The following is a 72,089-nucleotide window of genomic DNA, read 5'->3' on the forward strand; positions in this document are numbered from 1 at the left end:
GTCCTTTCTTTGCTTCTGGCACATTGCTGGATATATAAATGTCCTGTTCTAATATATATTGACAGGCTTTTGTACAAGGGTTCTTCTCTGGAGCCACCATTGGAACATAGAGTTTGCTTTCTTGTCTTGATACTACCCAAATGACTTGCTTATGCAGAAGCTTCTTGCCTCTTTCCCTCCTGAACTTCCTGCCTGCAATCTTTTCAAATCAGTGGGTTGCCTTTCTTATTAGCACTGTGAGAAACTGAGAGGTGAGTACAGTAATAATCTTCTACCCTTCTCATTCATGAGCATTTCTCTTTCTTTTCTGTGCATTTTAATTCCTTTAGTAACCTAGCTGTAAGCATAGCTAGTACTCTTTCCTAGGTGTCTGTGTTTATTCTTTCATCTTTTCCTTGGATGATAACTGCTTATCAAACTCTTCCTGGATTTTCTCTTAAGCTCTCAATACTAAATCTGGCTCTATAATAAATCTGAGTTGATATCTTCTTAATGAAATTTCATCATAAGTGATAAGTCCATTCAATTCAACACTCCCTTAAGATTCTTCAGGGGTCTTAAGAAGAGGTTTCCCCTATATGGTAGCTGTAGCAGATTCTTTTTGTTCCAAATGGGGCTCTCCAGTTCTAAGCTCATTAAAGATAGATGTTGGGATGCATTTCCTTAGATATGAAGCCCAAATCATCCCTGAAAGACTCATGGCAAAATAGGCTGCTGCTGGCTTACTCACCCCTCAAGAATTCTTCCCTAGACAACCATTTGCAAAATCTCTGAGAAATTGATTATAGGAGAGTTCCAACTTTGGAAAGACCCTTGATCTCCATTTCTCTGTGTCACAGAGACAAATACAAAGGGACATACAGGAATTGGCAGAAAAGGGGAAAAGGGTATTCGGACAACCAATTTTGTTGTCCTCAGCAACCAATTAAATGACTTCTGAAAACTATTTAGAGATCATGCTGGGTAATGATACTAGAATTCTTCTTCCTCAGGTATAGTCTAGTAGTGAGTTGGTTTTGCTGAAGTTTATGCTGAACTTCACCCTTTATTGCCTTCTTTTCTTATATTTAAGATATAATAAAAATGTGTGTTGTCTCTACCCTCATTGTTTCTAAACCAACATGAAAAGAGGGGCCTCTTGATGACTTGATACAGAGGGGCCTCTTGATGACTATGAATATATATTTGTATGGACAGGGTGTAGGTATAGTTGATGGTGCAAAGAGGGGTGCTCATGTTTTTAAGATGTACCTGAGGTTTATTGTAATTGGGTGTAGTAAGACACATAGATGCGCAAATGGCTTTCATGACAGGGAAGTTTCTTTACTCACCATTTCTCGAAACATGAAGCATGGCGTTCCATGCTGGGCCACATGGGGAAACAGCAGGACTGGGCACAGGCAGAGGGAGCAGAAGGCAATGTGGGCAAGAACCATTCCTCCAAAAGTCTGGTTCCTTTTATTGAAGGAAGGTATTTAGAAACTAAAATCTGAGAGCTAGATATTCTTTTTCTTTCTTGAATTGTCTTGCATCAACTTACATGTCTTAGATTTCTAGAAGACTGATAGGGAATAATTGAGGTAGGGTAAGCAGGTTTAAGATTGCCTAGTTTGAATAATTTTGGTGGACACTGGGAAATAGGGGCTGTCTCTAGTTGTCTGGTTCCTGGCCCCAGGGTAGAATGATAATTGCCCTGAATATAAGAGCTAGCTAGATAAAGAAGGTAGTTGTGGGGGCGCCTGGGTGGCTCAGCAGGTTAAAGCCTCTTCCTTCGGCTCAGGTTGTGGTATCAGGTCTTGGTATCAGGTCTTGGGATCAAGCCCCATGTCTGGCTCTCTGCTCAGCGGGAAGCCTGCTTCCTCCTCTCTCTCTGCTTGCGATGTGGACCAATTATAGAAGCATAATGTTGATAAAAAGAAGTCAGTCATAAAATAATACGTACATTGTGATCAAAACAGAAAAAGTCGAGTATACTTTTAGAGATAAATATATTGGTGGTAATGGTATAAAGAAAATGAAGAGATATTACAGTAAAAGCCATGATAGTTATCCCAAATGGGGAGGGAAGGATACTAAAGAAGAAACTCATGGGGGATATCTATAGGGTTGTGAGAACTTACTCTGTGTTTGACCCAAGTAGTAGATACACAGGTGTTTGCTTTTTATTTATTGTACTGCATATTTGTGATTAATGTACTTCTTATTTGTGTGGTATTTCACAGCCAGTGTGGTTAGAATCACTTTAGAAATAATTCCTTCATCTGTTATTCTTTGGATGATATAACCCAGTGTATCCATTCACTGTAAAGAATGTAAACAGAGAAAAAAAGTGAACTTTATATTAAAGATTAATTAAGCCTTTATAGTCAATAACCAAGTTTTTACTGCTTTGTTGAATAAGGTTCCTTGAAAAAGTTACTTTTATAAATCTGCCAGACTATTAAAATAGGAATCAGAGTTTGTTTTGAGATTGATTCTTATGTGGTTCGCTTTTGAGAATCAGAACTATGAACACATACATAAGGAATACATTTCTTTGAAGTCCTATATGGAAGGTGATAGGGTGGTATTACTATTTTCAAGAATATACCATTAACAAAATAGGTACTTAGAATTATTGATGCTATATCTATGTGTTATGCTTTGAAAGAACCTAAAGTTTATGGTCATTTGATAAAATATATGTAGTGACTAAGAAAAATTTGGGTTTTTTATTCCTTTATGTTCATTTCTATGTATGAAATATTAATCTTTCTTTGATCTGCCAATGTATGCATGTCTAAGGCATGCTCTTTGCTGATCAAAGTATTCCTATTTATTAAAAGAAAATACAGAAAATGTGCTGTTCCCAATCTTAGATATTTTTAAGGATTTTATTTATATATTTATTATACATAGACCCCTCCCAGAGGAGGGTCAGAAAGAATCTTAAGCAGATTCTCTGCTGAGCAGGGAGCCTGACACAGAGCCTGATCCCAGGACACTGATATCATGATTTGAACCAAAATCAAGAGTCAGACACTCAAACAACTGAGCCATGCAGGCACCCCTTAGATATTTTTAAAGGAAAAAAACCCCCAAAACTTTTAAGGCTTTCCTGATGTGTCAATAAGGTTTAAAAAAGAATAATAGAAGTAATAATTATGAGACTGATTAGCTGTATAGTATATTGAGCAGCTGAAACATTAGAACTTTCTTCATATTTTAAACAGTTTGAAATTCTTTCATATTACGGCTGTCGGCAATTATACCACAGTTTCAGAAGTTAGTTGTAAATGATGCTCTAGGGGTGAGGAAATGAATGCAAGCAAAAGAAGGGACTAAGATGAGGCCAAGGAATTAACAGTAAGATTCAACACCAAGAAGTCAAGATTCAAACCCAAGTTTGGAACTCTTTTTTCAACTGAATCACAAGCCCCCAGCCCCAAATCAAGGCCATCAATACTTGAGGAAATTCTTCTACAACCCCTGTTCCCTTCTTCCTCAAGCCCCGTTTTGTCTCCTTACGCTTTTCCACTCAAGTTGAATTCACAACTCTCTAATTTTAGGCTCAATCCCTTTTCCTAGATAGGATGCATAGGAAGAAGAAGAAAGAATGAAAGATTTCTGCAGCCCCGTGGGTTGATTTTTCATTAGCATAAATATAAGCAACCGGGACAACAGAGGACTCAGCAGCAGATGGCTGATAAGATCCCCTCTTGTTCAGTATATTCAGAAATGGAATTAATTTTTAATACCACATATTAGCAATCTTCTAATACATAGGTAATCTCCTTGCAGTCTCCTCCAGTAAGCACAGATGCTGCTGATGGAATAAATGGAAGTCAGCCTCATCTAATAGAAAGTGTTTTTCCACTTTTCCCTGGGATAGCCATTTTAGTCTGAATTTTACTGGCAATATACTTAGGAGAAACTCAATAACTATTAGCTCTATTAGGGTATGACTGAGTGAACGGATCATGGCATAGTAGGGAAAGCACTGGACTGGAAGTCAGAGAAATTGAAATCAGGTTTTTTACTTTTTTGGGAATAAGTGGTGGAGTAAAAATAAATAATTGGTTGTTTTGGTTTCAGTTTATTCATTTGTGTAAACAAGCAAATAAATGAATCTGATGATTTCTAAAATACTATTAGCTAGCTCTGTGTTTCTCAGTTACTTGGATGGTAAATATCACTCATTATCTTCAACTACTTAAGTAAAAAGGGAGTAACTATGTTTTTAATTTAATGACTTAGAGTATATTCTTCAATCTGCAAAGGCCAGTAACCTGACATTTTTACTCCACAGAATAAAATAGGTACAATTTAGAGAACCCTTAGAATGTTTCAGGTACTGTATTAATTACTTTACAAATGCTATCTCACTTAACCCTTTATGAATTTGTTATTATTATCATAATTTTTTAGATGATGGAACTTAGACTTTGGGAATTTGAGTAACTTGACCAAGGCCCAGAAGCTGCTGCTGATTGGTAAGACATGACATCAACTCATTTCTGTATTATTTCAGAGTCTGTGCTCATAGTCACTGTACCTGAATGGAACATGATAATACAGGATCATCAAGGGGAATCACTGGGTTAAGATAGGAGGGTGTAAATTCAAATGTAATATGTAGTTATATTCTTGATATACAAAATTAAAACAGCTTATAGCAAATGTGAAATCTCCTCCTTACCTAACCTTTTATTCCCACTCTCCTCCCCAACAGCATAATTGCTCTCTGTAGTGTAGTGTAGAGAGATGCTATTTTAGTGACCAAAAGGATACACCTAAAGTGGGGATGGGCTCTGAGGTAATGTAATGTTCAGGTTCTTGATCTGGGTATCTAGTTACCAGGTATGTTCATTTTGTGAAAATATATCAGGCCTTTATGACTTGTATACTTTTCTGTATGCATGTAATATTTCAGTTAAAAGCATGTCTGAGCTTCTTTCTCAGTGAGCAAGGGACGGGGGTGGCACCCCCCTCGTTGGCCAGGTCCTCTTCAGGGACCCAGAGGTGATCCTTCTGGAGAATTCCTCCATGCCTTCATCCGTGTGGGCACTGAGCCCATTCTGATGCATGTAATATTTCAGTTAAAGCATGTCAAGGAAAATACCATGCTACTGAACTACTAGTTGTCCCAGAGCCTCCCTTTTGGGAAATTATGGAAAAACAAACAAACAAAAAAACCTTGTAAAAACTGAGTGGCAAAAAACAACTTTCTCTGTTACTTAAGGATTAATGATGCTACATTGTAATTTCTGGAATCCGCTTTGGTTATACCATTTGCTGGGAGCCTCCTATGTAATTGGCTTGCTCTACTTGATGTATTGGTCCATGTGAAGCTGCCCACATTCTTAGAAGAATGCCTAACTCAGATTGCGCTTAATTTTTACTCCCAGTTGAGCTCAAACCTCGAATTTTCACAGTTGGTTTTCTAAGGGGGAATAGCTCTTCCCTATTCATCTGGTTTCCATGAGAAAGAAGTCTTAACCATCTCCATGAAATTCCAGTTAGTCACTTTTGGAATGTGGAGCCTAGCATCTTCCACTTCTGTGTCTCTTCGGAGGCTGACATTCCTATGGAGAGCACCTGTTCAGAGTTGCTCTTGGACATGGAAATACTTAAAGTTTTTGCTCACCAACATCCATTCTTCTTCTCTGGGCTACATTTCCTGGTGGGACCATTTTATTAGTTCTGACCGCTGAGTTGAGATCGAGAGTGGTAGGATTCACTTTGGGAGCAGATTATGTGACTGCCCAAAAGAGAAACTTTCAGAGTCCCAACTCATCTTTCTGCAGTGGCAACCAGCAGAGTTTGAGATGGTGGTTGCTCCGTCAGTCTGGGTCCCAGAGACAGAATGGAATAGAGAGCAGAGTCTCAGCTGCCCTACAACCGACAGGGTAAATGATGAGCAAGAAATATGCTTTTGCAGCTTTAAGCCATTGGGAATCGTTTGATACTGCAGCATAACCCAGGCCCTTCTAAACTATAGCCAGGACTTAAACTTGATAACTGAGGTTCTTCCCGCAGGCCTGAGGAAAGTCATTCAGTACTAGTAGCCTGAATCTGGGTGGGTAAACCTAAGTCTCAGATTTAGCCTTTAGAAATTCCCTTTACTTAAAGGATATATTCTTCAATACCAATGTAATATGTGATAAAGATTTTTAAGTCTCATTTATCTTGTTCTTTTGCATAAGCAGTTGGTTTAAAACTTCTATAGGGAAGAGGAACATTATTTGCAGGACCTCCTTCTTTATAATTCCATCAGGTTAGGGAAGGGGGCCAAGTGTCCTAGAAAGAAACTGAAGAGGGAAGTAAGGGTGAGATCATGCGTAGTACAATGGGTAATGTTTTTTTCTTTAATGTGAAGTCCAATAGGAAGTCACAGAAGGTTTTAAGCAGAAATGTGACAAGATAGGATTTGCAATTTTCAAGGGAACAGCCTGATTGGCATGTAGAGAATGCATTAGAAGGGTTTAGAGACACGTATAGGAAGACCAGGTAAGAGGACATTGCAGAAACTCCTAACTAAAAATTATGGTGCTCGGGACCCCTGGGTGTCTCAGTTGGTTGGACTACTGCCTTCGGCTCAGGTCATGATCCCGGAGTCCCGGGATCGAGTCCCGCATCGGGCTCCCAGCTCCACCGGGAGTCTGCTTCTCTCTCTGACTTTCTCCTTGCTCATTCTCTCTCTCGTCTCTCTCTCAAATAAATAAATAAAATCTTAAAAAAAAAATAATGGTGCTCAAATGAAAGAAATTATGTGATGGTTAAAATAACGAAACACACATTTCCTTTCCTCTTGTGGTCTGGCTGACCTGGGAATACATTTTAGAATATTTAGAGGAATGGAAATATGGCATAGCCTTCAGGCAAATCTCCATGAAGAGTTTAGTAGTAGTATTCTTTCTGTCTTGCTATCTTTCTGTCTCTCTGTATCTTCTGTCTCTCTCCCTCCCCCCTCTCTCTCAGTTCCCCTTATATACATAAACACACACTTACACACTTTTGCATAAGAAATAAGAGAGGTTTGGATTATATTTCCTGGCAATAATTTTCAGTGCACAAATTCTGTATCTACTTCAAAGTTAACTGTTATCTCCTCTGACATTTATGCATTAATGAGGACCACATTACCTCTATTCTTCTGAGTGTCTGGGCTCACCCTATGCCATTTCGGCCCAAATCCCTTTTGGTAACAAGTTATGTCTGTACAGAATCCTGCTGCATTGCAAGATACCCTAACCTTCCCTATATACAAGAAACTCCTATACCATAAGGATTCCCCATCACAAGAAGCCTGTTACTACAGAAAAAGAAAAACAAATAAACAAACAAACAAGCACAGTTTTAAGAAAAGGAGACCCCTAACCATGGAGGAAGCCAGCTTTCATAAAGGGATCACTGACTGCTTATTCAAGCTGGGCATTAGGTCTATAAAATGCCAACTAAAAGGGAACAAAAGGCTTGTGGAGGTGAGGTACTGCTGGGTGCCCCTCCCATTTCTACTCCCTGCATAAAGATTAGCAGGAAAGGGAGAATCTTTCCTTCCAACAGCACATATATCTGATTCAAAGGCCACATGATCTTCGAAGGATATGTGCCTGATGAGATTTTGTGCAAAAGGCCAAGATTTCCCTAGCAAGGCAATTTGAGTTTACTCCAGCACTCAGATGGGCAATTGATGCCCTGAAGTTCTACATCATAGAGCATAGGCACAGTGATTTTCAACTGGAAAGATTTCAAAGGGTAGTTAACAGATCTTCCATTGGGGTAATTAATTCTCAATAAGATATTCCTAAAACATTTACTTTGAGCCATGTAAATTCCTGGGGATTTCTAGTATTAACTCAATATAAAGTTAGGAAAAGTTCAAATAACCTCACCTGATACTACAGTCTGAGTTCATAAAGGGTGAATTTGGTTTGGGGATAGCTTTTTAAATAATAATAAAATAGGGGTGATGGGGTGGCTTAGTGGGTTAAGCCTCTGCCCTCAGCTCAGGTCATAATCTCAGGGTCCTGGGATCGAGCCCCACATAAGGCTCTCTGCTCAGCAGGGAGCCTGCTTCACCCTCTCTCTCTGCCTGTCTTTCTGCCCACTTGTGATCTCTGTCTTCAAATAAATAAATACAATCTTAAAAAAATAATAATAATAGAATAGTGGAAACCATTGTATGTTGAAGCTGCTCCTACTAGAAAAGAGAGAAGGTCGGGGGCGGGGAATACCCAGTGCATCTATATAATGATTTTCTTCTCTAAAACAAGGATATGGTTCACTCAGAAGCGTTACTAAATTATTAAATTTCACATTAAAATGAAGGGAGTGTAAACTCATCCCTGCTTTGCCTCTTCACAATTATCTGTTGACCAATAGATGGTGCTCTGATCTAGATTCTGGTGGAGATTTAATGATGAGCAGATTACAAACTGTCGATCTTTATTGAATTAAAGGGAGTTTGCCAAACTCATTCATTCATTCATTTTACCAGTAATTATTAAGCACCCACCATGTGCTAGGACTGTATTTGGGTTCTTTGAACAGGGTAAAGATAGCTATAAAGGAAATAAAAGCTTCACCGTATTTCTTCTCAAGGTGATAATATTTCAGTTTATATTGCTGTGTAACAAATTCCTCCAAAGCTTAATGGCTTACAACACAACAGTTTATTACGTCTCACCAATTGTTCTGTTGGCTGCTGATTTCTTCAGGGCTCGCTCTCTCAGAGTTGCATTCAGCCTACGCTAGAAGGTCTGAGACAGTGTAATTCACATGTCAGGCAGTTGGTACTGGCTGTCCTCCGGGGCACCTATGTTTGCCTCCCCATAGACCAGACCAGCTTTCTTATTGCATGGCAGCCTCAGAGCAGGGCTCCAAGTGGTGAAACCGGAGCCATAAAGCCTATTAAGACTACATAGTCTTGTATGTTGCATCATGTCACCTTTGCAACCTTCTATTGGTCAAAGTGAGTCCAAGACCAGCCTAGATTCAAGAGGTAGAGGAATGGACTCTAACTCTTGATAGAAGAATGACAAATGACCCTGCAAAGGGACATGCTTCCTTGGATGGGAGGACTTTGTGGTCATATTTTTTTGATCTACCAAAAAACCCAACTAGATAAATAAATAATAGTAGAACAGAAATGCTTAGATCCCATAGTCTCCTTGTAGAAACATGGCTGGAGAAGCCTGGGGACTTGCAGTTTTTAAAAAGGAAAGTGGTATGTCTTGAAGACAAACTGTTTCGGGCTAATGAGGCCATTGCTTCTGTGGAGAATAAAGGGTTATATGGATGTGGATTGTATATGGCACACACTGTGAGGATTTCTTTATTATTCTTTTTTTCCATTATTCCTAGATACTTAGTTTTCTTCAGCAGCTGGCTAACCTTAAGAGAGTGTGTTAACACCTAATTGGTACTTCTCCAGCAGGTAGGACAGAGATAATGAAACGAGATAGAACAGTGGAGTGGAGATACGCTGGTGAGGCAATGTGATGTAGTTTGGTATTTGATGACATTGTATGTGATCAGATAATTAACCTTTCAACAACAATGTTCAATAAGCACACAAATATATTTAAGAAGTTGGAGCTTTTGGGGGGTCAGTAATCATTTCATTTATTAAATCTCTACCGCGTGTCAAGATTTTGGGACGCCTGGGCAGCTCAATTGGTTAAACCAGTGCCTTCTGCTCAAGTCATGATCCTAGGGTCCTGGCATCGAGTCCCACACGGGGCTCCTTGCTCAGCGGGGAGCCTGCTTCTCTCTCTGCCTCTGCCTGCCTCTCTGCCTGCTTGTGTTCTCTCTCTCTCTGACAAATAAATAAATAAAATCTTTAAAAAAAAAGATTTTTATATATGTTATCTTTACATGTTTTAACAATCATGAAAAGTGTCAGTTTCTTTATTACACATGAGAAAACTGAGGCCTAGGGAAGACAGGTGCATTTCTCGTAGCCAAATACTAAGCACAGAACAGACTTCAGGCTTTCAGGTACCTACTCATTATGCATCCTCCCGCTATCTTTGTGCAATGGAACCTCAGTTTTGCTGGAGGTTGCAATGTGCCCAGCCCAAACTACATTTCACAAGCTTCTTTGCATAGCGGATGGAAACTGGCTGATGAAGGGTAGCTGGAAGTTGTTTTGTAGGGCTTTTGAGAAAGAGCCTTAAAAAGGAGGCTGATTTGGTTGATATGCATATTTCTGCCATTATTCCTTCCTGCTGCTTAGAACAGGACATAACGCCTAGAGGCCCGGCATCCATAATACAAACATAAACACAAGCACCTCACCAGACTACGAGGATGGTAGAGCAGAGACCTGGAAGAAGCCTGGGCCCCTGAAGAAATTACAGATCTGCTTTATCAGCTCTTACATGAGATGAAAATAAAACTCCCATCTTGCTTAAGCCAGGGTTATTTCCTACACAGGCAGCTATACTCAATCCTAACAGTTAAAGATCGCAAAACACACAGCCCCCGTTGCTTTATCTCAATTCTTTATTTAAAAATAAAATTTAGAAAATCAGTGTCATGAAAGTAATAAAATAATAATGCAGATGCAAGAATCTCCACAATCACAAACCTCTACTTCTGCAGAAGATCAGGAAGTACCTTATTTATGTTGAGCTCAGCCCTTGCAAACTGTATTTTCAAGGCTTGCTTCCTTGTTCTCCAATTTTAGTGACTCTGGCTTCTGAAGGAACCTGATCCTGCCTCTGTGTCTGAGAGTGAGAGTCCCTTGCCTTTGTTTGGAGTCTGTGGCGCTATGACTTCTGTAGTGATCTGACCTTTGTATCCCACATCCCGAAGCAGGCATCTTCAAATTTCAGCTGCATGAGAATAACAGGACATATTGGTAAAAAAAAAAAAAAAAAAAAAAAAAAAAAAATCAGATTATATTTTCAGATCTACCATAGAGGATTTTGAATCAGTTGTTCTGTGGCAGGGCCCAGGAATTTGTAGTTTTAGCCAATACTCCCCAAAGTTCTTAGGTATGTGATTCACAATTTCCCTTTGGAGAAACCCGGCTGAACCTTCATCCTAACCAGTGCCTCACACTGTTATCGGATCCAGACTTGCAATTTTTGGTGTGGAGGTGGATGGGAGTGTACTTTTTGGTGTCTTTAATAGAGATGGACTGAAGATACATATATAGGAAAACAAAAAACAAAAAACAAAACCTGGGTTAAACAAGATAGGGTTTGTATTTTCCACTCACATAAGTCCTGCTATGGTATAAATATCAAAGGTGATTCTTAAAATTTAGTAAGCCAGGTCAGGGTAATATGGCTTTTTTTTTTTTTTTTTTTTTTTTTTTACTTATAGGAATTTTCTCGTATGTTTTAAATCTGTACTAATTGCCATGGCTGGCACAAATTGTACCAGATGGATAGGTAAGTCTCCTACTTTTGCAGAGTTCCAAGTTGCCTTTCCTATTCTTAATTATCAAAGATTAATTTTATTTTGCAGAACATTCACAGAGAATTACCAATACCTTTCCTCAAAGGACGTACTTCAAACTTTAAAAGATCAAAATTTTAATAAAAGTTTGAAATTATTGCCAATGTTTTTACAGAAGCAACCAAATGATTTCAACTAATGGGGCATATGAAAGGCAACCGTTGTAAAAAGGTAAAACCTAGGCCACCCCTGGAAAGAAAATACATTTCTCTCTCCATAGTGGACACATAGGCCCTCTTCTGCTTTCAGGGATGGTTTCCTGAAAAGTTCAATGGCATAGAATGTGAAAAATGAAAGCAATCAACCTCTATGTTTTAAGGAAGAGCTAGACACTTTACAAAACCCGCAATTTTACCTGACTACTTAATCATATATAACTGGTATCTCATCCATGCCCTTATGCTCTTTAATTTACTCTTTTTTTTCATCCAGGCTTAAATTAAATTAGTTTCTATTGGAGCACCTGGGTGGCTCAGTCAGTTAAGTATCTGCCTTTGGCTCAGGTCATGATCTTGGAGTCCTGGGATGGAATCCCACGTGGGGCTTCTTGCTCAGTGGGGAGTCTGCTTCTCCCTCTGCCCCACCCCCTTGCTTGCACAAGCTCTCTTTGTCTCTGTCTCTGTCTCTCTCTCAAATATATAAATAAATAAAATCTTTAAAAAAAATTGTTTCTTTTGTAATCCTACCACTGCTACTGCTGCTGTTACTACTTCTACGACATCTCCCAACTTTTCCTGCCATTCCTGAAATATGCCTGCGCGGTCAGGTCAGTACCGTAGGTATGCTGTGAGTGTCATCTGTTTAATAGCACATCTCTCTGCTCCCATGGAGACTGACTGAAATCTAGGCCTGATGCGGGAACTGTCTTGAAATTTCTGTTGTCTGTCATTCTGTGGATTTCCTTTATTTTTCTCTCAGGTTGGGTCCTATCTCCTTAGCTCTCCATTGATTTCTTTTCTCATTTCATTCCTTGTTTTGGTGGAACACGATTTCCCACAGCGTCCTGAAAGAAGTTTTCATGACAGGTAAGCTTTTTGAGGCCTTGCCTGTGTGTCACTGTCTTTATCGTGCCATCGCTCTCAGTTGCTGGACTGACTGGGTGTAGAATTCGAAACTGAGTGTTTCTTTGTAACTCATGGCTCCCCTTTCTTCCAGTTTCCATTGTAGTATTGAGAAGTCCCATGCCACTCTAATTTTTGATCATTGTGTGAACTATGCCTTTTTTTGCTCTTTAAACTTTTCAGATCTTTTCATTGTCCTCGGTGATCTGAAACGTCTTGGCATGAGTCTATTTTATCTCTTATGTCAGTCCTTTGATGACATTTTTCCATCTGTTGATTCATTTTTTTTTGACAGTTCTGTGAATTTGTCCTGAATTATTTATTTGATTATTATACCCCCGCCCCGCTGACCTTTCCCCTGTCTTTTCCTTTCTGGAATACCTTTTGTGACTTATTCTCCTTCTCCTTCTTCTTCTTCTTCTTCTTGTTTCTGTCCTATTTTCTGTCCCTATCCCCTTTTGCTCTACTTTTTTCCAGGTTTTCTCAAAATTTTTTTCCATGTTTTCTCAATTGTATCTTTCAACTCTTACATCCTATATGTGATAACTACTGTTACACTTTTACTTTCCAAGAGCTACTTTTGTTGTTGTTTTCTGAATGGTTTCTTTTCTCTCCCTGCCCCCAGTAGTGTGGCACAGGCAGTCAGCTACCAAATATAGATTTGTATTTGTTCCCTAAAATAAAGTTGCTGATGGAAAGTGACTGCTCAGTCAAGGACTGCATTTCTGATTTCCGTTGCATCATGCTATTGGAAAGTGAACAAGAAATAGCATATATTCTTCTAAGACAAAGAATTAGAAACTAAGTATCTTTCCTTCACCATTTCTTTCATCATTTATCATATGAATAAATAGAACTCTAAGGACAAAAGGGATAGAAAAGTCATAGGTGGGGAGGGAGCCAGGAACCTGGAGTAATTATGTGGAACAGAGCCCCCCACACTATCCCATTACTAACTGGACTTTATATAGGTCAGAAATAAATATCTATGATGTTAAGCTACTGAGATATCAATGTGTTGTCTCTATTATAGCAGTTAGTATTACCTTAATTAAGATATCATTCTTTTGTTGACTGGTTGATGTAATAATTTTTTTTCCCTCTGAGAAAATTAATACTATTTTAAATTTCATTATTCTTTCTCCAGTATAGTCTTGTTTTTCCTCAGGTTGCTTTTATGGGTGTTTGGTTTGACCACTTTCTGTCATTTTGATCCTTGCCTCAAATATCTTTATTGGCCATTCATATTTAATAAGAGGGCAACAAAAAAATCCTCTTTGAAAACTGTATGCCTGTGTGGGATTACATGGACTGTAGGCTTCAGAGTAAAGTAATTTGACTAGAATGTTTCTTTGGGAAATCCTTCAGAAGAGCTTTTTCAAGGCTTTCTCTTGGACTTGCATGATTTCCCAGAAGAGGTGCTTTTGACCTCCTGCCTGGATGTATACAGTCTTCACACCTGGCATTCTGAAAGCTAGGTTTAGGGGGTGATTGTGGGACAGGGGAATGCTGTCTGGGAGCTTGCATTTAACTCCCCATTTTTTATTATGGCCCCTTTTCCTTCAACTCTGCCTGGTAGCCCTTTAGTAGAGACAACCTCAGTTTCACGCTCTGCAGAGTAACTTTGAGTTGCCAGAGAGACTGAGGAATGGCTGTCTAGCTTCACAAGTTTGGTGAGGGTCCAAGAGGTCTATATGTTTCCCAGAAATGACTTGCAGAACCAAACGATTCTGCAGTTTTTATCATCACTTTTACCCCTGGGTCTTCCAGAGGTACTTGGGTCTTTGGGGGATTCTGTCTCATATATTGGGTTGTTTTTCAGCTTTTCCTACCGCTGGCTTAGAATTCAACTCTCTCAGATTTGCCAAGTAATTTACCACTCATCCAGTTGCTCTCTAGCTTCCAAAACTGTGTGGTCTTTGTCTCCTTTCCAAAACTCTTTGCCCATGCATCTTTAGGCCTTTATTTAAAAAAAAAAAAAAAAAATACAGCTCATTGGGCTTTTAGAAGACAGCAGGGCTCTGTAAATGCATCAGTTCACCATGTTTATCTGAAAACTTAAAAACAATTTAAATTAAAACCAACTCAATTTTATAATTTCCAAAATAGCAGGACGTCTAGAACCTTTCTTTCCCTCTCTTCTGAATTGCCCCATGACTCCAGAAGGTTACTTAAAGGGGAAGATCTTGCTTATAAATGCTTCACCAAGAGGAAACTAGAAAATTAGCTGGATTCACTAGTGGGACTCATTTGTCTGCTACCATTTGTTCTGTAGCCAGTGGACACCATTGCTCTCGTCACTTTGTTTGGCAGAGCTCACTGCTGAGCTTTTGCTTTGCTGGTCCAGTTCCTTGCATGGGTTCTGTAATAGAGCTTAACCTCACTCTTTCAACCAAGGTGCTCTGTATTGTCTCTTACAGTTGCATCTTTTTGGTTCATTGTCACGTGTTCAGCTATTGTTTCCAGAGTGTGGCCTGAATTGGCTAAAATGAACAGCCAACCTCAACTACACATTGTGCCAGAACCAAGCCTCCCTGAATAAGCCTGGGTCACCAATTCAAATTCCTTTTCCCTAACCATAAGTGTTCCTAAGAGGACCCTAGAGCCTTTTTCTGCAAAAGCCCTTCTAGTGACTGCAAGTCCGGTCACTGTCTGAGAACTTCCAGCACCTAACAGGGGAAGCACAGGTTTTTCTGATCAGTGCATTTGTATGAGATTTGGAAGATGAGAGAGAGCCAGAAATCCACTATGACTCTTCTTGGCAGTCATGGTCAGATATGTGGGCTTCAGCTGATATAAGATCAGGGGCTCTAATATTATCCTGTGACTGATTCACTTCAGTGCTAGAAGCAGCTTTGATCACTAGCAGCATTTTCGAGTGGGTGCTAAACACTTCCAAGTCTCTGGGAGGTAATGGTAAACCCTGAATGCTAGTGGCAGAATTTCCTGACCTCTCCATTCCTCTGGCATGTCTGACAGTTTGGAAAGCACCTAACCCCTGTATTAATTCTCTTTCTGCTTGAAATACTAGAATGACAAGGCCATGACTGCCCTTGGGTACCCATCGTCTCCTTTTTGTCAGGGTTTTGAGTGCCTCTTGTCTACACTGAGAGGAACATGGTGGCTATCAGATGGAAGCTTCTATGTGGGGTGTGGTTTTTGGGCTGGAAGTCAAGTTCCACTGACCCAGGCACGTTCCCTCACACAGACTTTGAGGGAAATTCAGGAGTCAAATGTAAATTATTTGAGGATTGCCTTTATTTTCCAAAGGGGAATGTTTAGAGAAAAAAAATTAACCTCTTTGATAAATAATAAGACAAAAACTTCAAAAACTTTTCTATTTTATCCAGAAATCAAACTCACACTGGTAGGCAATGTATAAATAGTATAGCATCCAGAGCTTTAATTCAGTGGATCCCAGCCTATCTAATTTAAATCTTTTATTGTCCATGCTGTCATTCTACAGAAAAGCTAGACATTTGTTGGCCTCTTTTCCTCTAAAGATCCTTAATTACTGGACTTCGTTATATTATGGAAAAATTCTTTTCTACATTAAATATACTAATAATTATCTTGGTGACTGAAACATTATTTTCAATTCTGCTTATTTCTGTCTCACTGGAAGTTTAGACCAAAAATCTCGGAATGAAGGTAATATATAATTCTAGGAGCATAACCTTGTCACATCAGATTTCTTTAAAACGTATATAAATTTTTAAATTCACAATGTATTAGAAGATATCCATCAAGGTCAGATCATAGAACTTTTTGGAATAGTCTTTTTAAAGTAGTTTGATATATATGGAGTATTACTTATTTATAATTATTTTAATGGGACCTGTTGGTAGATTGCAAAAGAATCCTTTGATTGGCCACAATATCTTCTGATCTCAGATTATGGAAAAGTTGTAATCTCTAGGCCAGTTGTTGGTTCAGTACTTGAGGCATATTTTCCCATAGACATATCATTTATTTCATTTATGTAATATTTATACCCTGCCTACTCCAGAAAACAATTGGGAAGAAATGTATGTAACTAAGTGCAATGTAAAAAAAGAAAAGTTTAAAATTGAAAGGGGCAGAGAAATACACATCTCTTGGTGCCTAAGGTATTTTTAAAAGGAGGCAGGTAGAAGATAGATAGATAAAGATGATATCATAAAGATCCATGTCCTCATCTTTGTGCTTTGGTGAATTTGATCAAGCTTCTGAATCTCAGTATCCACATCTATTAAATGGATTTAAATTGTAACCTGGCCAGTGACTATGTTCCATGACAAAGCCTTAACGAAAGACTCCTCCTTTAGATCTCCTCAGCATTTCCTCTAGGATCCCTGGCTCAGGATGAACAAGGACAACTCTGAAAAGTTCTGCCTCCAGAGCAACTATCCCTCTACTCCTATTTTTGCTGGACCAGCTGCACCAGCTTTAACCTCTGCCTGTGCTTGTGTTGAGATCCTCTGATATGCAGACCTCACAGATGTGAGACTCACAGAATCTGTTTGTGCTGCTGTCCATCTCCACTGTCTTACTAATCTTCTTTTCCACTAGCCAGGAAATCACCTTATCTTGCTATTTTCAACTCTAAAGCTGTTACATCCCAGGTGATGCTGACTTCCTCTATTATCGCACCTTTCTATTTCCCAGAGGACCGAACTTTCGGCAGGCCAGGTCAAGGGATGATGAAGCCTGGTCAGACCTTCCCCTGGAACTACTAGTTCTTCTAAAAATCTACCTGCTGTGCCATCTGGACCATTCTTAACTCGGTGCACTTTTCCCTGGTTTAAAGAGTTTTCTTCAGTCTAATACAATTTTACGGAAGCTTCCAGGCTTTCATACAAGATCTCATTCCAATTGGAATATAAATATACCTTATTTCCCAAGGATCACTAGACCTCAACCAAGCACGGGAATGTCTCCTTACATGCATTTCAGTGTCTGCTAAGGAGGTTCAGCGTTCTGGAGGACAAAATAAGCCACAAGGGGGCAGTGTTGCCTAATCTTGCATTCCAGCCTAATACTTTTGGGGAAATGCCGCCCCAAATCTTTGTTGAACTCAAGTTTAGATAAATTGTGAAGCCTAAGTAAGATAATATAATAGTTGCGACTACTGGTCTTAAATGCCTCTAAGTGCCAAGTATTTTATATATTATTTCATTTAATTCTCACGTAGGCCAGATAACATGTGGGTTTCTCTGCCCAGTGAGATTTAGATGGCATTATTTCAAACATTAGTAATTCCATGACTCCAACCCACAAATTCTGTTAATCTTTCTGTGTTAAATGCCCATGGTTTCCTTTGTCTATGGCTGCTGAAATTGTCCATTCTGTCTATATTTGCACAAATCGGTATAGCTTTTCTATAGTTTCTATAGGATATCCATTCTGTTCACAATGAGTCTTTAAGGGTCTACAGGAAGGGGTCAGTTTATTGTCTTTTCTTTTCCCCCCTCAGACTTTATCCCTTCCCCCAAATCTCCAAATGACTAATCAAATCCCTCCTTTCTTCTTATAATAACTGAATGTATTCATTGCTTGAGGTTTTCTCTCATCCTAGTTACTTATTCTCAGACAATGGGAAAGGGAAATCTGAAAGTGAAATCTTGGTGACATAGTTTGTCTGTGTGAACTCTTTGTCAATGGAATGTTTATAATTTAGGAATTTCAAGCATATGCAAAAAGGCTCTTCTACTAATCAGAATTTCATAGGGTTGTTCTTCAGCAGTTACATGTCGAGTGAGTTAATTATGAACCAGTGCCAAAAAAAAAGTTTAGCACACTGAGAAGATATCAGAAATATCTCAAATGAATATTAATGTTTTGAAATGTCCATGTAATTGAAATCAATTTAAATGTAAAAATAATTTGAAGAATGCTAATGCAGTGGCAGAGTCTCCCACAGATAAATATGTCAAAACACATTAGAATTTCTCTGAGGCTGTGGCAGAAACCTGTATTGTGAGTAGGCTGCAGGATAGGCAGATCTGATTTCATTTTTGCTCTGTTAAGCCTATTTCTTTCTGGTTTTTGTATTTGCATCTTTAGTCAGAGGATTTTTGCTTTGGCCATGTGGATTTTTCTTGGAAATGACACCTCTGCTTTAATTTTAATTTTGTTTAAAGTGGACTGACTTACCTAAATGTCCAGGTTTGGGTCTCATAAACTTCAATTTTAAAGTGATTTATAATAAAAACACATGTTGTTGGGAAAAATATCGCATGAGTCCACTTAAATGTAGTATCTAAAATAATCAGACTTCCAAAAGGGGAGAGTATAATGTGGGACGCCTGGGATAGAGGGGCAGGGGGAAATGAGAAGTTTGATGTATGTAAAGTTTTGGTTTTGTGAAATGACTAAGTTCTAGAAATCTGCTATCCACCATTGTGGCTATAGTTAACAATACTGTTCTGCACACTTTAAAAAGTTGTTAAAAGGGTAGATTTCATATTAAGTGTTCTTACCACAAAACAAAATAATACACCCAGAAAACAGCAACAAAAAGGAGCATGAGAAAACTTTTGGAGTTGATATGTTTATTATCTTGACTGCAATGATGATTTGTGGGTGAGTATGTCCAAAGTCACCAAATTGTTTTTTACATTAATTGCATCTGGTCTTTTTTACATACTCGTTATATCTCAGTAAAGCTGCTTAAAAAAGAAATATGTATGATAAGGAAAGTAGGTTGTCACCCTTTTTAAGTTGAGCTATGGTTGATCTATACCAATATATGAGTTTCAGATGTGTCCATTGCCAAATGGTCACTACAATGAATTTAACTAACATTCATTACCACATAGTTACATTTTTTTCTTGTGATGAGAACGTTTTAAAAATTTATTGAGGTATAATTGACATACAATGCTGTATTAGTTTCAGGTGTATGACATAGTGGTTTGACATTTGTAATGTTTGTATACATTGTGAAATTGTCACCACAATAAGTCTAGTTACCATCTGCTATTCCGCAAAGTTAATGCAGTGTTATTGCCTATACTCCTCATGCTGTACATTACATCCTCATGACTTATTTTATACCTAGAAGTTAGTATTTAATTGCCTTCACCCATTTTGCTGCCCCCTCTCCTGTGGCAACTACCAATCTGTTCTCTTTATCTGTGTGTCTGGGTTTTATTTTGTTTTGTTTGTTTTGTTTTTCAGATTCTACATATAAGTGAAATCATGCAGGATTTGTCTTTCTTTTTGACATATTTCACTTAAACGCAGTATCCTTGAGGTACATGCATGTTGTAAATGGTAAGATTTCATTCTTTTTTAGGCTGAGTGGCATTCCATTCTGTATATACATGTGTATATACATATATCCCATCTTCTGTCCATTCATCTGTCAGTAGACGCTTAGATTTCCATATCTTGGCTATTGTAAATAACACTGCAGTGAACATAGGGGTGCATATATCTTCTTGAATTAGTGTCTTCGTTTCTTCAGCCAGATACCCAGAAGTGGAATTGCTAGATTTTATGGTACCTCTATTTTAATTTTTTGAGGAACTTCTACACTGTCATCACAACAAGTGGACTCCGTAATCCCCATCACCTATTTTACCCATCCCCTACCCACTTCCCCTCTGGTAACCATCAGTTTGTTCTCTACAGGTCTGTTTCTTGGTTTGCTCCCTCTCTGTCCTCCTCGCCTGCATTGCTTATTTGTTTTGTTTCTTAAATTGCACAAATGAGTGAAATCATATGGTATTGTCTTTCTCTGATTAACTTAGTTTGCTTAACATAATACCCTCTAGTTCCATCCATGTCATTGCAAATGGCAGGATTTCATTTTTTTTTATGACTGAGTGATATTGCATTGAAAAAAAATATATATATATATATACCACATCCTCTTTATCCATTCGTCAGCGGAGGGGAATTGGTCTATCTCCATGATTTGGCTATTGTAGATAATGCTGCTATAGACATCAGGGTGCCAATTAAGCCAACCATTAAAAAGATGTGCAAAAAATGTAAAAACAATAACAATGAAACATCGGGGTGCATGTATCCCTTTGAATTAGTATTTCTTTATTCTTTGGGTAAATAACTAGTGGTACAATTGCTGGATTATAGCTTAGTTCTATTTTTAACTTTTTGAGGACCAGTTTGCATTTCCACCAACAGCACGAGACAGTTCCCCTTTCTCTACATCCTTGCCAGCACCTCTTTTTTTCTTGTGTTACTGATTTTAACCATTCTGACAGATGTGAGATGGTATCTTATTATAGTTCTGATTTGTATTTCCATGATGATCAGTAATGTTGAACATCTTTTCATTTGTCTACGGGCCATCTGTATGTCTTCTTTGGAAAAATGTCTATTCACTTCTTCTCCCCACCTTTAAATGGATTATTCAGTTTTAGGGTGTTGAGTTGTGTAAGTTCTTTGTATATTTTAGATATAACCCTTTATCAAGTATGTCATTTGTAAATGTCTTCTCCCATTCTGCAGGTTGCTTTCCAGTTTTGTTGAATGTTTCCTTTGCTGTGCAGAAGCTTTCCAATAGTTTATTTTTGGTTTTGTTTCTCTTGCCTCAGGGAGAGGTATCTAGAGAGAAATGGGTATGGCTGATGACAAAGAAATTATCGTGTATATTCTTTTCTAGGATTTTCATGGTTTCCTGTCTCATATTTAGATCATTCATCCATTTTTAATTTATTTTTGTGTATTGTTTAAGAAAGTGGGCCAGTTTCATTCTTTATTTATTTTTTTAAAAAATTAAAAAAAAATTTTAATAAACATATAATGTATTTTTATCCCCAGGGGTACAGGTCTGTGAATCGCCAGGTTTACACACTTCACAGCTCTCACCATAGCACATACCCTCCCCAATGTCCATAACCCCACTCCTCTCTCCCAGCCCCCCTCTCCCCAACAACCCTTAGTTTGTTTTGTGAGATTAAGAGTCACTTATGGTTTGTCTCCCTCCCAATCCCATCTTGTTTCATTGATTCTTCTCCTACCCACTTAACCCCCCATGTTGCATCACCACTTCCTCATATCAGGGAGCTCATATGATAGTTGTCTTTCTCCGCTTGACTTATTTCGCTAAGCATGATACGCTCTAGTTCTATCCATGTTGTCGCAAATGGCAAGATTTCATTTCTTTTGATGGCTGCATGGTATTCCATTGTGTATATATACCACTTCTTCTTTATCCATTCATCTGTTGATGGACATCTAGGTTCTTTCCATAGTTTGGCTATTGTAGACATAGCTGCTATAAACATTTAGGTGCAGTTTCATTCTTTTGCATGTGGCCATCAAGTTTTCCCAACATCATTTGTTGAAGAGATTGTCTTTCTCATTTCTATATTCTTTCCTACTTCATTACAGATTAATTGGCCATACAGTTGTAAGTTTACTTCTGGGTTTTCTGTTCTGTTCTATATTGATCTATGTGTTTATCTTTGTGCCAGTACCATGCTCTTTTGCTTACCACAGTTTTGTAATCTAACTTGAAGTCTGGAATTGTGATGCCTCCAGATTTGCTTTTCTTTTTTCCTTTGAGGTTGCTTTGGCTATTCGCAGTCTTTTGTGGTTCCATACAAACTTTAGGATTGCTTGTTCGAGTTCTGTGATAAATGCTATTGGCATTTTGATAGGGATTGCATTGAATGTGTAGATTGCTTTAGGTATTGTGGATATTTTAACAATAGTTGTTCTTCCCATCATTGAGCGTGGATTGTCTTTCCATTTCTTTGTGTCATCTTCAATTTCTTTGATCAGTGTTTTATAGATATCAGAGTATAGGTCTTTTACCTCTTCAGTTAGGTTTATTCCTTGGTATGTGATTGTTTTTGGTGCAATTGTAAATGGGATTAATTCCTTAATTTTTCTTTCTGCTGCTTCATTTTTGGTGTGTAGAAATGGAACAGATTTCTGTACATTGATTTTGTATCCTGTGACTTCTGAATTCATTTATCAATTCTGACGTTTTTTTGGTGGAGACTTTTGGGTTTTCTATATAGAGTATCACATTATCTGAAAATAGTGAAAGTTTGACTTCCTCCTTACCAATTTGAATGTCTTTTATTTCTTTTTGTTGTCTGATTGCTGTGACTAGGATTTCCAGTACTAAGTTAAATAACAGTGGTGAGAGTAGATATACCTGTCTTTTATCCTGACTGTAGAGCAAAAGCTCTTAGTTTCTTCCCCTTTGAGGATGATATTAATGGTGGGTTTCTCATGTATGGCCTTTATTATGTTACCTTATGTTCCCTCTAAACCTACTTTGTTGAGGATTTTTATCATGAATAGATGTTGTACTTTGTCAAATGTTTTTGTTGCATCTATTGAAATGATCATACAGTTCTTTTCCTTTCTTTTATTAATATGACATATCATGTTGATTGATTTTTGAATATTGAAACATACTTGCATCCTGGACTAAATTCCACTTGATCCTGGTGAATGATTTTTAAATGTATTGTTGAATTCAGTTTTATTGAGAAATTTTGGATCTTTGTTCATCAGGGATATTGGGCTATGATTCTTTTTTAGTGGAGACTTTGACTGGTTTTGATAATTCTGGCCTCATAGAATGAATTTGGAAGTTTTTCTTCCTTTTCCATTTTTTTGGAATAGTTTGCGAAGAATAAATAGTAACTACAGGTAGAATTTGTTACTTCTACCCTGTGAAGACAACCAGTCCCTGGACTTTTGTTTATTGGGAGTTTTTTATTACTGATTCAATTTCTTCGCATGTTATAAGTGTGTTCAAATTTTCTATTTCTTCCTTTTTCAGTTGATATGTTTGTTAGTTTGTATGTTTGTCGGAATTTATCCATTTCTTCCTAGTTGTCTGATTTGTTGCCATTTGGTTTTTCATAATTGTTCTCATAATTGTTCATAATTCTGTAGTATTTCTGCTCTCTCATTTGTGATTTTATTTGGGTCCTTTCTCTTTTCTTTTTGTTAAGTCTGGCTAGAGGTTTATCAATTTTATTAATTTTTTCAAAGAATCAGCTCCTAGATTCATTGATCTGTTCTATTGATTTTTCAGTTTGTATATCATTTATTTTTGCTCTAATTTATTATTACCTTCCTTCTACTGGCTATAGACTTCCTGTATTTTTTTTTTCTTGCTTCTTTAGGTATAAGGTTAGGTTGTATATTTGAGATTTTTCTTGCTTTTTAAGGTAGGCCTGTATTATTATATATTTCCCTCTCAGGGCCACTTTTTCTGAATCCCAAAGATTTTGGGCTTTTGTGTTTTCATTTTTAATTGTTTCTATGTATTTTTTAAAATTTCTTCTTTGATTTACTAGTTGACCATTGGGAAGTAACATATTGTTTAACTTCATGTATTTGTGGTCTTTACAAATTTTTCTGGTGGTTGACTTCTAGATTCATTGCATTGTGGTCAGAAAAGGTCCATGGTATGATTTCAACCTTTTTGTATTTTTTAAGACCTGATTTTGTGACCCAGTATGTGATCTTTTATGAAGAATGTTCTATGTACATTTGAGAGGAATGTGCATTCTGCTGTTTTAGGATGGAATGTTTTGAATATATCCGTTAAGTCCATCTGGTACAGTGTATCACTTAAAGCCTTTGTTTTCTTGTTTATTAATGGTTTGGATGATCTGTCCATTGATATAAGTGGATTGTTAAAGTCTCCTACTATTATTTTGTGTTATTACCAATTAGTTCCTCTGTATTTGTTAATAATTGTTTTATATATTTGGATGCTACTATGTTGGATACATAAATATTTATAATTGTTATATTTTCTTGTTGGTTTGTCCCCTTTTTGATTACATAATGTCCTTCTTTGTTTCTTTTTACAGTCTGTTTTAAAGTCTCATTTGTCCATTGTAAATATTGCTACTCTGGCTTTCTTTTGACATCCATTTGCATGATAAATGTTTCTTCATCCCCTCACTTTCAATCTGAAGGTGGCTTTAGGTCTAAAAATGAGTCTTTTGTAGACAGCATATAGATTTTTTTTAATCCATTCTGATACCCTGTGTCTTTTGATTGGAACATTTCATCTATTTTCGTCTATTTATGTTCAAAGTAACTATTTATTCATATGTATTTTTTGCCATTTTATTACTTGTTTTGGCATTGTTTCTAGAGATTTTCTCTGATCCTTTCTTGTCTTTGTCGTGTTTGGTCTCTCCTTTGCACTCAAAGAGTCCCCTTTAATATTTCTTGCAGGGCTGGTTTCATGGTCATGAACTCCTTTAGTTTTTATCTGGGAATCTCTTTATCTCTCCTCTATTGTGAATGATAACCTTTGCTTGAGAATATTCTTGGCTGCAGATTTTTCCCATTCAGTACTTTGAATATATCATGCCATGCCCTATTTCTTTCTTATCTTTTACTCTTCCCTTGTGGTTTGATGGCTTTCTTTAGTGTTATGGTTATATTCCTTTATATTTTTCTTTCGTGTATCTATTTGTATGTAAACTTTTGCTTTGTGGTTATCATGAGATTTACATGTATTGTGTGTGTGTGTGTGTGTGTGTTTGTTTTAAGTTGTAATAACTTAAATTTGAACACATTCAAAACTACATTTTATAGCACCCATGATTCATGTTTTTGATATTTCTTTTTACATCTCTTTATTTTATGTATTTCTTCACTAATTATTATAGTCCTAGTTAATTTTCCTACTTTTGTCTTCTTAACCTTCTTAGTTGCTTTTTTAAAAGGATTTATTTATTTATTTGAGAGAGAGAGAAAGAGCAGAGATGGGGGCAGAGAGAGAGGGAGAAGGAGAGAATCTCAGGAAGACTCCCCACTGAGTGTGGAGCCCAATGTAGGGCCATCAATGTAGGGCTATTCTATCTCAAAACCCTGAGATCATGATCTGACCTGAAATCACAAGTTGGACACTTAACCAACTAAGCCACCCAGGTATCCCTTGCTTAGTTACTTTGTAAGGGATTAATCCACTGCCTTTGCTATATATTTACCTTTTTGGTAAGATTTTTACTTTCATTTGTTTTTTTGTTATTAATTAATGTCTTTTATTTGAATTTTAAATAAATCTTTAATATTTCTTGTAAGACTGGTTTAGTACTATTCAACTCCTTTGGCTTTTGCTCGTCTGGTAAATTCTATCTCCATCAAATCTGGATGATAATTTTGCTGAGTAGAGTATTCTTGGTTAGAAGGGGTTTTTAATTTTTTTTTTTTTTTCCCTTTCAGTATTTGACTATGTCATACTAGTTACTTCTGGCTTGCAAAGTTTCTGTTGAGAAATCTGCTGATAGCCTTATGGAGTTTCCCTTGTACATAACAATTTGTTTTTCTCTTGTTGCTTTTAAGATTCACTCTTTACTTTCACCTTTTGGTATTTTAATTATATTGTCTCTTTGTGTGTTTCATTTCTTTGGATTCATTTTATTTAGAACTCTATGGGCTTCTTGAACCTCGATGTCTGTTTCCTTCCCTAGGTTAGGGAAGCTTTAAGCATTTATTTCTTCAAAAATGTTTTCTGTCCCTTTCTTCTTCTTCTTTTTTTTTTTTTTTTCCCTTCTGGGACTCCATAATGTGAATATTATTTCAGTTGACATTGATGTAGAGGTCTTCTAAATTATTTTTTAAAAAAATTATCTTCATTTTTAAAAATACTTTTTTTCTCTTTTTGCTGCTTTGAATGAATTCCATTGCTTTTTTCCCCAGCTTGCTGATTCATACTTCTACTTTATCCAGTGTGCTGTGAAACCTCTCTAATATATTTTCCAGTTCAGTTATTATGTTCTTCAGCTCTGTGGCTTCTGTTTGGCACCTTTTTAAATGTTTTCTGTCTTTTTATTGAAGTTTTCACTGTTCCTGAGTTTGATGAGCATCTTTATGACTCTTTGAATTCCTTATCAGGTAGATTACTTATCTCTGTATAATGATGGCCTTTTTCTGAGATTTTGTCTTATACTTTTACTTGGCATGTATTTCTCTTTCTCCTCGTTTGGCTTGGTTCTCTGTGTATATTTCTATGTATTAGGCAAAACAGCTACCTCTCTTAGTCTTGAATAAATGGCCTCGTGTAAGTGATGATCCTTCTCATTCAACCTTGCTTCTCGGTTGCTTCTGAAACCTTTGTGATTGTCCAAGCTGCCTAATGTATTCTTGATATGCCCTCATTGTTAAGTGTATCCCAAGAATTGTCAGTGATCCTAGGGGAGGAATCTCATATAACACCTAGTTTCAAGTTTCAAGCTGATTGGAAGCCAGACCCTAAGGCAGTGTCTTTTAAAGTGTGCAAATATATGTATTCCTGTGGGGTTGCAGGTATAATTCCTGTTGGTCTCCATACCAGAAGATCTGGAGATGACAATTTCAAAACTGGGGGCTCCAGATTGAGTGTATAAGCTCCTTTCTGAGAAGTCCTGGTGAGCTGTAGTGAGGTCAGAGTAGTGGACAAGAATAATGTCTCCCTGCTTGTTTTCTGGGTTTGTCTCTTTAGCATCTGGATGTGTGGGAAACTGGAAGCCTGTCCTTTAGCTGAAGCTCCAGGCCAAGTAAATAAACTTTTTCACAGGAAGACTGTAGCTGTGTTTCAGATTACCATCCATATAGTGCCCTAGGGGTGATAGCCTGCTAAGAGTTGTCTTTCTAATTTTTATAGTCCCATGGAGCACTGGAATACCTGTCCCCTTGGCTATCCAGGCAGGGCAATCAAGGGGTATCACCTGTGTGGATGGCATGTGTCCTCTGGCTTTAGCAAGGAACTGGGAAATGTAATGGGTAAAACATTCTTGCTGGTTTCTGAAAAATAGCTGGAAAATATCGAGTGTATGTGAATGCTCAGGCTTCGCCAATGCAGCAGCAAAGAGCTTTATCTGTGCACTAGTGCCATCTTTAAGCTTGGAGTAAGAAAATGCTATGACCACTTGTGCTCACCAGACCCAGTCAGGGGACAAGGGAGTGTTTCAACAACCTGCACTATCTGGTCTCAGCAAATGCTATGACCATTCTTCCCCATTGCTGGTCCCATCAAGGTAGCAGTAACCAAGTTCATCTCTCTGTGATAGGAGGCTAAGTGGAGAGAGCAACAATGGTGTCTGCCAGCACCTCCATTTTGGGGACAATTTCAACTGTTCCCCATGCCTTCAGCCAATGCCCCAAATTAGCAAATAAATATCCCTCACATATAACCTAGATACATTTTTTTTTTTTTTTACACTTGGTCTTTGGGCAAGTGAGACCTCATGGGAACCCTCCAGGAGGGGCATTTCAGTTTCCTATAGCACTTTGGGACCCTTGGACATCAGCCCCATTGTTTTTCCAAGATAGATATAATGATGGCTCACTTTCCAGTGAAAATCTTAGGGTTCAGGGTGCTCAGTATGAGTTACCAACTCCTCACTACTCCAGAAGTGTCTGTATGCTGAGATCCCTTTTTATTGTGTGTCATTGCATCACATATTTTTTTTTTAACAAGATCATGTCTCTGCCTCTTCAACCTGTCTCAATGAGGTCCTTCTATTCTTTGTTGTGAAAAGCAATTCATCTAGTTTTCATATATTTTTCAGAGGGAAATGGTGATCCATGTGCAGTTGTAGATTTGATGTATCTGTGGGAGGAAGTTAAATTCATGATCTTCCTATGCCACCACCTTGGACACCCCCAGCCCCATGAAGAGAACTTTTAAGACCTACTCTCTTAGCAACTTTTCTGTATATAGTACAGTATTTTTTTTTAAGATTTTATTTATTTATTTGATAGATAGAGATCACAAGTGGGCAGAGAGGTAGGCAGAGAGAGAGGAAGGAAAGCAGGCTCCCTACTGAGCAGAGAGACTGATGTGGGCCTCGATCCCAGGGCTCTGGGATCATGACCTGAGCTGAAGGCAGAAGTTTTTAACCCACTGAGCCATCCAGGTGCCCAGTACAGTATTATTTTTTTTTTTAAAGATTTTATTTATTTATTTGACAGAGAGAGAGACCACAAGTAGGCAGAGCAGCAGGCAGAGAAAGAGGGGGAAGCAGTCCTCTGCTAAGCAGAGAGCCTGATGAGGGGTTTGATCCCAAGACCCTGAGATCATGACCTGAGCTGAAGTCAGAGGCTTAACCCACTGAGCCAACCAGGCCACCCCTACAATACAGTATTATTAACCATAGTCACAATGCTGTACATTATACTCTAAGGAATAATTTTATAACTGAAAGTTTGCGCCTTTTGACCACCTTCACTCATTTTAACCCCTCCTACCACCTACTTCTGGTTACCAATGATCTGTTCTCTGTATCTGTGCATTTAGTTTGTTTACTTGTTTTTTTTAGATTCTACATATAAGTGAGATCATATGGTATTTTTGTCTTTCTTTGGCTTATTTCACTTAGCATAATGTCCTCAAGGTCCATGTTGTGACAAAGGGAAAGATTTCCTGGTACATTTTCTTATTAAGCCTCTAAAAAATGTCATTTGAAAAAAGCAGAGGACTCATGACTATTCCCATTTTGCATTTGGAGAACCAAGGCTCAGCCACATTAACTGAATTGACCGAGGCCACTGTGTAATTCTTTACAAATTATGTTGTGCTTGACTAATTCAAAATGATTTCAGAAACATTATGTCTTTGAGATAGACTTCTATGTTCCCTCTATGCAATGGATTATCTAGTTCCAACTATCCTTCCTCATGTGCTTTTCCACCTGTCAAACTCTTTTATTTCTTAAGACTCAAAGTATGTAGTTTTTTCCTACCTTTCAACCAGAAGGAATCTACCCCATTTTGAACCTGTAATAGCATGTAATTATTTCAGTTGTATAACCTTTGCTGCATGCTTCCTTCAGTGTGCTTTCTTCTGTATATGATTTATTGATACTTCTTGGTGACAAATTGGGAAATTATTAATCTTTATGTATTTTCAAAGGCTTACCACAATGTTTTTCCCCATGATAGTTACTTAAGAAATATTTGTTGAAATAAATGCACAAGATATTTCTCTTTTCTTTTTATTATCTGTCATTGATCCCATACTTTGTATTCAAACTTAATTTTAGCTACTTGTAAATGCTTTCCCTCTGCCCCATTCAAAGCAACACTATGCACACTTTGTCACTTAAAAACAGACAAACTAAAACCAACAGCAAATCAAAATAAAACTCCTCATGGTTCTGCTTATATTAATTTCTTCTCTTGAGATTCTCTCTGTAGTTTTCTGACCTCATTAATTTCTTCCTTCCTCAACCTCTTGTACTTAGAGCTTGTAATTGTATAGATGTATTTCTGTTCTCTGATTTTCTGTGGGCACTTAGAGGGCAAGTAAAAAGAATAATATCTGCCTTTTAAATTGATTACTCAAACTAAATAAGATAGCTGCAGAATGCTGTATGTGTGTGTGTGTTTTAAAATATCCCCCAGGACCTGGGTGGCTTAGTCAGTTGAGTGTCTGACTCTTGGTCAGTATCCTGGGGTTGTTGGATAGAGCCCCACATGGAGGACCATGCTCAGTGGTGAGTCTGCTTGAGAGTCTCTCTCCCTCTGCTCCTTCTCACATGTGCTCTCTCTCTAAAATAAGTAAATAAATCTTTAAAAACAGAAAAGAAAAAAAAAAAACTATCCCCCAAGTGCCTACCATAAGACCAGACAAATGGTAGCCCCCCCCCAAAAGTGTTGAATCTAATTGACTCACATAATTCATTTCCTGGTAAGTCTAGTTTCAAGATTACATTGTGCTATATAAATATTTTCCTTTATTTGTTTTTTCTATCTTATAACATTGCAAAGCAGTTTCCATTCATTTTTAAAAATATTTAACACGTCAGTTTATTGACTTTTGTTTCATTTCCTGACCAGACAGGAACCATTTGGACTATAAATTGTGTTGTAAATCTGTTGTTATTAGTTTTCCTATTATAAAATTACATTATCCTTACGTTCTAAATAGGTTAGATATTTCAACCATTTCTAGTTGTCTTCTGAGAGATCATGACCATATATATATGCTGATAAATTTGTTTTATAATTCCTAACAAAAATCAAGAAAATAGATTGACTTTTCAATGTTTTAATATGGCCTTCATATGATAAATCTTGATATCAAATTTCCTTACTGAAATGAAACATACCAATATTTTTAGACACTTAAGATGTTCAATGGGAAGGCATTGACTTTTGTGTAATACTCTCCTCTAATTTCCCTTCTGAGTTAATGTTTTTAATGTCTTCCACACTGTCTGACACATAGTGGGTTTTCATTAAATGCTACTAGAATAAGTACAAGATTATATAGATGAGAGCTTTAATATTTGCACAGATTTTCTGTTTATTTTGTTTGATTTACTGATTTATGAGTTTATAATGCATTTGGAAGGAAAAATATTCTAGTATTCTCCAAGTAAGATTCATAGAACATTGGTTTTAAAATAAACTGATAGATGTCACTAAAAAAAAAAAAAAGAAAGAAAGAAAGAAAAGTGGGAGAAAGTCTATGGAAAATAGTATGAGACATCCCAAGTTAAAATTAAACATTTTCTTTTATTATAGCAGGACTTCTCATGCTTTAATATGCTAATGTGCATTAGAAATCCCCAATGTAATATACAATATTACCCAAATTTGCTTAATTCCAATATTATCAGGGCTCTTGATTTTAAGTTGCAGAAACACAACTGAGAATGCCTTGACTTAAAAATGGAATTGATCTGCTCGTGTGACTAAAATATCCAGGGGTAGATTGGCCTCAGATATAGCTACATAGAGTATTTCCATAAATCATGAGAAATAGGTCTCCTCATCTGCTCTCCTCTGGGGTAAGTTTATTATCAAATAGGATCTCCTAGTGAGGAGAAAAGGATGGCTACTGCAACTTTATTTATTTTTTTTAATGTAGTTTTTAAAAGATATTTATTTATTTATTTATTTATTTATTTGAGAGAGAGCAGAGTGCATGAGAGAGAGAACATGAGTGTGCGGGGGAAGGGCAGAGGACGAGGAAGAAGCAGGCTCCCCACTGAGCAGGGAACCCCAATGCGGGACTCCATCCCAGGGCCCTGAGATCATGACTTGAGCGGAAGGCAGCAGCTTAACCAACTGAGCCACCCAAGTGCCCCAGCCACTACAACTTTCATCTTATGTTCTACCATTTTAGCAATCATAGCTCAAAGACTTCTTTCCCAATAATTATAGGAAAATTCCACTTGTGTAAAAACTCTTTCAAAGAAATAGTTTTTCTGTTTGCTTCCAAATATATTTGCAGCTGCCAGAATAGTTCCCATTTTATAATTGGTGCTCAATAAATTGAGTCTCATTTAATTGGCCTGCACCCCCTTCCTGAACCAACTGTGTAAACAGGAGCATGGAATCCTCCAAACACTCAGACAAGCGACTATGTGTCCCGTTCTGGAGCGGAGAAGAAAAAGGGTCGGATCCACTTAAACTGCATGACCTGAAAGTAGAGGAGAAAAAAGAAAGGAAGGGAGGAAGGAAAAGGAGGAAGGAAGGGAGGAGGAAATGAAGGAAAAAAGGAAGGAAGGGAGGAATCCAATAAAGAAGTATGTGCTAATATGCTAATGGATAGATTCTTCCTCCCTTATTTTACCAGCAATCTGTATCATATGCAGATAATACACCTTCGTTCCAGCCTTGAAGTTGGATTTTATCCTACTTCTGAGCTAATGTGTCACCATGTTACTGTTTGATGCATGCTGGCAGAAGACATGAGGGTCCTTTATCAGAGACAAGGGTTTTATTCCTTTGGTGCTGCAGGCAGCATGAGCATCATATGTCTACATCAATTTCCCTTGCCCCAAGTCTCATGCAGTATGGGGCAGATAGGTGCCTCACATATGGTGGGTGTGCATCACACCTGGGAAATAGTAACTTGGGAGAATTCACTACTTTTATAGTAAGCAGTAAGCAAGTGTGTCTTTTGTCTGGGACAAATGTTACTTCATCCCCTAAGTTTGTTCATTGCAAACATTACCCTGATAAAGGGCACTGTGTAAAGACCAGTCATGGCCTTTTATTCCTGGCACACTGAGCAAGATGTATAGAAGCATGAGAAATACATGAAGGACTATCTCCCAATACTTACGTTGAAAATATTACTTTAATCCCATTTCAGCCAGGTGAAAAGGGGAACAGAATGTTTTGGAGTTGGCAGGGCTTTGTATGATTTCTGAAGTCATGTCACATAGGCAATTGCCTCCCCTGTGGAACTAGACTCATACCAGAAGCATAATTTCTAATGCAGGGAAAGTGTGTATATGCGTTGGAGACACTGGGTTTTATGGCAAAAAGGAGACAATATCTTTACCTTTTATGACTGTAGAATATGATTTCTTTGCTATGAAAAAGAAGATAAGTGAGATTATTTGGGTTTTCAGGGAGAGCACTTAGCTATGCTTTCTTTTAATACATTTGATTTCTAATTATTAAGGAATAACTCAGCATGCTCTGAGAAGAGGCTTCATGAAAATGAAGAGGCCAAAAGGTCTTTAGTGGGGCTTGTTCTAAATCTGGCCTCTGTGGTTGTTTGGCAGTTTATCAAAAGCCACATTAATCCTTATAAATAGTGCTTGATTGTCAAAAGACAGCCCCCTTGTTCCAGCCTTGCAGATTGAGCCACGCTTATTATTTTTCTTGACTTTTTGTACACAGGCTGCATGATTACCAAGTGATCATGTGTAAACAAGAGGCTGTTTTGTACCGATAAATGGATTCCCACTGTTGCACAAGCCCCTAGGAGTCTGCATTAAAAACAGGTTGAGATGCAGAACGGAACACAGCATTTATTTTAACAGCAGGCACTTATCATTGGTGACATTACCTGATATGGCTGATAATCTAAAACATTATGACTTTGGAGCAAAATTTGGTTCATAAAGACATACAAGGAGATAAACCATGGCTACTAATAGAAATTGCAAGCAATGCTTTGAATAGAATAATCTTATCTACATTCATCATCCGGCTAGGTCTCTCCTCCCACTGAAATGAGACAAGGTAAATTCACAACCCCATTAATGCTAATAGCAGCTTCAGAAGCAAATCCCTTGTTCCTCCATAGGAGAGGATGGCTGCCCTCTTGTTTCAATATGCTATAAACCTGTGTCAGTCTAAGCTAATTGGTGGAAATCTGGAACACAAGCAGTTTGCAATTAATCTTTTGAAATGGTGGCCAATACAGTTGTTGATGATAGCAGCTACTGGCTAGAAAGCAATGACATTCCTCCTTGCAATACTGATTTTGGTAGGTTGGTACTAAGCCATCAGTGTTCCTGGACCAGCTTACCTGCTTGCACCCGTTTCTACTTCTGGCACCAGCCTGTCAAGATACACTTGAGAAAACTAGGGAGGAAGGCTAAGGATAAGGCACGCTGGCTTGGGATTCACTGTTTTATGATAGAATACCCCTCTAAGACACATAAATTTAACCATTTTTCTACTTTGTGAAGTTGGGGAAGCAGCTTACGATCTCTGCATCCCAATTTCAACATCTGTAAGATGAACTCTTCTAGTATTTTACTCACAGTACTTTTCCTGAAGGGGAAACATGATAACATAGTTACTTACAGTAATAAAGAGTAAAAATAATGTACCTAGAGAGGCTCCTACTTGATTTTATTGAGAGATGATTGCCAGGAAGGAGCTGATGCCTACTAGATCCAGCTTGCCTGAGGAGGAAGAAGAAAATGACTCTGTGTAATTAAGGAAAGAGGGTTTTGATGTTCTTGTGGAGGGATCAGAATGGTTGAAGGAGGAGAAAGTGAAGCTGAAACCAGGGTGGTGAAGAAATAATAAGAGAGGAGGCCGTCCAGACACACAATGGTGTAGCCCATATCTAGCCCTTCTCTGTCTCTGTAACATATTTAATAAAATCTATACTCCTCACCAAGGCATTTGCATCAGTGAATTATCTGGAACACACAAAGTCTTGGCGCTGAGTATTGTAACCAGGTTAGCTCAAGAGAGTACAAGATTCTCATTGTTCACAGGATGTTAAAGTAGAAAGTTTGAGCTGAGGCACGACATAGCCAAGAGCTGGGAAATTCCTGGTAAAATGCCCAGCCAAAATGCAGATTTTTCAGAGAAAATAATGCAGGTAGGAAGGCTCTAAACTTGTAAGAAGGGAGTGAAAGGGAGAAGTGGAGCAAAGAAAGAGGACAAGGATGTTATAGTAATTACTTCCGTGGAGAGGACCTTGCAGGAAAAAGTTGCACTTTGAGCCCTGCCCTATCCCATGACTCCTAAATGGGCAAGGGAATGGTAGTGATCACTTCACTTCAAGGCTTGATGAGAAAGCAGCTCAATAGGACCAAATCAAAGAGTCAGGTCTGTGTTCCTAATATATAGGAAAAGGTGGAGAAAAGCAATCTACACTTCATTAAACCATTTTGAGGTTATATAAGGAAATGGGGCCATAATGTTTTATGATAAATTTTATCTATCAAACCTTTCATCATCATCACGTGAAAAGGGATGTACCTTCCACGGGTGCCTGGGAAAGCCAGTATGGCAGGCAGCAGGGTAGAGAGAGAGTAGGTGCTCATGAAAAGCTGTATTCGAGAAGTTCTAACATCCTCATTGGCACTGGGGAAAGGTATGTGTGACTATTTTCCATGGCTCTTGTCTGGAGAGAGAGAGTTGGCCCAGGGAACCTTCAGGGAGAGTGAGCAGTTCCTATATGAGAATGAGTTGAAAGGACCCAGCTTTCAAAGATTCAGGGCTTCAGGTAACAGCTCTTAGTCAAAGAAGTGGCATCACCCTGGTCAATGGGACTTTAGTCAGATAGGTTCATGATGAGGTGCTCCAAAGTATCCCCAGAAGTGCTCAGGAAACAGTCAATGTTCCACATCTGCCAGGCCTAGGGTGCATGAAACCGGCTTTGGACAGCAATGGATAGCACCAATTAAAACTTTTCTAATCTTATTTCCTTTTATTTTTTCACTTATGACTTTCCCTCAACTAGTAGGATGTGTGCCTATGATTTGCAAGTGGGGAGGGGGTGAGTGGAGAAAGAGAGAGAGAGCAGAGGCTGGCCGTACCACCTTTCCAGAAGGCAGACAGCCCACAGGTGCTCCAGGTTTTAATGACGGAAGAGAGCTTTTATCTTGAGCTGGGATTTTATCTTGGCTTGGATACTTTCAGTATCTGTACTGAACTGTTGTTTTGTGATTTAAATGGACTGAAGAATTGTGTATGATCTCAGAATAAGCAGAAAAAGCTTGGAGCCAGCAGTGGTTCTGAAAGCCTAATTCCTGGACCATCATCATCATGTGAAAACACATTGGAAATGCAAATCTCAGGCTCCACCCCAGACTCCCAGGACTGGCCTAGCCGGTCCTCCAGGGGAGTCTGATGTGCACTAAAGTTTGAGAAGCACCGAGCTAGAGGAGGGAGGCAGCTCTGGCTTTACAGGTACTTCTATCCGCTAATAATATCTAGGAAAAGGTGGAGAAAAGCAATCTACACTTCAGTGTAACCATTTTGAGGTTATATAAGGAAATGGGGCCATAATGTTTTATGATAAATTTTATCTATCAAACCTGTTCTTCTGCTAGGACCTTTGCTGGAACTTCCTGGGCAACAAGCATGCAGGTTGGGGTGGTCTGATCAGCAGCTGTGCTGAAAACTGGAGTCACAAAATCCAGGGGACACTGCTACATACTTGTTACACCCCTTACATGATGTGTGACATGTAGGCATCAACCGGATAACTGCAAACAACATCCTAGTTTGGTAAAGATGTTTTGCTATCTTATTATCTCCATATTGTACATGGAGTAAAAGTTAAGTAAAAAATTTTAAGAATAGACTGTAAATACTTTTCTGAATTAAGAAAAAAATGTGAGGACTAGCTGTTAGTAAGTATGTCAAAAAATACAAATAAGCAATGAACAGATTTTCAAGCCTGAGCATTGTGCCAAGTCTATGTCATTTGTTAAAAATAAAAATGCATGGTGCCTTACAAAGATATTACCAGGTGATATGAAGTATAATGGTTTTAGAGATGTGAAAAGCAAAATCTAATCCCGAACCCTTAAAAAATGAGGTCTAGTATAATATTAAAAGAATTTAGAATTATATGTAAATTAATAATTAAAGTCACTCAGGACAATGAAAAGTTTATTTAAAAGCACTATTACTTTTGAGACTAAGTAACCATGAGGTTGTATTAATAGCTCCATGCTTATGTTAATAACCTCTTCGTTATTAATATATTTCAATTTCTTTAAAAACCTGAGTTTCGGGGTGCCTGAGTGGATCAATGGGTTAAAACCTCTGCCTTCGGCTCAGGTCATGATCTCAGAGTCCTGGGATCAAACCCTGCATCGGGCTCTCTGCTCATCAGGGAGCCTGCTTCCCTCTCTCTCTCTCTCTGCCTGCCTCTCTGCCCCTTGTGATCTCTGTCTGTCAAACGAATAAATAGAATCTTTAAAAAAACAAAACCAAAATAAAAAAAAACCCTGAGTTTCAAGAGGTTTATTTTATTACTGAAATGGATTCCCCCCCGCCAGAGGAACAGTGTCCTCCCTTCCCCATTGGGTCCATCTATGATTTGCATGTGTATGTGTGTGCATGCACGGGGGTAGCTGAGGTACGAATATCACTAATTAAAATTCACTTGTACAAAACTTCTCTACGAAGTATGAGTGTTCAGAAATCATTCTGTTATTTCTATTTATTGTTCTTTCTTTCAAGCTGGGTTGTAAGCTCCATTTTTAATTCTCATGTTATTTTGTACAGTGCAATAAATAGAGTCAAGGCTCATTAAATGCTTATGCAATCACGGAAAAGCTAGGAAAAACTACCCCCCCCCTTTTTTTTTTTACTAATACCATCATCTGTCTATTGAAGTCTTTCTTATCAGCCTCTCAGCTGACAGATGATTGAGTTAATTTGGAGTTAGGATAGAAACAACCTAATATCTGAAACAGTTTTACTAGGAATAGTCAGTGTAAAGGTCACTGGGAAGCACCCAGTTGTTAGTACTGCCCCATTTTTATTTATTTTTTCTGGTACAGCAAATCCTTTTTCTTTCAGACAAGTGATTTTTTTTTTTTAAGATTTTATTTATTTGACAGAGATCACAAGTAGGCAGAGAAACAGGCAGAGAGAGAGGGGGAAGCAAGCTCCCTGCCGAGCAGAGAGCCCAATGTGGGGCTCGATCCCAGGACCCTGAGATCATGACCTGAGCAAAGGCAGAGACTTTAACCCACTGGGCCACCCAGGAGCCCCCAGAGAAGTGATTTTTGAAAATTACTAAAATTCTCACATTAAAATTTTCTAAAATAAAACAAACTTCCCAGAAGAATAGTATTGAAACATTACTCTTTGAGCTGTGTAACATTCCATCATGAAATTTGTATCCAGTCATATGTATTGGATTTGAATTTATTCCATTAGATGTTAGGCTTATTGACAGCACAAACTTGCAGATCTAGTTAACTTCTTAAACTTAGTTGGCTTACCAGTTTGTTAGTTCCTCAATCAGGAGAGAGGGATAATAATATACAATGGGAATGCAGAGGAAATAGAATTTTGTTGAGCATTGTGGTGAAGCTCTTCAGCGCTTCCTCAGAGGAAAGACCCTATAATTGTGTCATGGCCGCTTCTCTGTAAGCTTAGGAATTGAGAGGTTGACCTGGCAACAATCTGAATAGCAAAGCAGGTTTTTTCTTAGTGCCCATTTTCCTGCAAAAGCATATTTTTGATTGGACTGCAGTCAAAAGCATAATTAAATGTTACAGAGACTCTCGGAACTTTCAGCCATTCTCTTTTCCCTTTTTAATTTGACAACACAAACAAGTCTAATGTTCCCTTTTGCTGGCTCCAGATGTCCATTGTGAATGTAAATGATGAGCCAGTAGAGTGGATGCTTCCACAGAACCAACACGCGGAGTAAAAATGAATCGTTGCACATCCTGCAGGTGCCTCTGCTGAGGGAATCTTTTCACTCCGAGGACATTTAACAGATAGAATATACAGCTGGTCAAAGAAAGCCTTAGGCTATTTCAAAGTTTCTATACAAAATAAAATGCTTCATAAAGTTTGCTTGAAAGTGGAATTTTGGAAAATATGGTTATCTCCACTCTTTCATTTTTATTCCAATAATTCCAGGCTCTCTTCAAGCTGAAAATATTATTTTAAAGAATCTGATAAACTCTAATATTTGGAATTCTCATAGAATAACTTTCCATTTGGCATGTAATTTGGAGGTTGTGTTCAAGTTAACAACAACAAAAATGCAGTGATTTTTGTATGTTGTCAATAATTGCTACTTACAGCTTGATTATTTTGAAATTTTCAAGATCTCTTACAGCCATACATTTGTGCCAAAGCCTTTCAAATGTCACCTAATGAGAGCCGTTTATGTAGATGGAATTGATATCTGACTGGGGAGAGAGCTGTTCACATACTTAGCATTGGAATCAGAATTCACTATCTGATTTTCTCAATCAAGGTCTGAGATTTGGGAAGACTCTGTTGCTGAGTCTAAATTGTCTACTGAAGTACTTATGACTGCAGAATTTGGAATAGGAAGAAGTATCTTGATAGTTTTGTCCCTCCTCCCTTCCCTCAGAAGCCCTGAGTGATTATACTGCCTATGTCTGTGGGCTCCCCCTGTGATGACTCAACTGGATTCCTCTTCCCTTAAAGATCCAATACTCTAAAATAGTTTTCTTCCTTTCTAATACTGGCTAAAACACCAATTCTTTCAGCACAGCTGACCACAGCAAGAGGAAAGCAAACAGATGGAGTTAATTCACGTTAAGAGGAGAAAGTCTGCTAGCCTCCATGGGGGTGTTTGCTTTGTAGAAGAGGTTGCTCGAGAAGCTAAATTGATCCCTAATTTGCAGAACCTAGGAAATGAAGTAAATAATTTCGATGGTGGGAAAGAGACTTGGATGTTTCCAATTTTTTTTTTCAGTATTTGGTTCATAATCAGAAAAGAGCTGACCAGAAAAAAAAAAAAAAAGGAACTACATGGAATGATTAACACATTTAAGGGAAAAGTTCGCAATTAGAAATCGGTCACTCTTGAAAGTATTGAAAGGAACAGTCACAGAAGCTTATTTCAGCCAAGAGTTCAGGAAAAAGATGTTCTACAAAAGCTGTCCTACATAACAGAATTTTTAGGAATCTCTTTAGACTGGCAGGAAGATCCTACATTAAAACAGATCAAACATTGAATATTTGATCATCTAACTCTGTTCTGTTTCCAAGGTTTCTAAGAGAACTTCTGGTTACTATTTCATTCCTGGGTAGTTCTGCCTAGAGAGAAGGAGTGTGCTGGTCACATAGGCTTCAAGAACTCAAGACTGACTATAGTTATTTTATTTTTTTAAAAGATATATTTATTTGACAGGCAGAGATTACAAGTAGGCAGAGAGGCAGTGGAGGGCGGGGAAACAGGCTCCCCACTAAGCAGAGAGCCGGATGTGGGGCTCCATCCCAGGACTCTGGGATCACGATCTGAGCCAAAGGCAGAGGCTTTAACCCACTGAGCCACCCAGGTGCCCCTATAGTTATTTTTTTATGTAACTCAGGGTAGGATCAGAGAGACGGGACCACCATGATGTTCTTAGATTCTATCTTATGCAATTGTGGTAGATGGTTAAAGATGTTGTCTTTGCATCTTTTCTGGAGCTTAAAGTCTGCAGAACATGGAATCAAAAGATGTGAAGAGAGGGAGAGCAGGGAAAAACTAGAAACCATGGGCAGGAGCTGGAGTTCACGAGGACAGACTAGAACCTGGGTCCCTTACTGCCTCCAGCTTTGATGGTGTGGGTGATCTGCAGAAGAATCTGATGACTTTTGTCACAGAGCTAAACACATAGTTGGGGCAGGACACAGAGAGTCTGAAGAGCAGCTGAGGGGACTTGTGTCCCAAGTCAGTCAAGGGTCAGTTGAAGCATCCAGGAGTCTGAGATGGAAGAGCACTGGGTGCCCCCGAATCTGCCTGAAGACACCGAGAGCAGTGTGGCTACTGCTTCAAATAAGACTTCCAAAACTTTTGCAAAAAGCCTTTTTGGGGTAACATGGGAAGGAATTACAGGAAGTGTGCCAGCTTACCTAAATCACTGAGGTTCAAATAATAACATATTGGCATTTGGTTTTATATATCCTCTTCATAAACCTGTTAATAAGAATGTGGTCCTGAGAGATGGGTCTACCCTTGATGTTCTGACAAAATAAGGGGACCGGCTGTGGGCTAGAACCTGGGGAGAAGTTTATCCCACAAAACTAATGAGTGACACCCTGTGAGCCTCTTATTAGACGGCCCACTTCATCCCCCAGGCAGTGCAGAGGCAATCTCTCATCATTTTCCTACTGGTTGCCTGGTAATCCTCTTTTTTCTTTTGAATTTCTACACCTGGAATGTCTCAAATTCCCACCTCAGAGATTACCATGCACAGTGATTTTTCTTTGGTGTCCAGAAGTCAGAAGATGAAAATAACAGTTTTTCTGCCCCCACATTATCCTTTTGTTCTGCTAATTATCAAAGAGCTCTTTCATTGTCTGTTTTTACACTTCTTTTTTGGTCAAACTCCCGTATTAACTAAAATACTCAAATGCTGTAGGTAATGCTATAGATATCGTCTTCTGGATATGTTGGCATGCATTATTGCATTAGCTTCTTGTAGTATCCTCACAGTCCTGTATGAAGAAACTGGTTCTATCCTTTAAGCATCCACTTGATGCTATTGTAATTAAATTTAGACTTAACCTAAAAGCAATAGGTTAAGCTTGATTGTATTTGTAGGTGTATATTACATCCCATTTAGTGATTCCAAGTAGGGCATGGATTCTTGTTGGGGAGGAAGGAGAATATTGATGACCCATTACAAATCCATCCACTTTCTTTGGAAAGCCTCTATTCCAGAAGTAGATTATTTAAGAAAAATATGAGCAACAGTTCATTAAGTCAGAAATTCTCTCACACTCTCTGGCCTTCATCTTCTAGTGGTTTCTAGTATACGATTACAAGTTAAAATCCCCGAAAGAAAATCAGTTTGCTTTTGAAAGGATGAGTTGTGTCAACTGGGAGTTATTTTCCTCCTCATGTGCAATTCTTTTGGCCCATAACTGTCCAAAAGTTCAGAAGCTATGTGACTTTGTCAAACGTCATCTATTTCAGCATGACCTACTACCTCTGATGTTGTGATACCAGACTGGCAATGACATCACATGAAGGGAGGTAACTTGAACCTGGAAATCAGAGTAGGTACTCATGAGAACCAGCTCTCAGGATGTACCCAAGGGACAGGGTCAGGGAATGAGCAGGCCATAAGTTAGAACTAACACTGGGGAGATGACTGAAGATCCTGTAGGCATCTGGGAGCTCTGCAGAGATAAGGCAGAGCAAAGCAACTAGGTGGGACACACCTGATGCAGGGAGTCAAAGATGGCTTTTGTTCTGGGCTGAGCCTTGGCCTTAGTCAGGAGAAGCTAAAACTTGCAGTTTAGCTCAGGAACTTCCAGAGGGAGGGTGGAGGTGGGGGGGGTGGGGAGGGGTGAGGGGTGGGGCGGTGGTGTTGGTTAAACCAGGTGGGTGGAGTGAAGTGAGGGATTTCTCTGTGAAATGAAAGGGTCAGTGAGAATGAGAGGCCAGCTTTTGGTGGGAAACTACTCATATACACTCAGACTCCTGGAAGGAGGGATTGGAATGACAGAGTAAATCAGTCAGTGATGATGACCAAGTCAGGCAGAGGTGTTCTCATTTTTTCCAAACGTTTGTGTAGAATCGACTGTGTCTTTAAGACTCCCCCTCCCCTTCCCGCCCAGCTTCAGGTTTCTGGGATTTGGCAGCAAGACAGTCAAATCACAGGGAGTGAGATTTGGGGGAGAGGAAATAATTGAAAAGCTTGCTTGCTTATCAGGCAATAAATTATGTCCTGGGATTGATGCCAGGGTGGTTTTGGAGGGGCCAATACATACGGACCTCTGAAAAAAATGGATTTATTGTCAAGCAGCCTTTGTATGAAATCTTAACTAATGAGGGGCATGTCAAAGCACCGCTGGTTAGGCAGCTCCCGTGTGCAGTTGCAACAAGGTTGGGAGGTTGGATTCTGCTGACATCTGTCTGGCAGAGACACTGCCGTTTGGAACCTCCTGCTAATCAGAAGTTTGTCCAGACCATTTCTCCTTTGGTAGATCATCCTCTACTGAATTGTAATGCAGATGAGGGGGACGAGCTGCCCAAATTTAAAAGGCACTGTCAAGTGTAGTAGTGGTTGTCTACCCCAGTGAGTGTTTCTAAAATGGAGTAACTGTTGAATCAAATGGCAAATGAGACTCTTTTTCTGATAGGAGAGCCGAGATCCAGATTATTTACCTTACCTTGAAAAATAAAAAAGAGTAAATTTTAACTATAAATATTGAATAAAATATTTGATTATTGTCTATAGTTAGATGACTTGGAAATTCTCAATCAAGTGGTTAAATGGGGGAAAATCAATTCCTGACGAAGGATTTTGGCAAGACTAGTATCTGTGGAGTGATTTATAATGTAGAATCTCATTTAATGATCTGAACAACACTGTGACATAGATACTATGATCTCTTCAGTTTACAAAAATGTAAATAGGAAAACAGATTTATCTCACTAACGCAGTAGTTCTCCACTGGGGGCAATTTGACTCTGAGGGGACATTTGGCAATGTCTGGAGACATATCTAGTTGTCGCAGCTAGGGGAGATGTGCTAGAGTCACCTGGTAGGTAGAGGTCAGGGATACTGTGAACCTTGCTGGAAGGCACAGGAAAACCCCATGACAATGAGTTACCCAAACCAAAATGTCAGCACGGCTATGGGTGAGAGACTCTGCATTAAGGTAATGACATCACATGGTGGAAACAGGACTAGAATCCAGATTTTTTTAACCCCCCCACCAGATGTTATATTCATTACAATATGGCCTATATCTTCCTACATATAATACCTTTAGAACAGGGAAAACATTTGCAGGAAAACTTTGTTTTATGATGTTCTGTACCATTTAAGAGAGTCAGTCTCTATCCTGGTTTTAGAAAAATTTGACCGCTGGCTCTTTACAGAACTGCAGAAGCCTCAGATGGAGGGTATGACAACAGAAGATTACAAGAGCAGGGATGGTGTCAAATTGCTATGGAAACAAAGTGTAATATCAAGAGCCCAGAGGAAACATCTGTAAAATTGGACACAGATGTAGGAGGTGGGACAGGTAGGGAGTTGGTGTTGACAAAGGAATAACTTGGGGGAAACCAAGGGTGTTTTGTGGAGTAGAACATGGTAGTGGATGAGATTTAATAGGAATCAAATGGGGTATGCCTACTGTAACAAACTTCCACTTCCCCACCACCAAACACTGGTAAAATTTACATGGCTCCTTGATGCTTGCATAGTGAAGTTTATCTATGGGTGTGGTCCACATCTATTTATAAAGGTATTAATAATAGCCCTGCCCAGAAAAAAAAGACAACCTCTACATTTCAGTTTGGAGCCCTTTAACTGGATCTTAATATAAGATCCAGTGGAGGATTAGAAGTTAGCAGAAAGGCTGGGTCTCTGTGTTACTTGTCATTAGTGTGTGAGCACTGAAACTTAATTTTCTCCTCTGCAAAGTAAGGGTCATGATAGCAATCCTGTACACCTCACAGATATATGATAAAATAGGTAATAATTTGTCAACTGTAAAATGATTTACAAAGCTTTTAAATATCACTAATATGTTGAAGACTCTAAAATTTTCATTTCTAGCCCAGGACAATCTCAGAGTCACTAACTAGTCTTTCTAATGCCAGTGCAGTATGAGTTGGAACTTGCTGTGAAATCAGGGGAACCAACACAACCAGTGAAATCCAAAGGGAAGCTGGTGTGGAACTCTGTGGAAGGCTGTTGCCTCTGGGTCTGGTAGTGGATGCAGGGTTGCTCTTGGCCAGCAGGGCCTGCTAAAGGGAAAAGCAATTTGATATAAACTCAGAAGACAAGCTGGAACTACAAGTACCAGAGTTTCTGCCTTTCTCTTCATTGAGTAAGAATGACGTTCAGAGAGTATCGGCTATTAGTTCACTCCTACTGCAATGTTTAGTTTTATGTGTCAACTTGACTACACTAGGGGTTACCCAGAAAACTGGTAAAACATTATTTCTGGGTGTGTCTGGATGGGTGTTCTGGAAGAAGTTAACATTAGAATTGATAGAGTGAGTAAAAATCACCCTCACCAATGTGGGTGGGTATTATCTAATCTGTTGAGGACTTGCACAGAGCCAAAAGGCAAAGGAAGAGCAAATTTGCGTTCTTTGGTTGAACTAGGACATCCGTCTTTTCCTGCACATGGTCATTCGTGCTTCTGGTTCTGGGTCTTTTTGACTTAGATTGGTACTTACTCCATTGGTTTACCAAATCTCAGTCCTTTTGCACTCAGATTTACACTATCAGCTTGCAGATAGTAGACTGAAGGACTTCTCATCCTCCATAGTCATGTGAGTCAATTTATATAGTACATCTTTTCTTGAAACTCTATATATCCTGTTCATTCTATTTCTTTGGGGAACTATGACTAAGATATCTACCTTCCCAATTTTTCACAAATTTGACTTTGGGCCAACCCTAACTAGTATCATACATCAAAGGTGATTCTGGGAAACGAAGTATCCGTTTCAGCAAGTTAACACAATATAAAACAACTTTAATATCAGATAACTTACTTATTTAATATGCCTTTTAGATAATGTGTCATTCAAAGTAAGCACCTCCAATGCAGGGCAGTCTGTTCTGTTTCACAATAGTCCAAACCACCAAGAATGGTGAATGGCACATAGTACGTACCTCATATGATTATATCCCCCCCACCCTCCAAATTCCTATGTTGATATTCTGACCTTCATGGTGATGTGTTAGGAGTTCAGCCTTTGGGAGTTGATTAGGTCATGAAAGTGGAACTTCTTGTCAATGTAATTGGTTCCATTAAAAAGAAGCCCCAGAGAGCTTGCTCCTTCTTTCTGCCCTGTGAAGTTAGAATGAGAAGATGGCCATCTGTGAGCCAGGAAGTGGCTTTTTGCCAGATACCTAATCTGCCAACACCTTGATTTTGAACTTCCAACCTCCAGAACTATGAGAAAATCTTTGTCGATTGAGCCACCCAGACTTTGATATTTTTGTTATAGCAGCCTGAAGTAAGACAATACATAACTATTTGTTGGGGCAAGGGCAGATAAAGGAAGAAAGGTAGGAAGAATTGAATGAAAAAAAAAATGGATTCGTTTATCTAAATCCTTACATTTAGGACCTTTGGAAATTGCTTTGACTTTGCAAAGTGCATTTTCATGCATTGAAAACAGTAGATTGCATCTTAATAGCTTAAGGGAATTCCATCAGCTTTCAGATATTTCTGTTTGTACACAAAGAGATTGATGGTGAATTTGGTGGAATTCACTTTAACATTAATGAGGACTTGCTAAGTGCCAAGCACTGAGCTGGATTTGTGGATGTGAAAGCATCAAAACATCTCTTAAGTCAGGGTTGTTCTTTTATCTAGGAAAAAAGTGGTTGACATTGGAATGTTTTTTTTTCTAGGAAAAATTTCCTGCAAGGTGAAATTTTACACTGATTTCTGCCCTCGGGAATTTTTGTCAATAGAAATTGTTCCTTTAGCTTAAAGCCATTTTGTAAAGCTCTCAGTTTAGCATGCAGATGCATGCTAAAGGCACCTCAGTGGCTCAGCTGTTAGTACGTCTACCTTGGGCTCAGGTCATGATCCCAGGGTCCTAGGATCAAGCCCTGCACCAGGGTCTTTGCTCAGCTGTTCCCGCTATTTGTGTTCCCTCTCTCGCTGTCTGTCTGTCAAATAAATAAATGAAATCTTAAAAGAAATGCAAATTGATGTTATTCCCATCTATTAGTGACCATTTAAAAGCAGTTTATTGTATTTCTTTGGGTGGGAGGGATCTAGAAGGAAACAGTACAAAAGGAAGGTAGACTTAAGAGATGAAGGGAGAGAGGCAGGGGAAGAGGTCAGGGTAAGTGGCTGCCCTGGTTGGCAGTTGGTGGGAGTAGAAAGGTTTTCTCTACCTGGGTGCAGAGAGAATGGAATGTCATGGCTGGAAGGTACCTGTGTAGGAAAAACTCCATTTTTTCCTCCACATTACGACCACACTCAGGAATTCTGACACAGATGTGAGGGTTTTCCACACCCCAATTCTCCAACAGCAGCTAGGTGTCCTACAATTCAATTCATTTCTGACATCAATACCTGGAGTTAGTGCAGACCCCACAGGTTAAAGGCTGTGTCTCACAATACTGTCCTCCACTTTATTTATTTATTTATTAAAAGATTTTATTCACTTATTTGACAGACAGAGATCACAAGTAGGCAGAGAGGCAGGCAGAGAGAAGGGGGGAAGCAGGCTTCCTGCTGAGCAGAGAGCCCGATGCGGGGCTCGATCCCAGGAGTCTTGGGATCATGATCTGAGCAGAAGGGAGAGGCTTTAACCCACTAAGCCACCCAAGCGCCCCTGTCCTCCACTTTACATACTAGTTGCAAGTAGTAAGTTCCTACTTTACCAACAATTTCTGTCTGACTTGGCTTTGAATCTGTGGTTCCCATGACCCTTCCTTGGGTTTGATCCTTTGCTAGAGCAGCTTACAGGACTCAAGGAAACACTTCTTTACACTGACTGACTTACTTTGTAGTAAGGGATATGATAAAGTATACAGGTGGATAACCAGATAAAGAGACATGAGTAGGGGTCAGGAAGGGTTCGCGGCACTTCTGTCCCTATGGAGTTGGGGGGAACCACCCTCCTGGCACGTGGGTGTGTTCACAAACCTGGAAGCTCTCAGAATTCTGTACTTTGGGATATCTATGGATACTTCATTATGTAATCATGACCAATCTTTAATTCAGTCTAAAACCTCTCTCCCCTTCCTCGAGAATGAGGGATGGGGTAGAAAGCTCCAAGCTTCTAATTATGACTTGGTCTTTCTGGTGACCATACTCTATCCTGATGCTATTGAGGAACTCACCAAGAGTCACCTCCCTGGAACAAAAGTACATTCCTAACACTCAGGAGATTCCAAGAGATTTAGGAGTTCTGTGTCAGGAACCAGTAACCAGGATCAGGGACCAAATACCAGAACAAAAGATGCTCCTGGTGCTCTTATTTTTTAGGAAATTACAAGGGTTTTAGGACCTCTGTGCCAGGAACCAGGACAAAGACCAATACATGTACTTTTTCTTGTCTCATTGTGCTCTAGGCAGATTTCATATTTGGCATCTATCTGGTCCTACTGTAATCATTTTGAGAAGGTGGGGGGGGGGACCATTCAGCAGATTTCTGTATGCAAAGCTCAGTAATTCTTTCAGTAATGGATCTCAGCATTAATTCATTCATGAGTGTGGATCTTAAAATGTAGTCTGTGACTTGTGTGGGGTCCTAAAACACTTTTGAGATTTTCAAGGTCAAAACTATCTCCTTAACAATACTAGGACATTATTTACCTTTTTACTGTCTTCCTCACACCAGTGTACAGTAGAGTTTTCCAGAAGCTACATGATGTGTGATGATGTCATCAATCTGACAGCTAATAGAATGTGCACTTATGCATTCTTGTATTTTTAAAAAACTTCTAAGTTTTAGTCACCGATATATATACCCCATATAAATAGAAATTCATTGGAAGTCTTTAATAGTTATTTTAAGAATTTGAAGTATCTCTGGAACCAAAAAATTTGGGAGCTGTTAGCTTGGGACAGCTTCTAAAATTGGTCAGAATATCTTATAAGAGGAGGCTGTTCAGGACTTTTTGTTTTCATTTCTGCTGGTTTCCCTTCCTTTATTTCAGAACTCATAGGCTTAGATCCCACAGGAAAAGAAAGGGGAAATCTTGTTAAAGGACTTTATACCATTCAAAGACTCTTAGATCTAAAACCAAATGAAAGGAAATGGATTTTTTTTTTTGGGGGGGGGGGAAGGTATATGTGTCAGAATCAGCCTTTTCCAACTGTGATCTTTTGCATCTTTAATCAACTGTAAAATAGGTTGAGGAACTAGCTAAATAGACAATAGATATGTATTCCTATCTTACAGGAAAGCAATAGGAATCCCAACCCTCTAGCTAATCAAAGGCAGATAATTCTTCCACCTTTAATGAAGAGTTGCCTCACCGGTTGTGTCTGTCAACCCAGGAAAAACAGTGATGGCCAGCAAATATGACTCCGAATGACCCAGTTGTAAGAGCCACTGCAGAATGTTTGTGGCACATCTAGCTTCCCCCTAGCCATCCAGAAAACTGTATCCTGATATGTACTCCTATTCATGATAAAAAGTGAAACAGATACTGAGAAATTACCTAAAAATGCATGCACAATTTTATTTAGAGAGACCCACAAAATTGAGTTTTCATGAATTATAGAGGTAATTAAGACAATCAGCTTACACTTTTTGAATAATTTAGATAATAGGTCTGTATTCTCCTTGAGAATAAGTAGGACACTTTGTAGATGAGGGGGCAATAATTTATCAGTTTGGAAAGTGATTTCTGCACAACAAACACGCCATAATTGTGGAAGGAGTTAATGCCCACCTCTAAGAACTGAACTCATTTTGTATCCCTGAACTCACTTTGTATCACTTTATCTGCATGAAACATGGAAGTCCTGCTCTTTGCAATTGTAGTTTTGAATTTAATTTTTGGCCAGTTTCTTACTCATCTTCAGGGAAAAATGAAAATGTGTGGTTATGATATTTTTTTATACTGCATCTGTTACAAAGTGACTAAAGTATGGATGTGATATGCAATAGCAAACAATACTTGTTTCCTGTTTTTATTTGTTTTTTTGCTTTCCCTTTTGGTTTTGGAATCCTGAATTCTGAAAGTTAATGTAATCACATCTGGAAATTCTTGGCACACTATTACCATCAAATTTGTAAATCGCCTATTGCTTATTTTACTGTTGCTTCCCTGGTCATCCTTGATTATCTTTCCCTCTGTTCCTCTCAGTCAACCTGTGCTGGAAGGTTTGAGATAGATACAAATCCATGGAATATGGGTAGTGTCATTTTATGTAGAAGGTATTTTTAATTTACTTTGAAGATATCAAGTTTTAGAGCTCATTATAAAATGAGCTTTTTTGCTTGTTGTTGTTAAACTCAATGCCGCGTTTTAAGAAATCAATGCCTGTTTCAGTAAAACATGTTTATTGTTTCTGACCTCTGCAGAATATTCCTCAGAATTGCCTCATCCCCCTGCTTTGTTTCCTGAACAATGAGCACTTAACCCCATACCCCGCTGATTCATCTTTGTCCTTTAGTTCAGCGTTTAAATGACATAGAGGCAGGGATTTCTGTTTTATTTACAATTATCTCCCCAGCATGTAGAAGGGTGCCTCGCACATGGTGGTGGGGTTCAAGAAATTTTGTTGAATCAACAAATTAAGTGATTTGCATTTGGTTAAATGTGGGCCATACTGGTGAATGTAAAGTTCTTCCTTAGAAAACTCCATCCTGATTTCCTAGTCTAGGTTTTCTTAAATACTCACTATATCCCGGACTTTTCTACGGAGGTGCCTGCCACAGCTGAAATTGTAATTGCTCGCTTTCTTTCTTTTCTTTTCTTTATTTTTTTTTCCAGATTTATTTATTTTAGAGAGAGAGGGAGAGAACAAGCATGGAGGAGGAACAGTGGGAGAGGGAGAGAGAAACTTTAGCAGAGTCCTTCCTGAGCTTGAACACTGAGATCATGACCTGACCCTGAGATCATAACCTTAGTGGAAACCGTAAGTCCAAGGACTAACCGACAGTGCCCCCAGAGGCTCCGTTGCACCACTTCTTTGATTTACTTTTTTGCTCATTTGTTGCTGAGACACTGAACTTCCATGTGTTTCCTGTCTTTAACAATCTCTGCCAGTGATTCTCCCTGGCGTGTGATTCTTGGCCGTGGGAGGTAGCTGTGGCAATGGCAACGGTTTGGGGAGTGGGGGAACAGTAATATCTACATCAGCATTAGCTCTGGGCCTGGGCAAATAAATAATTAATCACTATGAAATATAGCCCGACTGTAAGTTCTCCAGGCCTTTCCCACTATCTTTTTCCCACCAGACTACTTTCCCAGGCCAACTCTACAAATTCTAGAGCAGCTTCTGACTGAGGTGGATAAACATTGATCCTGTAGTTCCCAAATGTCATCAACGAGGCTTAATATGGTGCTTTTCTCCTACAATTTTGAGTCTTTTTTATTCCATGAAGGCTGTTTATACAGAAGGAATGTGGGTGAGATAAAGAGGGAAGAGATGAGGGGAAAAAAATGTACACACAATATTCACAAAAAGAGTTCAGTAATACTTTCAAATATTAAAATTATCATAATATTAAGAAGATTATGTTTGAAAAAGAATTATCAGTTGAGTTATTCTCAGGACCCTTGCTTGCTGTCTTGCTGTAGAAAACATTATGGATTTATTCAGCGAGGGAACCTGGCTCAATTGGTGGCTGGAACCTAATCAATGCAGTAAAGCATTCAACAAGGCCAAATGTAATCTTTGCTTCTTCTGCTAAACTGTAATTTATTAAAAATAAATTCAAGATCCACATTGCTAAGTATCAGCCGCTAGTGCAGGGTTAATTATATAAACTTCAAAACACGCTAGCAGTCATCAGAGATAAATTAGTAGCTGGCATAAAATCTGATGGCAGAAGAAATATGCTCACAGGCTGACGATTTCAGATCATCGGGAGTACATAGAAAATGTAGTTTAAACATTCATTCTCTAGTTTAAACACTAATTGGTTCGTAGTTTGATCACAGACATTGATACGGTTGACCTCATTAACTTCACTGTGTCTCGACATGTTAAAAATGCAGAGGAAAAATAAGTGCATAAAAGAGGAATCAGACTTTGAAAACGTTCTGTTGTCCTGAAAGCTCAATTAGGAATGAAATGTCAATTCTGTAATGTGAGCTTTTTGGGAACTAGTTTGGAGCCATCTGACATTCACTTTCAAGTAGAAATCATGTAGTATCTGATGGTAGCTTGTCACTTGGTTCTAATGTTATTAGATCTGTTCCTTTTTTTTTTTTCTTTCCACTTCTTTTTTGTTTCTTTATTACTTATTTATTTATTAAATTTTGGCTACACTTGAGGGACCAGATAGAAAAAGTGCTCTAGATTGCTAGTGCTTAGATATATGTTATTTAATGGTATTTTCTCATTTCTTTTCTCTTCTTTCTTTTTTCTTCTTCTTCTTCTTCTTTTAAATTGCCTTTTATGTTCTTTATGAAAGTTCAAAGAACAAAAAATTGTATCTTTGTGATCTGGTAAATGATTCCGAGTTCTTAGTGTATGGAAATCAGGATTTTCCTGAGCCCAGAGTTACTATTTGCAAGTATAATCTGTAGGGTAAGAGCTCTGGGAGCTATTAGCCTCTGTAGACCTTTTTCCTTCTCTGGTACAGAGGACCCCTCCAGACCTTCTCCTGCTTGTCCTCCATCCTCAGCCACACACACCTCCCAACTCACAGTTCATCTTCTCATGTTCACCCCACCCCCCAACTTCAAACCACCACAGTCATCATAGAGGTCGGCCTATCCCTTGCCTTTCCAACACCCTTGCCTTTACAACACCCTACTCCTCGTGCTGCACTTGAAGTTCTTTTCAACTTAATTTTACTTGTATAAATTGTTAAGCAATAGCTTTTCGTTTTTTCCTTCATCTGCTAATTAAGAGAGGGTGTCTATTATTTATGAGTGATGCTGCTTAGGAAAATAAATTTATTTCCTAAACTTCCATTTTCCATCACAAATATGGAGATGATCATTTTAAATTTAAGACCATTTTCAAACCAGATATTCAACTAACAGGGACTTTAAGAATTTTTTTTTTTAAAGGTTTATTTATTTGGGAGAGAGAGAGTGTGTGAGGGTGGGGTCAGAGGGAGAGGGAGAGAATCTCAAGTAGACTTCCTGATGAACATAGAGCACCATGTGCGGCTTGATCCCAGAACCCTGAGATCATGACCTGAGCTGAAATAAAGAGTCAGACGCTCAACTGACCAAGCTACCCAGGCACACCAAGACTTTAAGAACTCTTTATTGAAAAAGGCAGTGTTACTACTTATTCAAAATTCTGACTTAGGACTTGCAATGTATTTTCAGACTTGGGAGTTAAGAAAATTTTTTTTAAGGTTTTATTTATTTATTTATTTGACAGAGAGAGAGAGAGCACACAAGCAGGGGGAGCAGCAGGCAAAGGGATCAGGAGAAAGAGACTCCCTACTGAGCAGGGAGCCCAACCTAGGACTTGATCCCAAGACTCCAGCATTATGACCTGAGCCAATGGCATATGCTTCACCGACTGAGCCACCCATGCATCCTGATTTTTTTTTTTAAAGGAAAGAGAATTTAAATATTGTGTAGCCTAGTGGTTTTCAAAATTTGGAGAGTAATGTAGGAAAAATCCTATTTTTTAGTAAGTTTCTACTGGATAGTAAAAGCAGAGCTGTCTTGGCAGTGAATGATGCCCACGTCCCTCTCCCTTTGTTCTTCTCTGTGGAACCATTGGGCCTCATGAAACATCATTTTAAAGCCAGTAAAGGTGTCCAGATCCATTTCTGTTTTGACTCTTAAATAAATATTTCCTTTTGTCAAACATTCTATTTCCATACTGTGCAGTCCTCTCTAAAGGAACGATGTGACCTAGTCTTCCTTCAATAGGTGGACTAGTTTTTCTTGACTCCTACCAAAGCTACTTTCATTCCATCTCCTCTTCCTGCATCTGTAAGCTCAGCATGTCCAACTAAGATTTCCAGTAATAGCTCCTGAATTTACTCTTTCTTTTCCATTTCTTCAGTTAAACATCAGCATTCTAACCAGTTTTCTTATTTCTGGCCTCTCCCAAGTTCAAACACTTCAGTCTGAGGGATAGATTAAATTTATCAAGCCAGTAGTAAATTTAAGTCAGTAATAAATTTCAAGTCTTCAGTTTTCTTAACAGCAAATAAAGCTGCCATATACCAGCTAAAAGACAAGGGGGGGACCGAGTGGGTAAGCCTTTATACTATTAGGTGAACATTGTGGGTAGGATATTGGTTCATTTTCTAGCAAAGGCATCATATAGGGATGTTCACTTTTTTTTTTAAGGATTTAATTTGTTATTATTATTATTTTTTTATTTGAGAGAGAGAGACAGAGATAATGAGATAGAGAACATAAGCAGGAAGAAGAAGGAGAAGCAGGCTCCCTGCTGAGCAGTGAGCCCAATGTGGAGCTTGATCCAGCGACCCTGGAATCATGACCTGAGCAGAAGGCAGACTTTTAACTGACTGAGCCATCCAGGTGCCCTGGGATGTTCAGTGTTGAACATCTCTGAGAAAAACCAAGATAGGTGAAAAAAACAGTGATTGTAGAGGCATAGGTTCTGATATAAACAGAATCTGTCCTGGAAAAATGCATACATTGAAGTCCCCTAAACCTCAGTATACCACAGATTGTAACTGTCTGGAGATAGGACCTTTAAAGAGGTAATTAAGATGAAATGAGAACATATGGGTGGGCCTCAGTCCAATATGACAAGTGTCCTTATAAGAAGAGGGAAAGATCCTCAAGAAATTAAAAATAGAACTTCCCTATGACCCTGTAATTGCACTACTGGGTATTTACCCCAAAGATTCAGAGAGTGAAAAGAAGGGCCATCTGTACCCCAATGTTTATAGCAGCAATGGCCACGGTTGCCAAACTGGAAAGAACCAAGATGCCCTTCAACAGATGAATGGATAAGGAAGATGTGGTCTGTATACACTATGGAGTATTATGCCTCCATCAGAAAGGATGAATACCCAACTTTTGTAGCAACATGGACGGGACTGGAAGAGATTATGCTGAGTGAAATAAGTCAAGCAGAGAGAGTCAATTATCATATGGTTTCACTTATTTGTGGAGCATAACAAATAGCATGGAGGACAAGGGGAGATGGAGAGGAGAAGGGAGTTGAGGGAAATTGGAAGGGGAGGTGAACCATGAGAGACTATGAACTCTGAAAAACAATCTGAGAGTTTTGAAGGGGCGGGGGGCGGGGTGGGGTGGGAGGTTGGGGGAACCAGGTGGTGGGTATTAGAGAGGGCATGGATTGCATGGAGCACTGGGTGTGGTGCAGAAACAGTGAATACTATTACGCTGAAAAGAAATTAAAAAAAAAAAAGAAGAGGGAAAGATACCATGTGTGCACAGAGGAAAGTCTGGTGAAGATATGGCAAGAAGGTATCATCTGTAGCTTTGTGTCTCAGGTTAAGGTATCAGAAGAGTTCCTCAAATTGTTGCTTAACTCCTGAGTCTATGGCAGGTTTATAAAATATTAGCACTCAAATAGATTATAGGGCTTAATGATACAAATCTTAAATTTTTATTAGCATACAGGTTATAAATATTTAGAAAGATTTCCAGACCACTTAATGGGACATTTTAATTTTATCTACCTCCCAAGTTCTTTCAGGCTTAATCATCTTTCCTTTAATATGTAATAACATACATGTTTGGAGAATTTAGCTGTCTCTCTCTTGTTTTGTTCTCCATAATCTCTGTTTTTTTTCTCCTACCTGGAGTGAGTCAAAGGCATATGTCACTTTATATTTGCTTATTTTTGCCATCAGCATCTGAATTCTAGCAGGACATATCTAAGTCGTATAAATTCTTTGACTATGAAAATGCATAATTTTATTACCTTCTTATTGTTCCTCAGTACCTTTTTAGTGGTTTCAGTGGACCTACCAAGGAATATTGCACCATTGCAGAAAAGAATATGCGCAGAGTTAGCAACATAGACCATTTTAGGAGCATCTGAATATGTTTTCAATACCATCAATTGCCATAGCATATGATGAGCACAACCCACAAAAGGGATGCTCAGTTTATAAAGGGAGTCTGTCATTTCTGAAAATATAAAGGAGTATAATTGTTAAACTGTCATCAGGTTAATGACTTCATCTTAATAGTTTTAATAAATGGCAAATATTTCACTCATGTTATAAGGTCACACAATACATTTTAAAACATTTAACAATGACCTTGGGGCACCTGGGTGGCTCAGTGGGTTGGAGCCTCTGCCTTCGGATCGGGTCGTGATCCCAGGGTACTGGGATCGAGCCCCGTGTCAGCTCTCTGCTCAGCAGGGAGCCTGCTTCCTCCTCTCTCTTCCTGCCTCTCTGCCTTCTTGTGATCTGTCTGTCAAATAAATAAATAAAAATCTTTAAAAAACAAAAAAAAAATATTTAACAATGGCCTTGCCTTTTCTTCCCCTAAGGAAATCAAGCAGGACCTCTTGTTTTTTTTTTTTTTTAAATTCTTTGAGATCATTTAGCTGATATTCCCTCATGTATGAAACATATCCATTGCATAGCTAACTGATGAATTGATCTAATTTTATCAGCAAAATTAAATTTTCTCTTTAGGTAGGTGTTTTAAAGATTCCTATGTGAAAACCTCAGCTAATGAGTATTCTGCATAATAGTTTGTTTTATTAGACGATTATTTTCAAGCTAATTCCTGCTTGGAGAGCCATACTTTTTTTTTTCTTTTCATAGAGAAAACCATAATGTTTAAAATATTTGAGAAAGATATGTGAGATCACCAAGAAGCAACATATAGTCTTTAAACATACCTCCAAAAGAAAAACAAAAACAACCCACAATCATGCTAGAATCTTAAATCTTTAAAGATCTATATAATTTATTCCCACTTGGTTTAACAGAAAGCTAGTTGGGATTCAAGCCAAACCTAGGGGCCAAGTCTATCATTATTACATGATTTTATACTGTGCTTATTTAACTGGCATCTTTATAGTCAGACATTTGGGGGTCAGATATTTTCAGGATGAATGGTCTATTAACATCTTGTCTAGTTTCATTTGCATGTGATACCCAGTTGTAGAGCTTGGAGTTTTAATCCTTAACATGTCATCCAGTAACTTAAGATTGGGCCACAAAAGGTAGTTCATTTAGGTTGGTCTTTGAGGTTTACTCCTTCTCTGAGAGTGTTGATCCTTGGCAAAATATCCAGGGAAAATGTGATCTGGAAACTTATCTGAGTTCTAATTGATAGTATTTCAATTAAAAAATAAAAAAGGTTTTCAGACACTTTTGGATAAAGGGAAAGAAGGCTGGGAAAAAATTTGCGAGTTGGGAAATTACTGCAATTTACTTGCTGAGTACAACTAGCCAATAACAGTTTGAATATGAATGGGATTGAAAATTAATAATATTGCTGAAAGCCAGGTTGTTTTTATTTCAATTTGTATGAGAAGTTTCAGGGGAAAGCCACCAGGGAAATGGGATCTGGAACATCAGGGGACTGATGGCCAGGAGGCAGCTGGGCACGTTAGAAGTCACTTCATATCTCTGATGTTCTCTCATTGTAAATTAGGAATACTAGTAATAGCTAACTTACACTGAATGTTTACTATGGGCCAGGCACCATTCTAAACTGCTTTACATATATTAACTCATTTAATCCTCACAAACACATGAGGTCATTACTGTTATAAGCCCTCCTCTACTTCCTAAATGAAGAAATTGAAGCTACAAAAGGGTTAGATCATTTGCCCAAATTATCACAGTGAATTGGGCAAAAACCAAGAACCAAATGACTGAGCTCCAGAGCTTAGGCTCTCAAACCCTATACCCTATGCTTTTACTGTGCTTAAAACATTACATAAAATGGGGCTATTGGAAAATTCTTATATTTGATGCATCTCATGTAAATCAGCCTTATGACAGAAAGCACTTTATTGTTCCTAACCCAGAAGTTCCTTTGAACTAAAGTTTTAGAAATCTGTTTATTGAACTCTTTTAGGCTCTCAAAGTGTATGCATTCCCCTAACAATCAAATGGCATCACTGAAATACTCTTCATGTCCAGACAGGACATCTTCCTAATGGATTGATGCACTCTCTATTTTTGAGTCCTTAGGAGTCTTTCAAACACCTCTTTTGATTTAGGGGGAAAAAAAGTCCACCTGTTGTTTAGATGAGGAATATTTCTTATATGAAGTATCAACTTCTGAAAATACTCCTAAAAGAGTTTTAATACTGGATTTATTTATTTGTTTATTTATTATTTATACTGGTTTTAGAAGGTATGCTTGTTGACATCAATTAATAGTCATGATACCTTTGAGGATGGCAAAGAAAGCATTTTTCCACTTTTTCAAAGATTCTCAATATTCTATTTTCCCTAATGTTTTATGTCTGCAGGTATTTGGATCCAAGTTTATGGTTTGTCTGCCTTCAAGCCACAGGATACAAATTCTGTGTGTATTGCTCATGATAAATTCAGTAGATATTTGTGTAAATGTCATGCTGCATGTAAAGTGACAAGGATTTCACTATAATTTGGCATGAGGTGAAGCATTAATTAAAGGATATACATACAAATGAGTTGAGGGAAAACATTTTGCTGTCAGGTACTTTGGAAAATGACCATAATGAACACTGCTGGCATTTTTGTGACCTATAAATGCTATATAAAGCTTTACCAAAAAAATCTACTGAGGTCAGCAGCAGCAAAGCATTAACTAATGGGACTTAAACTACTAGCAAAAATGAATCGTATTAAAGCTTCAGAAAAATAAATCACTATTTACTGATGCAGAATAGATTACATGATTATTGCAAGCCACAACATATGAGAATGTAATATCATTCATAAAATACAGAATGAAATAGACCTATTTACTTCATGTTATTATTTTTGATGCACATTATTTTTCTAATTAGTAGAACAAATGTTAATGGCAAAAGCCTGGATGTCCAATAGAAGCAATTATCCGTTCTACAGGAAGCTGAACTGGAGATTCAAAGCATTAAAAATTATTTTATATTTAGTACAGCTTCTCCCCACAAAAAAGTTAGTGCCCTTTATAATGTGACATTGTCTAGTTCTCTTTGATGTTCTTCTCAAAGCTTTAGAGACTGATTTGAGTGAAATGATTATAGAAGGAAACCAAAGGGGAAATGAAGAAATGGGTTGATTCCATTGAGTTGTGTACGGTTTCCTCTATTAGACTATTAGATTCCTCAAAGACTAATAGAGGAAACAGTACACAACTCTTTGCCTTGTACACAATTCAGTACACAAAACAGTACACAATTCTTTGCCTTGCAATTGAATGTAAGCTATCCCCTGAGGATAGCATTATGATATTATGATTTTTAGTCACCTTTGGCTCTTCAGCATTGGTAAATTTTCAAAAAAATAGGACCAGAGAAATGTGAGTACCGTCTTCCCTAGATCTTCTCTTCCCTCTCATATCGTCTCTGATTTTTTTTTTTTTTTTTCCAGGCTTACTACTGTAGCACTTTGGTTTCTATTTCTACACCTACCCAAACTTGTCAGGCTTAAACCTCATGTATAGACTTGGCTGTTTTGCATACCTTAGAACCCATCTTAATCTTAGGAGTGTTATAAGTGGTAATAAATAAGCCTACTTAAAAACATACATGCCTCAAATTGAAACAAAATTATGGTGATTCTACTCTGTGGTGATCCAGTCTTCTGGAACTTGAGCTTCTCTTTCTAGTTTCCATTCTTCTAGAGAGAGCAATTTTGTCTTCTCTTTCTCTCACTAGGTATTGAGGCCTTAAATCCGGTTATCTCAGTTGTCTGGATCACAGTCTTAAATGTCTGTTCCACGAATATTTGTTGCTGCTGAGAATTTCCACCCTGTTTTGAGGAGAGCCGTGTCCTTGTCATAGCTTCTCTTTCCTGTCCAGACCGCGAACTTTGCAAGAGCAGCAGATGTGTGTGCTTTCTTCACTTGGAAGTATTGGTCAGAAGTTTACCAGATCCACTTCATCTACCTGGCTCCACACCTGAGCTGTACTTTACAGCTCTTCCCATTTAGATGGGGGCAGTAAGACTAGTCCCAGCTGATAGAATTAAGCAAAAGTAATGTGCTCTTTTCAGTTTAAGCCAATTAAGAACAGATGTGTATTCTTTAAGCTCGTGCTCACTCCTTCTCTCTGTCCCTGTCTCTCGGCTGGATGACTGAGGCTGGACTGATTGTGAAACATGTGTTGGAGAGAGTGGTACTAAAACAAGGTTCCTTTGCTGGATGACTGCATGCAGCAGAAACTGTCTTGTCAATCTGCTTTAGAGTATGATATGTTAAGCCTCTGAGGTTTGGAGACTTGTCTATTTTTTTTTCTCTTTTCCCCAAGCAACAATCTACTTTAATTTATTCATAAGTGGGCTGTGGCTCTCGTAAAAATCCAAAATACATGGCAATGGTTTAACATTTGGGTGATGGAATTCAAAGAAATGATATTGAAGGCTGGAAATATGGCAATTCCTATAAAGTACTGACAGCACATGTGGTAAGAGTATAACTTGCCATATTGGGAGGCACACCATATGCCTGCTCAGCTGACAGGACTAAGGGAAGTGAATTAAAAGAATAAAGGTTTTAGTTTATTTTGCCTCACATTAATTAATGTTGACAAAGATAGAGTGACCTCAGGAAAGAATTGGCCAACTTGTAAGCATAAATGGCTAGAAATAGAGAAAGTCTAGAAAAAAGATCCTTGAAGAGCTGGGAAAGTTGACTGTTTCTAGCTCTGAAACAACTGGAAATAAGATTTGAGGCCATATGTGACTGAGAAAGATTGTGAGTAAAAGAAGCCTATTGAAAACAGCCTTCCAGGTGCCTGGGTGGCTCAGTTGGTTGGGTGTCTGCCTTTGGCTCTGGTCATGATCCTAGGGTCCTGGGATTAAGCCCCGCATCAGGCTTCCTGCTCAGCTGAGAAGGCTTCTTCTCCCTCTGCCTGCCACTCCCCCTGCTTGTGCTCTCACTCTCTCTCTCTCTTTCTGTTAAATAAATAAATAAAATCTTAAAAAAAAAAAAGAAAATGGTCTTCCTAGTCAAGCTCAATAGATTCAAGAAAGAAGCCATTAAGGTTGGAGTGGCCTGTTGGCAAAAAATGCAAAGGAATACATCGGATTTGGGAACTATGTCCATGAAGGGATGTCAGCTTTGTCTGCTGTCCATCAGTTGGTACCAGTTGGTAAGGCGGTAACATACCAATTGATAACAAATATATTAGAATCCTAAAAGAGCAATAAGCTGGGAATAAAACTCTTTAAACTTCAAATCAGATATTGGAATGTCAGCTTTCAATGAGCAGAAAGAAGGTTTTCAAAGTTTTTCTACCTCCAGAGCAAGCAGAATACCTAAAATTTATTTTAAATATAGCTGTGGAGTATTTTGACATAAAAGAAAACATCTCCCCCTACTCAGAAGACCAGGGATCATAAGAACTATGGGTGGAGATGTTTATGTGTTCAAGACGGTAGCATCATACAATGGAAGGAGCCAAGTTTGTGAAGCAAAGCCCTGTCAATCCCATCACCATTTCATTAGATTATGGCATAAGCAATCAATAAGCTTTTATTAAATGACTGAAACTTTAAGATTTCATTCTTGTTTTTTTTTAGTTTTTTGTTTTGTTTTGTTTTCCTAGTACTTAGCCTACCCTGACTGGTATACCCGATATTTATAACTTCTGCTTTTTCATGATACACTGCTCCTAGTTGTATTTTGTATGTTTTGAATACCACAAGCCTTTCTATTTTGTATAATCTATGCTTTAACCAGGATAATAATCCACTATAGTTTCCTTAGATTGATTTCATAAATTACTGAATTGACTACTTGGTTGATTTATTTTTATTCTTTGTTTGTTTAAAGTGAAAGCACTTAAATCTATTAATTTTACTCTGAGTGCATTTTGCTCCGGTTCTCTGAGTACAGCTTTGGCCACATCCCATAAATTTTGACATATTATTTCATTTTGTCATGTTCTCTTTATCACTATTTTCCAAGGGGCTCACAATGAAGTTTTTATTTCCTCATTGATACAAGAATTTAGGAGAATAGTTTTAAATTTCCATGGGGTTAAGCATACTGGTTTTAAATACTTCACAGGGTTGAGGGTATTAAATGAGAAACTGGAGGCAAAAATCACTCAATCACACAATTAGCATCATGCCTACCTAATCATAATTACTCAATAAATATAATTATTAGTTAATGGTATTAAAGTGCTTTTGATATAATATTCTGCTAAACTCTAAACACAGTAACTATGCCAATGGGGGGAGAGCAGTCCAGTTTTCCAGTTGAATCTGGTTGTTTGAAAAACAGGACCAGTGGTGAAAGAACACAGAATCTCAGATTCCAACATAGGAATAGGATCCCTCTCTTTTATGTGGCAAAATATGTGTCAGCATCTTCTAGTAATCTACCGGTGTGTAACAAACCACTGCCAGATTGAGTAGACTAAAACAACCTTTACTATGCTTACAAACCTGAAATTTGGGCAAAGCCCATTAGGGTAGGTCATCCCTTCTCCACTAAGCCTCAGCTGGGGCATCTCAGAGTCTGGGTGCTGGAATCATCAGCAGGTGAACTCATTTATCTATCTGGTGGCTGACCATACTGGCTACTGGTTTAGGCCTTAGCTGGTGCTGTTGGCCAGAACACCAGTTGGTAGCCTCTCTGTGTGGCCTGGGTTTCCTCACAACATGATGGCTGAATTCCAAAGAAAAGTTACAGCAAAAGAGAGACAGGTGGCCAGGTGGAATCAGTATTGACTTTTCCAACCTAGCCACAGAAGTTACACAGTATCTCTTCCTTTATATTTTATTTGTTAAAAGCAAATACTATAGGTGCCTGGGTGGCTCAGTCATTTAAGCATATCACTCTTGATTTCAGCTCCGGTTCTGATCTTGGAGTCATGGGATCGAGCCCTGTGTCGGACTCTGCACTGGATGTGGAGCATGCTTAAAATTCTGTCTCTCATGCTCCCTCTACCTCTCCTCCTTCCCTCCCCCTGCTCACACACCTATGTACTCTCTCTCAAAAAAAAAACAAAAACAAAAACAAAAAAAAAAAACAAAAAAAAAAAAAGAAAAAAATAGCAAATACTAAGGAGGTCTATATTCAGCAGAAGGAGAAATAAACCCCACGTCTTAACGTTGTAAGAATATATAGGATGGAATAAATTGATGTCATCATCCTTAGAACATGCATCTGCCACACTGGGATTTTTACTAATTGTGATTTTTGTTTCCATCCCTTACTCTGATACAGTGTGAAAATTCTAGTCAGCTTCTGATTTGAACGTTGACTTTAAGTCTTTATGTTTATTACTATGTGTTTTCTTCTGAATCTTCATAGGTACTTTAGTGTGCACATTAGAGAAGCTAGATATTACACTCTTTGTCAGAGATGATTTCGACCATTGTTTTGAACCTTTCCCCTAATGCCAAAATACCGTTCTTATTGAGAAATACCACCAAATCAACTGGGTTGATCTAAATTTGGTGCAATAACTAAAATATACTTCCATGTGGATAATAATTCCTTCCCCATTTTAATTTAGCAATGTACCACTGCTTTGTTTATGGCTATAACTTTTAAGAATGGTAGACTCTTGGCCCTGGGCTGGAAATGTCATCAAGATTAGAGTAGTGATCTATGCTTTGAGCAGCCAAATCTAAATCAACCTTTGAAATATTACTTGGGTTGGCAAGATGCAGCCTGGACCAAGGACATTACTGCAAGTCAAAAACTTTTGGAACAGTAGATAAAGCTCTGACATTCATACCAGCTGTGACTTTGATTAAGTCACTTATTCTGCATTTTTGGATATCTGCCTTACCTTTCTGGCCAGACCTGCTCACTTGCCTTTCATAACAGGAGGGATAAAACTGACAAAGAAAGCTATTACTTATTAGGTTTATTAAAAACTAAGTAGCACTACATAAGTTGGCAAAGCCTAGACTATCTATAGAACTTAGAGCATGTTTCACCCAATAAATAAAATGCAAAAAAGCTCTTTAATAGTATAAGGTAGAATCTTATTTGTTAATACTAATAGTTAATATTCATTGAATGCTTAGTATAGGCCAAGCACTATGCCAAATATTTTATTTATTGCACTTAATTTTCCCAACAAGAAAATTGAAGTAGGTATTATTTTACTCTAGTTTTAAAGGTATGGAACATGGTCAAAAGGTTGAATACACATTCAAGTTCTCACAGCTGAGTGACAGAGCAGGAATTCAAATGGGACTGTTTCTAACACCAAAGTCTATACTCACAAACACTTCATGGTATACTGCGGGTACCATGGGGATATAGTTCAACCCTACTGATTTCCCAAGGTTACAAAATTGTTAATTTTTTAGTCAGGGCTTTAGGTAGTCTGTTGAAATAGTTTGTGATTCTCTATACATCGAGGCATTGTGTAGAATTTAATTCCACTTACAGGTGTGACATCTCCCAAAATTACCAAGTCATAATCTCAATAATTAAATATCAGAGTTATAGTTCTGAATTTGTGTTTTGTCAATACTTGAGTTCTATAAAAATTGTTGCTTGATAAACCTTCTCTGTAACAGATCGTGGCAAAATCTCTACTTGCTTATTTCCCAGAGATATTTTCAGGATCAGTGATATCATGTCTGTAAAGTACACAATGTGAAACACTAGACATTATTTAGATAAAGTACAAGATGCCCACGTCGCTGTTGTATTTGTGCCTGAGATCATTTCTCGCCATCAGCTGACCACAGTGCAGAAATTCAGCAACCACAAGACACTCCCTCTCACCTACCCAAAGTGGTTCTTTCCTTTTCTGGTTAGACAGTTAGTAGCATAGAGTATTGTGGTTGTTGGATTTCTATGCTGCAGGTAGCAGAGAGCAAAGAAATGATCATAGTTGCATATTCAGCAATAGAACAAGCTTTACTGGCATGTTAAATTATCTCCTATAAGATACTACACCAAAGTGCTATCTGCTATCTTGCACTCCCCCAAGTTCTAACCACAAGCACATTATTGCCTCATGAAAACTACCAGGATAAAGCCTAACGCAGTGCCATCTGGTGGTTTCCATCTGATAATAAAATAGATTCATAAATCCTTTCTCATCACACCCTATCTTCTCCTTGATTGTGGAAAGCCAGCTTTAGTAAGTTGTTTTTTTATAAAAAAAGTTCTGTACGTTACAAAAAAATCTCAGAGAGTAGTTGGTCATGTCATAGTGAAGAAATTCCTCAAGATTTTTTCAAACATTAAATAATTTGATGCCTTAATCTGGGGAGTGCTTTCAGAGTGAGGAAGAGAAGAAGGTTCCTAAATGTTATTACATGGGTATCACTTGCATTAGTGTCCTCTCTTAACATGATTTTTCCAGATTAGTTTCATGGACTCTCAGTCCTGCACATGTCCTTCTTCTAGTACTCCTGACAATTTCTTTAATACAAGGCAGGCATATTAACACTTTTTTGGAGAAAATAATATTAATGGTTATTACTATGGAACAACTGATAACAGCAATTCAGTGATTGGTAAATAACCTTTACTTCCCCTTAGACAGCAAACTCCAGATTTTGAGAGTGGCCAAAACACTGCCTGATGGCTGTGAAGTGTGTGTTATCCTTAGTGTTGCTGTATCAATTCCAGGCATACTTGCCCCCATCCTGAGGATAGGAGCCAAGATAAATCATCTACTTTGTTCTCATTGTCTTGACAGTTCTGAAATCTATACAGTCCTTGCCAAATACCCGTCTGTTAGAAAAAGAGAGAAATCCTGCCCTTTCCTTTCAGTCACCTTTTTTTCTCTCTCTGTAAAACAATTGTTTTTCCTTTTTTTTTTTTATCTTATTTATTCATTGGATAGACAGAGATCACAAGTAGGCCGAGAAGCAGGCAGAGAGAGGAGGAAGCAGGCTCCCCACTGAGCAGAGAGCCCGATATAGGGCTCGAACCCACTACCATGGGATCATGACCTGAGCCGAAGGCAGAGGCCTTAACACACTGAGCTACCCAGGTGCCCCAACAATTGTTTTTCTTAATCACTTTTTATTTTAACCTCTTTCTTTGTACAACATGAGTGTCCTTTTCTTAAATTTTTTTTTCTTTACCTTAATGTCATTTCTTTCTCATTTGGCTATTTCTTACCGATTCATTGGCAAATTAGCATAATCAGTTCTGGACTTGCTTGAGTATATCTATTTGCAGTTATATCAAATATATAATTTTATTAGATATCTAATATCTATTATCTAATTTCAGCTCTGAATTATGCCACATCCAATGACTTTTAACCATTTAAAACCCAGTAACAGAAAAAGGTAATGCATTATTAATCTGTATTTTCCTGTGATTTAACTAGGTCTTAGAAGCCTGACAACTTTGGAAGGTTTGTTAACCATCTTATGGGTATAAGGCTATCAAGGGACTTCTTACAGTGATTATTACCTCAAACACTGTGAAAAATTGATATTTTAAAAATTCATGGCACTTTTACAGGTCTCCAGGAGTCCAAGTTTTAAAAAAAAAATGTACAGGCAAAAGAGGAGATATTCTCTTTATTTAAAAAAAAATTTTTTTTTAAGATTTATTTATTTCAGTGAGACAGAGACAGAGAGAGCGTGCGTGAGGGAGGAGCAGAGGAAGAGGGAGAAAGAAACTCCAGCAGACTCTGTGCTGAGCTTGGAGTCGATCTCACAACCCCTGCCATCACCAAGTCAAAACCAAGTCAAGCACCCAACCAACTGCACCACCCAGGTGCCCCAAGAGATATTCTTTTTAATAGCTGCTGTCTACTTTTGCCTAAAATATAAGCCTTTATGAAATTTCCAAGTGGTAATGTGTTTATTTTATGACAAAATAAAAGCAGGGAAGGTAAGATAAGCATAATTTTATAAAGGGTCAGATAGGAAAACAAACTTCTCAACCTCAGTTTGAGAAGTGCCCAGGGCTGTGGAGGTCAAAGGGCTGAGTGTGAAGAGAGAGAGGAGTATTTCCTACTCCCTAACTTCCAGAGGTTTTCACCTTTAGATTCCCTATCATTCCCATATTTTATCCTGTTTTCTCTTTTGGAGTGCAGGCCCCTGGCCCAGGGACTTAAACTGAAGACTTACTCTGATGAGAAATATGTCCCTGCCTTTCCAAGCTACGATTCGGAATGCATTTTCTAACAGGAACATTGCAGCATGGTTTCATAAAATGCTCAGGACAGAACTTTGCTTCAGCAGTTGGTTTTAGCTCTCTGGATATCTCTAGGGAAGATGCAAACCGAGTCTTAAATAAATAACTCACAATCTAAACTCTTAGAACATAGTCCATGTGGAAGCTTGAGGGTGCTTTTATGTTTAGAAATATCAAAGAAATCCTCACTGGCTTCTCTCCAAGCTCTCTCGGAATTCTTGAACATTCCGACAAGCCCCAGCAAGAAGTCAGCAGGAAGCTGGAAGGCGCCTACACTCTTGAACTTTTGAACTCTGAAACAGCATCTATTTTCTCTGTTCTGTTTGTTGACTCCTCTTTGATCTCATCTTATTAGAGAGATAATACCCTAACATTTTAGCATATTTAAAATAAACTGCTCCTACAATCCTCCAGGGAGCTCGGCTTAACTTTAGCCTTTCCCCAATCTCTAAAGCTCTTTACTGCAGTGTGCACTTACCTTCATGGAAATTGTTAAGTAATTTTCCCTAACAGAGAGTTTACTTTTCTGAATACACTGTAGGCAGGAGTATTTGTATTTCATTTCATCATTTGAACGGGAACTTATTTCTAATTTTGTGAGCATCTCTGAAAGCTTCCTCATACAACTTAAAAGGGCCAAATGGAGGACAGAAGCCTTGTCTGTGGTGATGGTGGTGGTAGTGCCTTTTGTCTTTTGGCCAATTGGTCTGAGCCTTACGTTCAGATAGGGCCTCAAATGTATAGCTTTTGCTGTAACCCCCAAATGAGGAAATAATATGCATTTATATACCTAAAGGATTAAAAGGTGATCACCCTACCCTTCAAACTTGTGTTCATTGCTAAACCAAATCACTGTAGCAAAGTATCGATGTGGGAAACAGAGGCAGAAGAAAAATTATTACATTTCTTTACTACTTATAGCCCATTGACAAGTCCTTGAAATAGGCAGAGTGACATTCCTCTAGGAGCTTAACTGCCTGGCTGTTGACACTTTGCTCAGGGCAAAAGACAATCTTAGCCTGACCCCCAGGATCCTGTAAGTCTACTTTAACATGTAAATATTCCTTTAGAAACTTCCCTTATATCTACCCCCCCCCCCCCGCCCAAGATACATGTGGGCAATCATTCCACAAGTATATGACCCACCAGTATACATCTGAAGGGGCTCATTTAGTAAGGGACAGGCAGGTCTAGGTAGGGAGAGATAGGCAGGGGGCTATGGGATCAGGCTCACAGAAATCCCAGAAAGGCTGAGGTGTGAGGAAACTAGGGATAAGGGAACAAACCAGACTACCCTGCCCTGGGCATCAGAGGTCTTTTTATGGCAGTCACAGTGTGACCAACAAAGAATAACCAGATCCCAAAGAAGAAGTAAGCCATTAAAGATGTTACCACCAGTCCTTACTCAACCAAGATGTCACAAAAATGGTAAGGCCACAAGCTCCCCGGTCAGTTCTAAATAAAAGACTGTTAGTGGAGATCAGTGGTGGCAACCCTGTCAAGACCCCACTGACTCCTGAGAGCTTTTTCAGTATCCTTGCTTAATAAAACTCTGTCGCTTTACTGGCTCTCCTTTGTCTGTGAAATTCATTCTTTGACTCCATGAGACAAGAACCTCCCTCTCCCACTTCACTCTAAATTGCTATTTATTTCAAAATACTAATCCTATAATTACCTTTCAAATAAAATATGTTACATTGTAATTTATGCTTTAAAATATTATTTTTAATGCAAACAGTTAAAATGAAAATTTTAACTGTAGTGGCAGATAGTACTGGTAGCACTTCTAGAAGTCACTCCCTTCCTTTTCCTTTTCAAGTAACAGATTTACTTTTGGTCTATCCATCACTCCTCACTCACTATCTTCAATACAGCAATAGCCCTGGATGGTTTGAACCAGTCTGCATGTTTCATTCTTGTAGCCATCATCCCTACAAGGTTCAGGGATGGGCTTGATTTCAGTCGTCCATCTTGATTGAATTTCAGGACTCTTTCTGGAAGAGTTGTTAGAGTCTTTCCGATAGATTCGAAAGAATATATATATATATATATACCTTATGCCATGAGAAGAAAAGAATGGACCTCAAGAAGACAGAAAGGGGAAGAAGAAAGAAAAAAAGATGATCTTCTCTATAGATGGTTGAGCGGGGGTGCGGGGGAGGGAGGAACAGACTCCTCCTTCATGCAATCATAGATTTGCCAATTCTGAAGCCTGATGTATCCAAAAAAATTTCATTTTTGCAATCAACATTTCTCTCCACTTTTGAAAACTGGTTTGAATTAACTTTTCCATTATTGGTCACACAGAGTCTTAAACTTTTTCTAGAATTCTAATATGAAATTTCTGAAATTGTTTAGATCCAGAGATCCTCAAAATCTTGATGTGGCAGAGGCCTCTCTTACCCATTGAGTGGCCTGGATTCAATATGGTGGTTGCCATTCCGCTGCATAGTCCAGTCCAGGTTTTCCAGTGAGTCAGAGGCCTGCACTGAGAGTTTAGGAAAATGTAATGCCTTTAAGAGGCAGTGATATTGAGGATCTGGTATTCCTACCCTCTCTGCTTTACATTCTTAATTTGAGTCCAAAAAACTGGGTGAAAGGCAGAAAGATATCCACTTACTAGAAGATGCCCATGATGTAAAAATCTATGATACACTTTATTCATTTTGGAGAGTCCCTGATAAGTACAAATTAACTCTAAGCTGATGGTTTTGACCTCTAGGGGACATTTGGCGTTGTCTGGAGCTGTTGTTTGGTTGTCACATCTGTGGGAGAGGTGCTACTGGTGTCTAATGGGTATAGACGAAGGACGCTACCGTATGTCCTATAATGCACAAGACAGTGCCTGCCCACCCACACAACAAAGAATTATCCAGCCTAAAATGCTAATAACAGTGCCAAACTTGAAACACCCTGTTCTAACCATATAAGGTAGTTGTAAATGAAGTTGATGATCTAGCTGTCACCCATTCTTTCACTTTCGCTCAGTTTTTTATTATTTGTCGCTCTTCTGTGTGCTGGGTGAGCTGGGTGTTCACCGTTATTGAAGAGCTTCCTATTTAAAGTTTTGAATTTTCTTTGTTATTGGGGGAAATTGACCATTTTGAAAATTAGCATAATTTTTCCTATGATACAATCAGTTTAGAGAAATCGTCCCTAACCAAGAGGTGACTATAGCCTTAGGTGTTTCTCTTCCTCTCTCTTATTAAAGTCAACTTATAAGTAATGGATGCTTACAGAATACTACTTGTTTCATTTTGTTTTGTTTTGTTGTTTTTATTTACTTATTTGAAAGATTGAAAGTTGTGTATGGCTTTTCTTGCTTCCCAGGAGCTCATACCCACGTAGTGAAGATGGGAAAAACATTCAGATTCTTTAGCCCAAGAGGGTCGCAGTTGTGTCTGATGGTGGCATCACCCAGAATGCTATTCGAGCACAGGGGAAAGAAGATAAACGTAGACTCCAGGGATAACATACAGCTGACCTGCACCCAGGGTAAACGCTCTTGCACAACAGTGGTTCCTCAGAAGGGTCACTCCCAGTCTGTGGCTTTCCTCTCCTGGCGTCTCTAGGACGGCAGACTTCTGGTGGGGTTTTAGGGGTTTTTTCGGCAGCTGCCTGGGGTGGGGCTGCCAGCTTTCCTCATTCACCTTCCCCCGGGGGCAGAGACAGTGAAGAGAAGACGAAGCTCAGCAAGGCTGAGAGGGCATGAAATTGTGTTAAGCAACACTCATGACAATGACTGGATTTGCTATTTTAGAGTAAGTGACTAAATGTTTTTTTTGAAATTGTAATTTTCCTGTGCTGTTAAGTGTAAAGGTGACCGCGCTGTGGTGGGCTCTCAGCAGTTTGTACTCGACAGCTAATCAGGTTGATTCATTTGGTGAGGTGGGCAGTAAGCTCAGTTATAAAACAGAATTGAGTTCTTACCTCACTAAGATGTAACCTCACAGGGGTTTTTTTGTTGTTGTTTTTTTGTTTTTTTTTTTTTTCTTTCTTTCTTCTTCTTGAAGAAAAGAAATCATTGTGCAGACATTTCAGGGGATGTTGTGAAGACAGAAGATTTTGTATTTGTAGTAGGAAATATAATCATCCGTGGAACAAAACCAGTTCCTTTATTGAGTTTGCTAGAAGCCTTTCAACAAATAATTTAGGCTGCAATCACCAATGGGAGTCAGAGTTTTTGGTGGCAACCATCCTGAGTTTATTCCAGCTCAATCCCAGAGCTAGCGGAGTATAAAATGCATACTGGGCTATTGCTAATTGCATCAGATCCGGCCAGAGGCGAATTAGCAATGGCCCTGTATTACCACGTTTCCCCACAGGATGGCATCCATTGGTTAAAAACAAAATTTACAGTATTCTCAAAACTCACAAAAACAGAGAGGGAGAAAATTTTCTATAAGGCTTTACAATGTTTGGGGTTTATTTTGATACACATTTAACTTGATCATGGTGAGTGAGGGTGGTGTGGGTGTGTGCCAGGAGTTGGCACAGAAACAGACATAGAATCTGTGGTATGTGCAAAGAGAAAAATCGACTTGTGCTGAGAATGGAGTTGCTAACCATTAAAGCTTAGCATTTCAGAGCCCCTGGTCACCAGTGGCCCATTTATGGAATTAATGTCTTTTTCTACCATCAGAAAATTAGCAACTATCAAGAGATCAAATCAGAACAAGCAGAGTCTCATCACAAATTAAGGAGCACAGCATACGATGATTTGGGGTTTGGGTTTGGAAATAACAAAGTGCTAATGTTTTCTAGCATAAGCATAAGGAAAGTATAATATTTTAGTTCTGTGATGACAGAAGTCACACAGACCAACCCTGAGTGTTTCTGATGGGGAAAAAAATTTCATTCAAAGAGAAGGAGAAATTTTTCTAAGACAGGACTAGAACAAAAGCAATGTTTCCTTTTAGAGAGATTTAGTCAATGAGAAGGAAAATGAGGGAGGTTGTCTTGAAGCTCTCTTATGTCCAGCAAATGTATTTTCAAAATTAGATTTGTGTTGCAGATCAATAAAAATGGCAACGTTTTCTTTCTTTCTTTTAAGGTTTTTATTTTTTTATTTATTTGACAGAGAGAGCACACAAGCAGGGGGAGGGTTAGAGAGAGAGGGAGAAGCAGGCCCCCTGCTGAGTGAGGAGCCCCATCCAGGCCTGGATTCCAAGGCCTGGGATCATGACCTGAGCCAAAGGCCGACACTTACCTGACTAAGCCACCCAGGCACCCCCCAAAATGGTGAAGTTTTCTAAAGATGATTTACTCGTTGTTAACTCAAAGATAGAGAAATGTCAGTTGTCCGTATTAAAGGATGCCATTATTATTGAAAACACTTGGGGCAGTTGGGAAGTTGTTAGGAATTGGGGGTAGGGACACTAAGACTCCCCTAGGACAACCTTGGTATCACCATGAAATCTGAGTCTTCTGATCCCTTGTTAGATCCTTTCCACTGTGGTATATTTCCATGAACCTTTCAAAGCCTTTTACAGTGAACAACTGCTGTATTATCCTTTGTTCTCCTTTGAGACTCTTCTTGAGAGCCCACTGTCCTTTTGTCCATTACATCTTCCGAGCCTTTTATGGCTAAACTTGTCAGGCACACTTCCCCATCTCCTTGAAAAGGACACTGAAGTCC

This window comes from Mustela nivalis (assembly GCF_964662115.1).
Source record: "Mustela nivalis genome assembly, chromosome: 1".
Classification (NCBI taxonomy): Eukaryota; Metazoa; Chordata; class Mammalia; order Carnivora; family Mustelidae; genus Mustela; species Mustela nivalis.